General features: G+C 41.8%; 1 protein-coding gene across 1 annotated transcript; it reads left to right on the top strand.

The window, feature by feature from the left end:
- Window positions 1-1118: 1118 nt before the first annotated feature.
- Window positions 1119-57798, top strand: SCD5 (stearoyl-CoA desaturase 5). Its single transcript, XM_060779327.2, has 5 exons — window positions 1119-1700; window positions 39641-39771; window positions 43218-43423; window positions 46567-46799; window positions 56809-57798. Exons 1-5 carry the CDS (start codon window positions 1226-1228, stop codon window positions 56997-56999), a joined length of 1236 nt encoding a protein of 411 aa, XP_060635310.2. The 5' UTR covers window positions 1119-1225; the 3' UTR covers window positions 57000-57798.
- The last annotated feature ends 1719 nt before the right edge of the window (window positions 57799-59517 follow it).

Here is a 59517-nt window from a genome sequence, read left to right as displayed (position 1 = left end):
AGCTGGTTGCTGCCTGGGAACCTTCGTTGGGAGATATCAGCTGGCCTTGTTTCCTGTCATGTTCCAGAAGCTTTCCCTCCTGACATTTCGCCTGCATCCATGGCAGGCATCCTCATAGATTGTGAGGTGGGTTGGAAACTAGGAAAATGTGGTTTATATATCTGTGGAATAGTGTTGCAATTGGCCACCTTGATTAGCATTTAATGCCCTTGCGGCTTCAAAGCCTGGCTGGTTGCTGCCTGGGAACCTTCGTTGAGAGATATCAGCTGGCCTTGTTTCCTGTCATGTTCCAGAAGCCTTCCCTCCTGACATTTCGCCTGCATCCATGGCAGGCATCCTCATAGATTGTGAGGTGGGTTGGAAACTAGGAAAACGTGGTTTATATATCTGTGGAATAGTGTTGCAATTGGCCACCTTGATTAGCATTTAATGCCCTTGCAACTTCAAAGCCTGGCTGGTTGCTGCCTGGGGGAATCCTTTGTTGGGAGATGTCATCTGGCCTTGATTGTTTCCTGTCATGTTCCAGAAGCTTTCTCTCCTGACGTTTCGCCTGCATTCGTGGCAGGCATCCTCAGAGATTGTGAGGTGGGTTGGAAACTAGGAAAATTTGCCACCTTGTTTTGCATTTAATGGTCTAGCAGTTTCAAGATCGGGCTTCTTACTGCCTGGGGGGGGGGGGGGGATCCTTTGTTGGGAGGTGATTTGCTGGGCCTGATTGCTTCTTGTCTGGAATTTCCCAGACTATCTATACATAAAAGGTGCCAAGTCCCAAGTGGAGCAGGCCGTCAATGTCCAAATGGTGAGCCATCAATGTCCAAATAGTGAGTCAACACAAAGAGAAATCTCATTGAGACAATAGTGTATGCTGTAGTCGGGATAAACAATAGAATCCCGGTCAATGAATGCATCCATGTATGCGTGTCTTTGTTGGATGGAGAATATATATTCCGTCCATCCGTCCGGTGCATGGATTCCTGGACAAAGATGCTATAGCTCTTTCTTCCTTTCTTTGCTTGCCTGCCCCCCTCTTTCCTCGGTCTCTCCCCCTTTAAGAGCGCCGCATATTATTCGGATTGGCTGTAGCTATGCAGGTCTTTGCTCTCATCCTCTCTCTCTCCCTCCTCCTCCTTCCCCCCCTTTTTTCATCCTCTGTTGCTGTGCGGAGTTCAGCTCTGACACAGCATCAGCATCAGCAGCACCACCGGGGATAAAATGCCAGCAACAGATGCTGTCCAACCCGGCCGGCGTTCGTAAAACCACATTCAGAAAGCGGTCCCAAGAAGGACAAGATCAGAAAGTGGAAGAAGGAGAAAGAGGAAGAGGAGAGGAAGAAAGCAATATTTTTCCTTTCTCTAGAAAGACAACAACTGCAAGCATTCATTCATCCCTTCTTTCTCCCAGTATTATAGAAAAGAATTCTGCTTTCCGGCTTTCCGATTTTGCAGACTGTGCTGATTTCCCCTCTCCGGCCATGTCAAAGCAAGAGGCCAACAACAGCATGACAGACAAGGGAACCAACCTGCCCTGCAATGGAAGAGAAGAAAGCCCAATGGAATCTGTCGCTGGGAGAAGAGAGCAGAAAGTTGGACAGCGGCAAGAAATCGTCTGGAGGAACGTCATCCTTATGACCCTGCTCCATGTCGGGGCCGTGTATTCCCTATGCCTCATCCCCAAGGCCCATGTGTTGACTCTGATTTGGGGTAAGTTGCCTCCTCTCTGAATGTCCCCCTAAATAACTCACAAAAGGGGAGGAAAAAAAGTCTATTTTCTTCTCCTTCTTTTTTCCCCTATCCTTTCCCCATCCATCTCTTGACATGTATTAATTTCCGTCTGCATTTGTTTTGATTTTCCTTTTCAAAAATCAAGATATTCAGATCATTATATTGTTGAAGGCTTTCATGACCAGAATCACTGGGTTGCTGTGTGTTTTCCAGACTGTAGAAATAGCCCCAGCAACCGAGTTGTTGTGAGTTTTCCAGGCTGTATGGCCATGTTCTGGAAGCATTCTCTCCTGACGTTTCGCCTGCATCTATGGCAGGCACCCTCAGAGGTTGTGACAAAGGATTCCCCCATGCAGGAACCAGCTAGGCTTTGAAACTACAAGACCATTCAATGCTAATCAAGGTAAAATCAATTTAAACATTAAATCATCATAAGATGATCCTTCTTTGGAAGCTGTTAAACAGAGGCTGGATGGTCATCTGTCAGGGGTGATTTGAATGCAATATTCCTGCTTCTTTGCAGGGGGTTGGACTGGATGGCCCATGAGGTCTCTTCCAACTCTTTGATTCTATGATTCTATGTTAGAAGTCAAATAGTTTAATTAAAAAAGAGACACTCTAAAACTTGAAAATCAGAACACAAATAAAGAGGAACACTCAAACAACAGAGGAATTCCTGACACAAAACAATCAGGGCCAGCTAATACCTCCCAATGAAGGATTCCCCCAGGCAGGAATCAGTCTTTGAAGCTGCAAGGCCATTCAATGCTAATCAAGGTGGCCAATTGCAACCTTCACACTTGCCTCAAGCAGACACAGAGGAATTCCTGACACAAAACAATCAGAGCCAGATAATACCTCCCAATGAAGGATCCCCCCATGTAGGAATCAGTCTTTGAAGCTGCAAGGCCATTCAATGCTAATCAAGGTGGCCAATTGCAACCTTCACACTTGCCTCAAGCAGACAAGAGTTCTTTCTCGCACCTTGGACATTATTCCACAGATATATAAACCCCATTTTCCTAGTTTCCAACATTCACAACCTCTGAAGATGTGTGTCATAGATGCAGGCGAAACAGGAGAGAATGCTTCCGGAACATGGCCATACAGCCTGGAATACACACAACTATCCAGATCATTATTACGACTAGATTCAGTGTTTTTGAAGTTCTCGAAGGCTTTCATGGCCGGAATCACTGGGTTGCTGTAGGTTTTTTCGGGCTATATGGCCATGTTCTAGAGGCATTCTCTCCTGACGTTTTGCCTGCATCTATGGCAAGCATCCTCACTACCTCTGAGGATGCTTGCCATAGATGCAGGCAAAACGTCAGGAGAGAATGCCTCTAGAACATGGCCATATAGCCCAAAAAACCCTACAACAACCCAGTTTTCGAAGTTCTTCCAATTCTGTTGAAATGATGTTCTGTCTCCGAAGCTACACACAAGATCCAACGCAGGTTGATTGCTCTGGAATAAATATCCATGCTGTGCTTTTTAAATATTTCTTAATATCCATTTTTAATTTGTGTTATCTATGGAAAGAGGCGTGTAAATTCCTAGATTCTGATTCCAGAATGAAGGGAGGGAAAACTGTATCACCTTGACTGTTTAGACAAAAGGTAAACGCAATCTGCATTAGAGAGAGGACTTGTGAACGCCCACTTTGAGAGGGCTTATGTGTAGGAGGCATATAGTACATATATCCCTTGCGTAGGAGATGCTTCATTTTTTCCCCTTTCTCACACAACTATTGCAAGAGGAGAATTGTTCAGTGGTGGGTGGATTTGTGTGCAAGTGAATGGGAAAAAATGATTATACACACCGTTGTGTTAAGGAAACAGATAGTTAATTCAAAGAAATGTTCCCGGATTCATAATACATAGCAAGGCCAGGAAAGGATCCAATTTATGCAAAGGATAATAAAGATGACAGTGGGTTGTTGTAGGTTTTTCTGGGCTATATGGCCATGTTCTAGAGGCATTTTCTCCTGACGTTTCACCTGCATCTATGGCAAGCATCCTCAGAGGTAGTGAGGACTTCCACTACCTCTGAGGATGCTTGCCATAGATGCAGGTGAAACGTCAGGAGAAAATGCCTCTAGAACATGGCCATATAGCCCGGAAAAACCTACAACAACCCAGTGATTCCGGCCATAAAAGCCTTCGACAATACAGAGATGACAGTGTTTGCCTTGTATGCTATCCTAGATCCCTGCCGTAAAGCGACTTCCCTGTTTACTTTAGACTCACTTCTGGATGGAGAAGTAATCCTCTCACAGCACAGTCTCAGAATTGTATATTCAGACGCAAGTCCCATTGATGAAGGCTTTCATGGCTGAATTGTTTTGAATTGTTTTGAGTTTTCCAAGGCTGTATGGCCATGCTCCAGAAGCATTCTCTCCTGATGTTTTGCCTGCATCTGTGGCAAGCATTCTCAGAGGTTGTGAGGTCTCACAACCTCTGAGGAGGCCTGCCATAGATGCAGGCGAAACGTCAGGAGAGAATGCTTCTGGAACATCAGTATATAGCTCAGAAAATTCACAGCAACCCAAGTCCAATTGAGAGGGCTTTCTTCAAGTTAAGAGATTAAAAGGTTGCAACCTTGGTTAAATAAATTTGGATAGATAACTAATCTGAACCTATAAGGAGCATAGTCGGGGTTATGCATTTTGCAGAACTGGTACATAACTGTCCTAAAAAAGGCCCTCCATTCATTTCCTATTATGCTCTGTTACATTTTCGTCCTCTTTTTTTTCGAAAAGCACTTTACTCCCTGCGTTATCATCTCCTCATTTCGGGTGTCAGTTGCATAAAAATACTGACAGCCAAGAGTTTTTCCATTTCAGCCACGGCGAACCTTGGAAGCCATGCTCCACATTGCGAATCCTATCCCTAGAGGTGACTTTCCCCTTTCTGCCTTGGCAGTGAAGAAAAGAGTGCCTTTCTGCCAAGCTGTGCCTCCTCCTCTTCCTCCTCCTCCTCTTCCTCACTGTCTCCGGCATTATTATGACTATTGCATTTTATTTATATAGTGCTGTGCAGGCTAATACGAGCCCCACTTAAGTTCCTGCCCCCAAGAAGCTTGCCAATTTGCCTTTAATAGTTCGATGGTAAGGGGAACAAAGAGAAAGATGGAGGCAAGGAAAGCAAGAGAATGGACACCTACACAGGCTTTGTTAAGAAAGGTTAAGCGACATGGCTTTGCATGAAAGGTTTTAATAGAGAGAGGATATTGGACATATTGACCGGTAAATGACAGTTTTGTAATTTCTAGATATTGTTGTCATCAAACTATAAAACAACCTTTTTTATTCTGCGTCCGACTGTAAAATCCTAGTGAGATGATATTGTGATTCTCGCCTGCTGCGTCTTTTTTATCTCATTGTTTTTATTGGTGTAATATATGCACTTCTAGGTTGGTTTTAAGAGCTTCGAATTCTGGAGCAACCAGACCAGGAACTGTTTAGTTTGCTTGTTTGTTCTGCATGGGCGATCTCTCCTTTCCTCCTCTTTGCTGAAATGGTGTAAACTGGGGCTCACTTCCTGGAGGTTGAAAAGAAATACGAATCCATGAACGGTTGGAGTGTATTTAAGGGGAGTGGCACGACAGCAGGACATCGGTCCCTTTGCAGCTTTATTACCCAAGTCCTCAATCTGTTGTGAATGGATTTTATTCTGTCATCTTTGGCTGGATCTACACTGACATATAATATAATTTGTGACTGCATCGTATGATCAATGTAGAGCAGTGGGTTGTTGTAGGTTTTTTCGGGCTATATGACCATGGTCTAGAGGCATTCTCTCCTGACGTTTCGCCTGCATCTATGGCAAGCATCCTCAGAGGTAGTGAGGATGCTTGCCATAGATGCAGGCGAAACGTCAGGAGAGAATGCCTCTAGACCATAGCCATATAGCCCGAAAAAACCTACAACAACCCAGTGATTCTGGTCATGAAAGCCTTCAACAATACAATGTAGAGCAGTGTTTATCAACCTGGGGGTTGGGACCCCCGGGGGGGTTGCGAGGGAGGTATCAGAGGGGTCACCAAAGACCATCAGAAAACACATATTTCTGATGGTTTTAGGAACCCTTTTGGCAGAGAAGGCTGAAGATCTCTTTGCCTGTCCTTCTCTTCCTTTTTGGTGTTGGTGAACTACAACTCCCAGAATTCAAAAACAACCCCCCCCCCCAAACCCCACCAGTATTCAGTGTTAGCCATGTAGGTAGTATGCCAAGTTTGGTGCCAAGTTTGGTGCATTGTTTGAGTCCACAGTGCTCTCTGGATGTAGGTGAACTACAACTCCAAAACTCAAGGTCAATGCCCACCAAACCCTTCCAGTACTTTCTGTTGGTCATGGGAGTTCTGTGTGCCAAGTTTGGTTCAATTCCATTGTTGTGGGGGAGGGGGGTGTCAGAATGCTCTTTGATTTTAGGATTTTAGGATTTTTAGGTGAACTATAAATCCCAGCAACTACAACTTCCAAATCTCAAGCACTATTTCCCCCAAACTCCACCAGTGTTCACATTTGGGTATATTGAGTATTCGTGCCAAGTTTGGTCCAGATCCATCATTGTTTGAGTCTACAGTGCTGTCTAGGTGTAGGTGAACTACAACTCCAAAACTCAAGGTCAATGCCCACCAAGCCCTTCCAGTATTTTCTGTTGGTTAAGGGAGTTCTGTGTGCCAAGTTTGGTTCAATTCCATTGTTGTTGTTGGTGGTGGTGGTGGTGGGGGGGTTCAGAATGCTCTGTGATTGTAGGTTAACTACAACTCCCAAATGACAAAATTAATCCCTCCCCCCCCCCCCCCCACAACCCCAGCAGTATTCAAATTTGGGTGTAACAGGTATTTGTGCCAAATTTGGTCAAGTGAATGGAAATACATCCTGCATATCAAATATTTACATTACGATTCGTAACAGTAGCAAAATTACAGTTTTGAAGTAGCAACAAACATAATTTTATGTTTGGGGGTCACCACAACATGAAGAACTGTATTAAGGGGTCGCGGCATTAGGAAGGTTGAGAAACACCGATGTAGACACATATACTGCATTCTATGGGTCTACCACACTGACCATACAATTCATTATATGGCAGTGTTGATCCAGTCAACGCAGCATTCTCTGACCACCAAGATGAGTCCCAATATCTCAGGGTGCATCTACACTGTGGAATTAATGCAGTTTGGCACCACTTTAACTATCATGGCTCAACACTATGGTAATCCTGGGTTTGGCAGTTTCTTGAAGCACTATCACTCTTTGGCAGAGAAGGCTAAAGACGCTGTAAAACTGCAACTTCCATAATTCCATATCACTGAGCCCTGGCAATTCAAGTGGAGTCTATAATGTAGATCAGGCATGGGCAAACTTCGGCCCTCCAGGTGTTTTGGACTCCAACTCCTACAATTCCTAACAGCCTACTGGACTTGAAGTCCAAAACACCTGGAAGGCCAAAGTTTGCCCATGCCTGGTGTAGCTGCACCTTCTGATTTTAGTGGGACTGAGGAAAACTTTCAACCAAGGACCTCAACATCCAAAACGGAGATACGGTCCTTCTGATAGTCTTGACCATATGGTCCTTCATAGGCCAAAACCTTAGGTTTGATCTTTCTTTGATGTTAGAACATGTATTGAGAATGAAACTGCTTATAGGAGTTTATGGAAAGTAATGACTCCAATCATTGTGTGCCTTTGGAAGGAGGTGGAACTGAAAGGAAGCCTTGTTTACGTGGAGGTAACACAATCCTGCTGGGGTTTGGATATCCCCTATTAGTGCGTTCCATAAATTAATTATAGCTTGTGTGAAGAAATACTTTTCTTTTGTCTGCTTTTCAATGCTACAGCTGGCTGGGTTTACAATGGAGAAGACAGAGTGAAAAGTTCTCCAGGGAGGGGAAAGGCCTCTCTGTCTCCAAACATAAGTTGCTATTTCTGTCTTGAACTAAACTACTGACATTTTTTTACGACAAAGAGGTAGTGGATTTTTAAAAACACTGTAGTCCAGGTATGGGTAAACCCAGGCCCGGGGCCCATATGCGGCCCCTTGGGTTCTTTTCTCAGGCCCTCCTCTCTTTCACCATCTTCTCCTTCCTTCCTTCCTTCCTTCCTTCCTTCCTTCCTTCCTTCCTTCCTTCCTTCTCTCTTTCCTTCCTCCTTCCTTTCCTCTTTCTTCTTCCCTTCCAACCCTTCGTCCTTCCTTCCTTCCTCTCTTTCCTTCCTCCATCCCTCCCTTCCTTCTCTTCCACCTTTTCCTCCTTCCCTCTATTTCTCCTTCCTCCCCATTTATTTTTCCTTCCTTTCCTCTTTCCTCCCTCCTTCCCTCCCTTCATCTTTCTCCCTGCCTCTATTCCCTTCCACCCTTCCTTCCTTCTCTTTTTCCTTCCTTCCTTCTCATCCTTCCTTCTATCCTTGTCTTCCGCCCTTTCATCCTTCCTTCCCTTTTGTTTTCCCTTCCTTTCCTCTTTCCTCCCTCCTTCCCTCTCTCCCTTTCTCCCTGCCTCTATTCCCTTCCATCCTTTAATTCTTCCCTCCTTCCTTCGTTCCTTCTCTTTTTCCTTCCTTCCCTTCCTTCTATCCTTGCCTTCCGCCCTTCCATCCTTCCTTCCTTCCCTTTTGTTTTTCCTTCCTTCCCACTTTCCTCCCTCCTTCCCTCTCTCCCTCTTTCTCCCTGCCTCTATTCCCTTCCACCCTTTCATCCTTCCTTCCTTCTTTCGTTCCTTCCTTCTCTTTTTTCTTCCTTCTCTTCCTTCCTTCTATCCTTGCCTTCTGCCCTTTCATCTTTCTTCCTTCCCTTTTGTTTTTCCTTCCTTCTCTCTTACCTCCCTCCTTCCCTCTCTCCCTCTTTCTCCCTCCATTCCCTCCCACCCTTTCCTCATTCCTTCTCCTCTCTATCCTTCCTCCTTCCCTTCCTTCCTTCTCTTTTTTCCTTCCTTCCTTCCCTTCTTTCCTCTCTTCCTCTTTCTCCCTCCATTCCCTTCCACCTTTCCATCCTCCCTCCCTCCCTCCCTCCTTCCTTCCTTCCTTCCTTCTTGCCTTCTACCCTATCATCCTTCCTTCCCTTTTGTTTCCCTTCCCTCTTTCCTCCCTCCTTCCCTCTCTCCATCTTTCTCCTTCCATCCTCCTCTTCCTCCCTTTTGTCCCTTCTTCCCTTCCTTCCTTCCATCACCAGGCAGCCAGTCCTCCTCGCAGGGAGTACTAGTATGCAGCCCCAAAGTCAGAAAGTTTCCCTATGCCTGGTGAAGTGGATCTGTGGAGGGACAGGAAGAGAGAGCAAATGGATTTGATAGGTGAAAACAATCAGGTTTATTTTTCCTGGCTAGACAGGTGAAAAAGTCCCTACTCTTACAGGTAAAAATGAAACTGCCCGTCCTGAAGCATACAATGGGTGGGCTTTTTATACCTTTTCTCAAAGAAAGTTTCATTAGAAATATAATAATTATTGTAATAATAATGTAGTAGTTGTTGACACTAATTGGTATTCAAGTACTGCATGCTCTCTCTCTCTATATATAGTATATATAGTAGTAGTAGTAGTATATAGTAGTAGTATATATAGTAGGTGGCAAGGAGTAAAGTTTTTGATTTAGGTCTCAACAGTTTATTTGAGATGAAATTTTAGCTCCCTGTATTAAGATTCTTAGTAGTCCCCATTCAGTAAACATAAAGTATTTCAATTAAGATCCAGAACAGTTACAGTGTTGGAAATAGCAATCTTCTCAAGCCCCCACTAGTTATTTGTTATGTATAGAATTGCTTACTCTATTGTATATGTGTGTATTGGTATGCAATTTTACCTTAACTCTTTGTTGTGGGAGGGGCTGCAGATCATGTGATCAGGTCTGGGCTTGTTCAGGGCTCAGACTCCATTTTAGAAACAATTCCGTTTAGACCTCAGTAGGAACAGTATGCTTGTAGGAACCTATGGGTCCCCAGGTATTTTGGCCCACAATTCCCAGAAATCCAAGCCAGTTTTCCAGCTTTAAGGATTTCTGGGAGTTGAAGGCCAAAACATCTGGAGACCCACAGGTTGAGAACCACTGGAGAGACTTCATTGGACTTTCAGACTAGACAAAGAGTGTATTAGACCCTCAGAATAGAGAGATGCTTTGGACTATGGACTATTGATTCTGAGCAAGACCATCTGTGTTACCTACACAGAGAAACTACTTCAAATCTAACTTTGATTGATAATCAAAGTATCTGTATGCTGAATACATGAAGTTTGTGAGTAAATCTACTATGTTATTTTTAAGGAAGTCTGCCTATTTTGTCTTTTGAGAGCATGATTTAAAGGCAATCGAAGAAAACACTTCTGTATATGTGTGTGTGTGTTTGTATTGGCATATCTTCCTAACAAAAAAAGAGATATCTGAGTTTATCAGTCTAACAGCCGAGAAACCTGATTGATTTGCATGAATGCCATTTTCCCAAAAGGTTATGACTCTAACTGGTCATGCTTTTACCAAGAGGTTATGGCATCATGTTTCAAAAGGTTGTGACTTTTGACAAGGTCATCCCTTTCCAAAAATCATAAAAACGGACAAAAACAGAGGAACAGGCTCTTATGTGCCATGTATATTTCCACCAGAAAAATGCCCAATATTTCTATGGCAAGGTCCATACAGATGTCTTATGGAATTAATGGGGATGCCATGAGTCGTAAGAGTTAAAGACAGACAGAACTAATACTAATATGCATCTTTACAGTGTAAAACAACTTTCACTACAATTCAAAAACAACTTAACATGGTATTTTTTCAAACAACAAAATTATAGGATTGCTGTGAGTTTTCCGGGCTGTATTGCCATGTTCCAGAAGCATTCTCTCCTAATGTTTTGCCCACATCTATGGCAAACATCCTCAGAGATTGAGCAGTCTCTGTGATGGCGTGAGTGGCGCCACCTATATGTAGAACTATAAGTTGCAAGATTTGAACTGTTGTATCATGCCTGATTTTGGCTTTTTACCCTGTAAATGTATAGTTGGATTGATTGGTTATTTATAGCTGTCAATCAATGCTGTTTGCACCAGTTATATTGCTTCCTCAGCTCAATTGTTTGACTCCACCTCTTCCTGGAGGAGGGCAGTGCCTTTCCTTTTACATTCCACCATCAAACTTTCTATCAGATGGACGTGAGAAAGGGACTTGGCTCTAAAGCCCTTGATTAAGTTACCTCTCAGCACCAATTCTGAGGTTCTTACCCTTGAAACTTATGCTTCATGTTCAGATCAACCTGGATGACATTGAGAAGTCTCAAGCACCTTCAAACCAGTTCTTTGGCACCAGAGGAAGGCTTTGGCCCTTCAAATATAGACCATTGGAATTGGGGTTGTGATTATTCCGATATTCACAGCCATTGAGAAAAGAGGGAACAGGAAAATCTTCTCAGCTGCGAAATCTCCTTGGATCCAAGACAACCAGAGGCTGTAATGTATATTTTCCTTTAGCCCTTTGAAACTTCCAGCTTATTGCCTTAAAGGGATAACTCTTTGTGAACAATAAAACCTACTTTGAGTTATCTACAGTGTTTTGGTCCTTGGGAGTTCCAGTTTCCTAAAGGAGGGCAAGAAGCAATCTCTTGGGGGAAAGATGTCACGTCCATGCCTCTTTCACTAACAGTTATAGCCCCCAGGCGCGACGGCACAGTCTCACAATCTCTGAGGTTGCTTGCCATAGATGTGGATGAAACGTCAGGAGGCAATGCTTCTGAAACATGGCTATACAGCCCGGAAAACTCACAGCAACCCAGTGATTCCAGTCCTGAAAGCCTTCAACAACGTATTGAACAAAATTACAGCTTTTTTTTGTAATCCCTTCACTGCCATAGTTGCATCCTTTGGAATCCACAGATTTGTAGAAGCATCTTGATTCAAGAGCTGCTTTCTCTAGCTTGTCAAGGGCATCACATTCCCATTATACACACTCACTCCCCCATCCCTTGAAATAGAAACTGTTTTCTCTCCAAAGAGGAAAAAAAATATTTGCTATTCTCCCCCAGCCTTCCCTTTTTCTTCTCGTTGCTGCTGGGTAAACACCTACGCATTTTATTTTGGGACTATTCTTTTCTGGAATGGCTAGTGCATTTTTATCTATTCAGGATCCGATAGCTAAGAATGCCAAGAATTTGCTGATACCAGAATAATGTAAATCTATGCTTCTTTTCCTCTTCCAGATGGAAGGAGGTTGTTATATGTCCTTTATGGGTGAAAATATCTTAGCAGAAGCAAAAAAAAAATCCCCTAAGCGTTGCTATATTGTTCCCCCAAACTGTGTCTCATGCCTTTGAAGAGATGTTTGCCCAAGAATGACAGATGAAACTTTCCCTTTTGTAGAGACAATGTCAGTCGATTATGTCTGCTACTAAAGGTACAGAGATGTCATATCCTCCAATATTTCATAGATCAAATCCAGGTATGTGGCTAAGCAACACCACAAAATGGTCAGGATACTAAAACCATTAATGAGAAGGAACAGAGAAGCTAGAATAGAATATATCAGTTTGTGTTTGCCTGGCCCGACAAGGAAAGGGGGATTTTTTTAACCTCTTCCTCCCTTTTCCCCATGGATGAGTTAATGCACTGCACACTATTTTGACTGAAGTAAGCCAAAGACAAACATGTGAGGAGGAGGAAAAGAGTGGGATATTTTAATACAGCGTTTTGCAACCTGGAGGTCGGGACCCCGGGGGGGAGGGGGGGTTACGAAGGGGTACCAGAGGGGTTGCCAAAGGCGATCTGAAAACAGTATTTTCTGTTGGTCATGGGGGTTCTGTATAGGAAGTTTGGCCCAACTCAGTCGTTGGTGGGGTTCAGAATGGTCTTTGATTGTAGGTGAACTGCAAGTCCCAGCAACTACAACTCTCAAATATCAAGGTCTATTTAACCCAAACTCCACTAGGGTTCACATTTGAGCATATTGAGTATTTGTGCCAAATTTGGTCCAGATCCACCATTGTCTGAGTCCACAGTGCTCTCTGGATGTGAACTACAACTCCAAAATCTAAGGTCAACCAAACCCAGTATTTTCTTTTGGTCATGTGAGTTCTGTGTGCCAAGTTTGGTTTAATTCCATTGTTGATGGAGTTCAGAATGCTCCTTGATTGTAGGTGAACTATAAATCCCAGCAACGACAACTCCCAAATGACAAAATCAGCCCCTCTCCAAACCCCACCCATATTCATATTTGGGTGTATCGGGTATTTGTGCCAAATTTGGTCCAGTGAATGAAAATACATCCTGCAAATCGGATATGTACATAACAATTCACAACAGTAGCAACATTACAGTTATGAAGTAGCAACAAAAATAATGTTATGGTTGGGGTCACCACAACAGGAGAAACTGGCTTAAGGGGTGTGGCATTAGCAAGGTTGAGAAGCACTGTTATAATGGCATCTGAAAGAATGGAGTGGACATCAAGTTCATCACAATAACAATGCTTCCTCGGATGTTTTATACAGTGAAACAGTGGATCTACAGGGAATATACACAAGTGGCTAGAACATGTCCCACAAGGGATAAACATTTGCATATTATGATAACATGTAAGGTATACATAACAAAAAGGCCTAGGTACTTACAACAGGTTCTCAAGGGCCGTGCTCTGCAAAAGTATGTTTCTGTAGTAAGCACATGGCCAACAGATAGAAAGAAGTTTATAAGGTAAAGTAATTAAAAGGGACCAACCCAGGTAGAGCAATTCATGAAACTATTAAAGAGCTATACACTATAATTTACTATAATTGGAATGAAATGGTGTCATTCAGGCCACTGGGATGTACAGTTTTAAGGGTGAAAATACAAAAGGCTTCACGCTGTAGTAATTTAGTACCCAAATCCAAATTAGAGGGAGGTGTGACCACCTCTAAAACCAGCACCTGGATTGAGTCTGCAATGTGATTTAAATCAGCCAAATGTTTATAAAGAATAGAATCAGCGTAATTATTTCTAATTTTGCTCTTGTGTTCGATGATCCGTTGTTTAATTTGTCTGCTTGTTTGGCCAATGTACATAAGAGAGTATGGGCAAAAAATAATATAGACCACACCTTTAGTCATACAGGTGGCAAAATGTTGTAACCGGTAAGAGGCTAATCACCTCTCAACAAGTTTGCTCCAGGCACTGACAGGCCATTATATGCTAATCAAGGTGATCAGTTGAAACATTCACACCTAGCTCCAGCAGACAAGAGTCCTTTGTCTCACCCTGGTCATTCCACAGATATATACACCTTTTCCCTAGTTCCAACAGACCTCACTACCTCTGAGGCTGCTTGCCATAGATGCAGGCGAAAGGTCGGGAGAGAAATGCCTCTAGACCATGGCCATATAGTCCGAAAAAACCTACAACAACCCAGTGGTTCCGGCCATGAAAGCCTTCGACAATACATTCTAGTTGTTGTTAGGATTTCCGCTAACGTTCAGCACTGGGTGCTTTCTCCCCCTCCTCTGTGGAGTTAACGCTGATTCGAAATGACATCTATTCTGAAAGGCCACCTCTGCACCCCAGTCTTGGATCAACCAGTGCCTTTGTGAGTCATGAATGGGTACAAAATGAAAGTTCGGCAAACCAGCTTTGGCTCCTCACCCCAGACTTGGCAGGAGATGCTCGACTCAAGATATAGATGCCTTCTTGGAAACGTTCCTCAGACTATTAATTTTTTTAATGCAATACAACGATAGACCTCTTTGTCAATAAGACCTATTTGTCAGTAAGATTTAGTTGCATGGAAATGAGTTGCTCTGAGAAGGGTCATCCGGAGCTGGTGTTGCATAGGACTTAGCCTACACAAATTAGATGTCAGGCTCAAAACACATTGTGGACCTTCTAGTTTGTTTTTTCTATCTTTTCTTTTTGGAATCCGTTGAGAGGGAGGCATCCGTGCTTCAATAATCCTGTATTTTCTACTTATTTTTGTTTTAAATTAATGCTCTATTACACACAAATATAATGATGTTAGTAACAATACATGATAGGCCTTGGGCTACTTACTTTATCATCATTTCAATGCTTGGAGAAAGACATTTTCGTTTTCCCGAACCTTTTAATCCTGTTTGTTATTTTCATCCAGGTTTTAACATAAGCTCCATTGTTTTTTCCCTATTTTTAAAAATACATTTTTAAACATACACTTGTTGTTTATTCGTTCAGTCATTTCTGACTCTTCGTAACCTCCTGGACCAGCCCACGCCAGAGCTCCCTGTCAGCCGTCTCCACCCCCAGGTCCTTCAAGGTCAAGCAAGTCACTTCAAGGATACTATCCATCCATCTTGCCTTTGGTCGGCCCTTCTTCCTTTTTCCTTCCACTTTCCCCAGCATAATTGTCTTCTCCAAAGTCTCCTGTCTTCTCATTAAGTGGCCAAAATACTTAATCTTTGTCTCTAATATCCTTCTGTCCCAGTGAGCAATCAGATATTATTTCCTGGAGTATGGACTAGTTGGATCTTCTTGCGGTCCAAGGTACTCTCAGAATTTTGCTCAGCACCACAGTTCGAAAGCATCTTATCTTCCTTTGCTCAGCCTTCCTTATGATCCAGCTCTCACATCCATAGATTACTATGGGGAATATCACTGCTTTAACTATGTGGATCTCTGTTGCATAGTTAATGTCTCTACTCTTCACTATTTCATTGGTCATTGTTCTCCTCCCAGGAAGTAAACGTCTTCTGATTTCCTGGCTGCAGTCTGTGTCTGCAGTCATCTTCGTGACTAGAAATACAAAGTCTGTTACTGCCTCCACGTTTTCTCCCTCTATTTGCTAGTTATCAATCAGTTGTAGTTGCCATAATCTAGGGCTTTTAAACATTTAACTGCAACCCAGCTTTTGGACTTCCTTCTTTCACCTTGACTAGAAGGCTCCTCAGCTCCTCCTCACTTTCAGCCATCAAAGTGGCATCACCTGCATATCTAAGGTTGTTAATGTTTCTTCCAGCAATTTTAACTCCAGCCTTGGATTCGTCAAGCCCCGCAAGTCACACAATGTGTTCTGCATATTTGTTGAATAGGTAGGGTGAGAGTATATAACCCTGCCATACTCCCTTCCCAATCTTGAACCAGTCTGTTGTTCCATCATCTCTAACGTTTAGAGGTAGATCTTATGTTTGACCAGAGTTCCAAGTATAGGACAAAATTTAATTTTCACCAGTGATAAATCAAGGATGGCATTTACATGTACATTGTGTCTTAATTGTGTTTACTGTGGCATGCTTTCTCTCCAGGACCAAGCAAGATTTGAACAAATGTGCTAATTTACTATCATATTTTCTCACCGAGAACAGTGTCATGGGTTAAGCATGCCTCAAACATATAAAATGAAATGCCTGCTTTTTTACCGTAATCTTGGATGCCCAAAAGTTGTATTTATTTATTTTTTACTGAATTGAAGAGATAAGGATTTCTCCATCACCTCTGGTATTATATAATCCAAGAAGTACAATGCACAGTGGAATCCAATTTTTGTTTTAGAGGTTATGAGTTGGAAGGTTGTGGCATTCATCTGATTCTTCTGCAATAAATAATCCTGAATGAAAAAGTCTACTCGTTATGTATTGATTTTTGCATTTGCAACACATAAGGGCTGAAGCAATGTACAGCCCATGTTAAAAGTGGAGGTGTTCAACCTTTGTGGGTGGATTGCTATTAATTTTGCCACCTTCCAGGTACTAGCAAGGAGAGAACAAATTACTTTTCCAGCTCATTATCACAAAAAAAAATCCCTGAATAGGAAGACCTACAAGAACAACATGTATTTAGAAGTTTCCTCCATGTGTTCAATGTCACTTACTTCAAAGTAAGTCTGCATAAGGATAGATTACGAGGCAACTTTTTATTATTTTGGAGTGGACTCAATGACAATAGCTGTCATAATATATCTTTGGATTTGATAATTTAGTACATTACTGATTGATGATTCTTGAGGGTGTTCAATCACATTGGAGTCTAGGAGGTCCAATTTTGCCAGATCTTTGAAGGGTGTGTGTCTGCCCTCCCAGTCTAGTCAAGGGGTCTTCAGTTCTCATGTCCTCCAAGACTTTGTGGTTATTGATTAAGTAATATGGGAGTTTTAAACATGCGGAAGACATTGTGTTGCCAGTGTCTTGTCTACACCTTTCTGGGACGCTCAATGAGAATGAAGGCGAGGAAGCAGGACAGAATGAGGATGAACAAAACAGGACCATAAAGCAAATGAAATTGAGAACCCAGCTGGATTTGAGAAAAATTTGAGACGACTTTTCTGGCTTTTGGGGGGAAATTTATGGCTATAAAAGCATAATGAAAAATAACTTTTAATATACAAAGATAACCACCTGAAGTCTAACCTTGTCAAGACACAAGTGTGTGCTTTCCATCTATGGAACCATGAAACCAACAGGAAATTGCATGTTACCTGGGAAGGTCAAGAGCTTGAACATTGTTTCCATCCTAAATATCTTGGTGTTACCTTAGATTGAACACTAACATATTGGAAAGACCTCATGAACACCAAGCACAAAATAGCTGCAGTCAATAACATCCTGTGAAAGCTTACTGGCAGAATATGGGGTGCAGACCCAAAATTAATAAGAACATCAGCCCTGGCCTTGTCTTACTCAACTGCTGAGTATGCCTGCCCTGTTTGGTACAAGTCTGCCCATGCGAAGCAAGTGAATGAAACATGCAGAATAAGCACAGGATGTCTTAAACCTACACCTGTTGATAAACTCTACAAGCTAGCTGGCATTGCCCCCTCTGATGTGCGATGGGAAGTTGCTGCTAATGTGAGGGAAATAAGGTTGAATACAGTGAAAGCCACCCACTTGCATGGCTATTAGCCTCCTCCCTGTAGACTCAAATCAAGGAAAAGCTTCATGAGACCACCACCCCCTTAACAGAGTATCCCTCTGGGCAGCTAAACGAGGAAATCCCAACTGGATGGCCCCCCACGAGGGTCTTCCTCCAGGGACAAACCAAGAATGGGCAACTTGGAAGTCCCTGAACAGACTCAGAATTGGGGTGGGCAGATCAAAAGCCAACCTGGCAAAATGGCACTATCTAAAAGAATACTCCACCTTGTCCGACTGTGGAGCAGAACAGACAACTCCACATCTGTATGCTTATCCACAATGCTCTGCCACATGCACAGAGGAAGAATTGTTTGAGGCTATAGACAATGCAGTCGCTGTTGCCTGTTTTTGATCAAAATATATTTAGCCACTTGTGCTCCTTCTGTTTTTATCAGTTTTATACTAATTTATGCAATTCTTTTGATATATAATGAAAGTAAATAATATACATCTAAGAAATCAGAAGGAAAGCAATGATCTCCAAAGTTTGGGGATTGTACAGTTTTGAGCATCACCAACAAAAAGTCCCTGTGATATAGTAAATCTAACATATGAGCAGAATTATACCTGCCCCGTATGTGGACAGGCATTATCGGAGAAGGGGCCTTTCAGGAATTCCTAGCAAAGATTATAAGCCAAAAGCACAGGTTCGAGTGAGCATCCTTTGTGGCTCCCTAGATCCCTAATGGCTTTCCCACACAATTGTTTTGGTGGGAGCAGATTTGCCAAGAAGTGGCATTTCTATAGTAAAACAGGAACTCTGCTTATTAACCTCAGGAGAAGGAGACTCCACCACATGCCAAGGAAGCATATTCCATTATCAAACACTTCTTCCTAATGTTTATATGACCATCTGCCAAGAGTGCTTTGATTTTGACTTTTCTGCATGGCGGAAGGGGGTTGGACTGGATGGCCCCTGTAGTCTCTTCCAACTCTATGATTTATGGCATTTGTCATCTCCTATAAAAGTAGGGCCTGAATACCCTAAAGGCTCCAGACCTTGTTTGACCTTGGAATCAGGTCAACCTTGGTTAGTGCTTGGATGGAAGATTGTCGAGAAATATCAGGTGTTGTAGGATATGTTTCAGGGGAAATTCTTTGTTGCATTTGTGTGCAGAGGAATCTATCTGATGCATTTGCATATTGGAAGGAACCTCTGAGTGTTCCTTGCTAAAGAAAACCACTTGATTTAAGGCATATATAGACATTCACATACACACACACACACGTACACAGTTTGTGCTAGGCAAGTGCTTTGCAATGCTGATGATCAACTGTTGATTTAGAATCAACATGATCCTTAATATTTTCATAGAATCATAGAGTTGGAAAAGACTTTGTGGGCCATCCAGTCCAACCCCCTGCCAAGAAGCAGGAAAATTACACTCAAAGTACCCCCGACAGATGGCCATCCAGCCTGTTTAAAAGCCTCCATCTGAACATTAGGAAGAACTTTCTGACTGTGAGAGCTGTTCAGCAGTGGAACTCTCTGCCCCAGAGTGTGGTGAAGGCTCCTTCTTTGGAGGCTTTTAAACAGAGGCTGGATGGCCATCTGTCGGGGGTGCTTTGAATGCAATTTTCCTGCTTCTTGGCAGAGGTTGGACTGGATGGCCCATGAGGTCTCTTCCAACTCTATGATTCCATGATCCTATGAGATGCAACCACGACAGTTCAAGTGGAATCACGTTGCTATAATTATGTAAAGGTCCCAAAATTGCAATTTTTGGACCTTTACATAAATATTGTTCTGATATTACAGTAGATGTGTATGTGCATTTTGTTGTTATACACACATTTAAAATAATAAAGATGTTCAAAGTCATAGACATAGATTCTATAGAACTATAGAACAAAAAATGCAACCTTATCACCAGCCGATAAGCTTTGTTGTATCATCTTTCCTTTCACGGGGTGGAGTGGCTTGGCTTTTGTCCAGAGAGACAATACTGCTCTTATTCTTTGATCTCCTTTAGTGCAGATTATTATTCGGTTCTATCAGCTCCTTGCAATTTATCTTAGATCACCGTTCGCGCTAGATATAGAGCCAGCCAACTGAAAAACTGCAGCCTCCATTTTCATTTAATGAGATCTACTTTTCAGTGTTTTATCTGGGAGGCGAGAGGCAGAAAGGCTTGGCAATAGCAATCTTGTTTGTTTGGGAAGGTAGCTTTGATGTTAATCCAATATAGAGTATTTTATTAAATGGGGACCTAAAGCATTACAAAGAGCATTAAAAGCAAAGAGGGAAGGTAGAGTTATAACTATCTGATCTTTTGCCTCTGTCCACTTCTGTGGTTCTGCAAACTGAAGAAGGAACCACAAATTCTTATAGAATCATAGAGTTGGAAGGGGCCTCATGGGTCATGTAGTCCCACCCCCTGCTTCATGCAGGATCTCCAGCTTAACCAGTCCCAGCAGGTAGCTCTTCAACCTGTTTTTGAAGGCATTCAGAGAAGAAGACCTCATCACCTCTGTAGGCAATTGATCCCATTGCCAAACTGCTATCATTAATGCTCAATCGAAATCTACCTTTCTGTAACTTTAAAACCACTAGACCTGGTCCTACCATCTATTGGTCCTACTTTCTTAGGTGATCCCTCATTGTCTGTGTATGATGGCTTTCCAAGTGTCTTAGTGGTGTCTTGGTGGTGGACACATAGGTGACTATGGAGCTCTATTCTTGACCTGCATGTTCTTCCGCAGTAAGGACATTGGTTTTCATGTGGAAGATGGTCCCAGTCTGGGTTGGCTTCACGTGCCTTCCTTTTGGCACGTTTCTCCCTTTCGCCCTCCATTGGTGCCTCTTCAAATTCCATAACACTATCGGTATCAGCTGACCTCCAGTTAGAGCTTCCCAGTTCTTGGTGTCTATGCCACAGTTTTTAAGTTTGGCTTTAAGCCCATATTTAAATCTCTTTTCCTGTCCACAAACATTACGTTTTCTGTTCTTGAGTTAGGAGTATAGTAACTGCTTTGGGAGACGGTGATCAGGCATTCAGACAATGTGGCCGGTCCAGTGGAGTTGATGGTGTAGGAGCATCACTTCAACGCTGGTGGTTTTTGCTTCTTCCAGCACGCTGATATTTGTCCGCCTGTCTTCCCAAGATATTTGGAGGCAACACTGATGGAATCGTTCCAGGTGTTGAGTCTGACATCTGTAGACAGTCTATGTTTCGCAGGTGTATAACAGGGTTGGGAGGACAATAACTTTATAAACAAGAACCTTGGTACCTCTATCGATGTCTTAATAATCAAACACTTTCTGCTTCATTTGGAAAAATGCTGTACTTGCAGAGCTCAGGTGGTGTTGTATTTCAGAGTCAATGTTGACTTTTGTGTAGAGGTGGCTGCCAAGGTAGCGGAAATAGTCAACATTTTCTAATGTTACACCATTAAACTGTATTTCTGGCATTGCAGAAGGATTGGCTGGTGCCTGCTGGAAGAGCACTTTGGTTTTCTCGATGTTCAATGAGAGGCTGAGCTTCTCGTATGCTTCTGCAAACGGTGCTTAGAGTGGCTTGTAGGTCTTCTTCTGAATGCGCACAGACTACATTATCATTAGCATATTGGAGTTCGGCATACCATCGGCATATTGGTCCTACCATTCCCCATCATTTCTTTAAAAATGATGGCAAATGGTTTTGTGAGTATATCAGCAGGTTTCTTCAATACCCTGAAATGCAGTTCACATGACCCTGCAAGTGTGAATTCATTCTGGTTACCTATATTATCTTTGTCAATCTTGATTTACAACCTAGATTCCTTTCCAAGGTCTCTAGTGATGTATGGAGGTACACGACCCTCTTTTTTGGAGGGGGGTGCAGGAAGATGTAAGAAGAGCCCCTTGAAAACCTATAGTCCAGCATATTGTTTCTCTGGTGGCCAGCCAGATATTTCTGAAAACCCACATGAATCCAGTAGCCCTCTTGTATTGCCGCCGCCAGCAAAGGGCAGGATGTCTGCGGAAGGAGGCTAGACCCATTTAATTTTGTGCTGAAGCTCCAGCCAAGAAACTGGCAAGCAATATTTAAAATGGAAGGATAGAAAATGAAATGCACATATTCAGTTTTCTCTTCTATCCTCCTCAAAGCCTCAGCGCTAAATGTAAATTATGTATCCTGGCTGTTTTTCATGGGCACAAAATCGCAGGAAGCGGAGCTGTTTTAAAATGGAAAATCACCAGCAGATGTGGCGCTTCAGCTGGGAGTTTGCAGAGCTCGAAGGTAAAAGGCAAGCAGATTTCCTTAAAATGCCAGCTCCTTATTGCAACTGCAGCAAAGCCTTTGTTGTTGTGAGCCTTTGAGTTGTTTCCGACTTATGGAGAAACTGTCACTGGGTTTTCTTGGCAAGATTTGTGCAAAGCCTTTACTTCCTCTGGAAATTGACTGTCCAGAGATTTAATTAGCCATGGCCAACCTCTCTCTCTTCTGCTCATGCAATTCATTTTAGCAAACTTTTCATCAGTAAAATCTGCACATCTCTTGGAAAGGAATGTGCCACTAACTAGATAATTGTGTCCCTCGAATGAGAAATAGTAAATGGGGTACAATAGGATCTCGCTTATCCGACCTTCGCTTATCCAACATTCCATCTTATCCAACACTTATCCAATGTCCCCTTTTCCTCCAGCCTTTCCCAGTCAATTAAAGGCGCACTCCCCAACTCTCTCTCCATTCCAAATAAGTGAAAAAGCCAAGACAAGGAGGAGGAGGAGGAGGGAGGAATGGGGGGAAAGAGGGAGGAACGGAAGCGGAAGCATCCTCGCTCCTTCCCTCTGTGATTTTCATGCTCCTCTTCTGCATGCGGGCACTTCCTGCTGGGCCGCTCTATCCCCGAGGCATTGCCTTGCCATAACCCTTTCAGTTCCTGTTGTTAGTATTCTAGATGTCTAGCACTGGGTCGAACGTGTAACAGTAGGAGACTCCATATTATCCAACATTTTCGTTTATCCAATGCTCTGCTGGCCTGTTTATGTCAGATATGCAAGACTCTCTTATTTTTCATAAATCCAGCAATCCCAAATCGTTGGAAGTCAGAATATATCCAGTCTAGTGCTAGTTCACAGCATTGCCGAGGCTACAGGGATGTCGGTGGGGGAGAGGCTGACTACCCACGAAAAATGCAACAACAAGCCTCCTGATTTCAACAGAAAGGAGGAAACCATGAAAATGAACAAAATCAGGCTACCAGTATTAAAAAACTCTAAAATTAGAACAGCACAACAACAGAGAGGAAACAAACAAGGACATCTAATCACCTCTCAACAAAGGATTGCTCCAGGCACTGCCAGGCAATCAAATGCTAATCAAGGTGATCAGTTGAAACATTCACACCTGGCTCCAGCAGATAAGAGTCCTTTGTCCCACCCTGGTCATTCCACAGATATATAAACCCTTTTTCCTAGTTCCAACAGACCTCACTACCTCTGAAGATGCTTGCCATAGATGCAGGCGAAACGTCAGGAGAAAATGCCTTTAGAACATGGCCATATAGCCCGAAAAAACCTACAACAACCCAAGCCTCCTGATTGCTGCTTCTCCACCTCCTCTTCTTCCCTCCCCCTGAGCAGAGCCATTCTATGTGGGGCTTTGAAGCAGGGTCGCCTTGGTGTCTTCGTTTTTATGTTATTTGGGGTGCTGATTCAGAAAAATGCATTGGATAGACCACATCAGCTCTTGACTATTAAATATGGTTTTATGTGGGTGGGCAGATGACAACCACTGGATGGTATATGTTCTGTATCAGAAACTAGAGCTGATGTGGTCTATCCAATGCAATTTTCTGAATCAGCACCCCAGATAACCAAACCGGATCTAAAGTTGGCCAAAAAGTGATTCATAACCTATTTGGTACTAATGTTGGAGAGTGGTTCCTGGTCAAGTGGTCCCTGGTCAAAGTGGTCTCTGATGTAAAAAAGGTTGGGAATCACTGCTCGAGACGCTTATTTATTTATTTAGTTGCTGACTTTAGCCACACAGATACTCTGCCTCAGAAATTCCATTGTGTTACTTATGAGCTGATGTGATTTTTGTATAAAAATCGCAGTTGTTTGCATTATGAATGTCACTTCTCTGGCTGTGTGGCAACGGAGAGTCAGTCTGCTTGAGCTCCTCCAACCCTGGACTTTTTTTTCACATTTGGGAGTTGCCAAATTCTTCATTATCCCACGTATTGATCTGGACCGATGTCTTTCGTCTGAGACTCGGAGCCAAGAGTGTGACCTTAGTCAAGTATCTTGATTAAAGATCTGTCGGGTTTCTTGTAACAGTAGCTGCCTTAAGCTCTCTGGGATCAGTTCCAGAGCCGGTAATTGCATCTTGCATGATCTATGAGAATGTAAAACTATTCTTCTTCCTCCAGGAGAGGCGACTGCTCCCCCTTTCTTGTTTTCCCCAGGTCTCCAAATTCTGTTTTTGTTCTCATCCTTTATTGGTACAGAAGTTCCCAGAAGCCTCAGCCAATATGGCCAATGGCAAAACATCTTAAGCAGTGGTACTGACAGTGGTGGGTTTGGGGACCAGTTCCATTCCCTAATCCAGGGGTGTCAAACTCATTTTCATTGAGGGCTCCTTCAAAAGGGCCATTGAATCCAGAGAGAGAACACATTCTACATAGCTGTTTCTTTCATTGGTGGAACCCGGTGAACCTATTCTGGTGGGAAATTTCTATAACTGATGCATTACCAAATACAACCCACATTCTTGGTGGTCATCCATCAGGATCTATCTATCTATCTATCTATCTATCTATCTATCTATCTATCTATCTATCTATCTTAGGACCTTATCACATTAGGAAATACTCTATGTCTGGGACTGAGAATGATTTTGAACTGGTCCCATCACATGACATTTACCCCATCCCGTCAATATTCCGTCAGAATCCATCTGCAAAGCGTCACAGAAACAGATTATTTGCAGACAGAATTCTAATTGTGTTTTTCGAAATACTACATAATCTTCTGTCGCTGAAGCACTGTTTTTGTGTGTGATAGGAAAATCTGTATGCATCCCATCAGCAACAATACTTTTTAAAAGTCCATAGAATAATGTAAGGGGTGTTTTGAATGGATTGGAAGGAGCTGGCCTTCCATGGTGTGATGAGTCAAAGCACAGTACAGTGTTCCCTCGCTACTTCGTGGTTCGCTTTTTGTGGACTCTCTGTTTTGTAGGTTTTTGCCTCCCAGTTTATGAATGGTTGCCATTGCCCAGAGCGGCGTTCTAATCCCGCATCCTGGCAATGATTGAGTGTGGAAGGGGGTTTCACCCTCCCCCTCGGGAGAGAGGCAGCCAATCAAGAGAGAGAGGAGATACAAAGCAGTATGTAAATCACAGCCTTATAGCCTCTTTCTTATAGCTAGCAAAAAAAAAAAAAAAAAGGTTCACAGTGCCTTTAAATCTCTCCTTGCTTCTGCCTCACCCTCAGAACTGTCACGATGCCAGGGCTCTGCCAATATTTAGGCAGAGATGAATCAAACTCCCGGTTTGTGTTAAACAATTTAATTAAAACAGCACTTACTTTCTTGCTGTTTTAATAGTCCAAAATATAAAACATAACGATAGTACTCAGCCACAGTATAAACAAAAACTGATAACAAAAGCTTCACCTTAGTCAAAGGGTCCAGTCCAGTAGTCAAATGCCGAGAGTTCAATGAGCAAAGTCCAGGGATCAAGAGTCTATACCATAGTCCAAAACCAGTCCAGAGATTTCAAGTTCCAGGGTTCTAAGAGTTCAGGAGACAGATTAGGATACCAAAAATCCAGAGATCTGGGGGGGAAACCAGCAGCATCTACCACCAAAATAAGACGAATACTTTTCTCCCTAACATCAGTCCCAAGGCTAGCTCCTTATATCCAGAAAAACCCAGCTGCAACCTATCTCTTACATACCTCCACTCCTAATTGCTTTCACCCATGAACTCTTACTTACAGATTACTCAGCCCTTTACAGCTTAGACTTACATTAACCCTTCTATCACCAACTGCTAAGCCTACCACCACCAACCACCATCAACTGCAGAACATGATACATGACAGGAACACGATATCCATATATAGGATCCCTATTTCATTGGTTTTCACTTTTTGTGGGTGGTCCTGGAACGTAACACCCACAATAAGTGAGGGAACACTGTATTTTCAAATCATAAGAAACGTAATAATCAGGTGTGATGAGGAGAGTATGCATCCTGTCTCAATACAGGATGCATTCAGTCCTAAAACAAATGTGATACATACTGATCTAAACAGATTCTATCCCAATGTGATAAGGTCCTATCTATCTGTCTGTCTGTCTATGTATCTATCTCTGAAAATATGTATATATGCATGTTTGTATGCATGTTTGTTTGTTCCATGAAGGCTCTTAGATGGCTTTATGGATCTAAACCAAACTCAGTACATGTACCACACATGAGCTAATTTAATATAGTGATGTGGTGGTGGTGGTGGGGGGGGGGGACTAGTAGAGGATAATGGGAGTTGGAGTCCAACAAGGAGGCTGAGTCATCCACTCAATTAAGAGAAGAGCCATTCCTTTGGTCGTGGGTGGGATTCACAGCATCCTGTTCGCAGCATCATCTCCCACTGGCCAATTGGGGCTCATGGGAGTTGCAACCCAGCCAGATCTGGATGGGAGTTGCAGTCTGGTTAGGTCTTGGTCAGAAGAGAGTTGCAGCCTAATGTTGACAATTAGATTTCTAATAAAGAGAATTAGAAATTGCATACCCAGCAGCCTCCAGTGATGCAATGAGTTGAATCCTTGTGCTGGCAGGACTGCTGACCAAAAGGTTGATGGTTCAAATCCAGGGAGTGGGGTGAGCTCCTGCCTGTCAGCTCCAACTTCCCATATGAAGACATGAGAGAAGCCTCCCACAGGATGGTAAAACATCTGGGCACCCCATGGGCAAAGTCCTTGCAGACGGCCAATTATCTCACACCAGAAGCGACTTGCAGTTTCTCAAGTTGCTCCTGACACACACACACAAAACCAAAACACCAACTACATAAACTAGTGTTTAATAACTATGAAGTCCTTGTTTGCTGATAAAGTAATCTCAGTTTCATTACGGAGTCTGACCACTCACGATGGGGTCAGGATGTTACAGTCATGGTCATGCTGGCTGGAGGATTTGGGGAGGTAAACACTCTCATCCCAGTAAATGTTAATGCCGTTTCTTTTGTGATACCTCCTCCTTTGTGTGAGGATAAGAGTGTATTGATACTGAACCAACAACGACCGACTGGGTGAAAAGCATTTCCCAACAGCTACTCTGCGGTAGTAATGGATTACATGCCTGGCTGGATAGAAAAAAGGAGGCTGCCTTGCTCTAGTGAAACGACTCCTGGCACAGCTCTGCAAACAAGGAATATGCATGTTCCTATTGAAGATTTCATTTTCCTTTCCCAAGAAGTGGAAGGAGGGACGGTACTGCGCATCCAATTGGATCACTAATTCAGAGAAAAGTGTGTATCCATGAAAGAGGAGTGAGCATGTTTGGCGCAGTGTGATTAGATGCAGAATGCAGAAGAAATTTCTCTCTTTATTCTTTTGCAGCAATAAAAATTTTACAAAGATACGGGCAACCAAGGGATGTAAGTTGAGCTGTCCTTGAAGAAACATCTCCGCAGATGTCCTTCTCTCTCATTTCTTTTTATCCCTGCCAGAAAGAAACAGCAGAAGTATGACAAATGAAGTATTGGATGCTGCTGTTCTTGAAAGCTCCATCTGAAATGCTGCTGCTTATTTATCATGGGAAGGGATGGAGGGAGGGAGCCAGCAGCCTTGCCCTTATCAGACGAGCTAGATAAAATCATAAAGATACACCATTGAGTACCGAAGCCAGGATCATCCACGCTGTAGTATTTTCAATTTCGATGCATGGATCTGAAGAGTAAACATTGAATAAAGGTAGAAGATCAACAGAATACCACGAACTGTTGAACATACAAATATAGCCAGGCCTCTACATCAACTAGGATGAGAGACATAAAAAAGGTAAAGGTTTCCCCTGACATGTCCGACTCTGGTGGGTGGTGCTCATCTCCATTTCTAAGTCAAAGAGCTGACGTTGTCCATAGACACCTCCTAGGTCACGTGGCCAGCATGACTGTATGGTACGATATTACTTTCCCGCAGAAGCAGTACCTATTGATCTACTCACATTTGCATGTTTTTGAACTGCTAGGTTGGCAGAAGCTGGGGCTAACAGAGGGAGCTCACCCCACTCCCTGGATTCGAACTGCTGACCTTTCGGTCAGCAAGTTCAGCAGCTCAGCAGTTTAACCCCCTTGTACCACCAGAGGGCCCATAGGACACCCATGAAAGTGAAACATTGTAAATAAAGAAAATATACATTTCTTTTCCCTCTTTAGGAATCTCTAGGTCTTCCTGCATGGCTCTATAGTTGATTTCCACTGGAAGCAGACCATAAAATCACAGTGAAGAACTGTGGCAGGACCTCACAACCTCTGAGGATGCCTGCCATGGATGCAGGTGAAACATCAGAAGAGAATGCTTCTGAAACATGGCCATACAGCCTGGAAAACACACAACAACCCAGTGATTCCAGCCATGAAAGCCTTTGACAATACATCTTTGTTATTGTTGTGTATGTCCTTTCCATCTTATGGCCACAATATGGCAAACGTGTGTGTGTGTCTTAAAGTCGCCTATTGATGTATGGCGACCACATGAATACTCAGAGGTGCTTTTGCTAGTCCCTTCCTCTCAAACATAGGCTACACACATGGTATGTGTTGGATGTCTCCCATCCAAGAAGTAATCTGGGCTGACTCTTCTTGAGAACCATTACCATGGAACGATTTATGTATACACCTAAAACATGATAATAGAAATGGTGTATTTAAATATTAGCATCATGTAACTTGAGCAATGTTTCTAACTTAGCTATCTGGATCCATGATAGAAGAGACCCACATTAATTCTGCTATCTGGATCCATGATATCTGGATCCATGAGTCGAGGATTTCAAGATACCGGATCAGACTGTTTCCCACCACATTATATTAACAGATGACTTTTGTCCTATTTACGGTTGGCCCATTAGCAGAAATATAGGTCAGCTCGGTTGAATCCATCATTTAAAATACTCCATGGCCCTTGAGGATTATTTTCCTTCGAAACGATCGCTTTGTATCTCTAAATAAATAAGTGACCTCAAGGGCGAGAGATAATATTAGAGGAGAATTGCCTGCCTATACAGTGTCTGTCTCAGCACTTTAAAAGATTCAGGAAACTGCCGATGCCACAAGAAACTTCAAAGCTGAAGAGCTGAGGGTCTCGTCCCCACCCCCCTTTCAGTTTCTATGTTGGAGATCATTAGGGAAGGAGAGGAAAATAAATCAGGCCATATCATAATAGTTTTATGAGCATCTATGGGTGCTTCATGCATGGGCAAACTTTGGCTCTCCAGGTGTTTTGGACTTCAACTCTCACAATTGTGGGAGTTGAAGTCCAAAACACCTGAAGGGTTGAAGTTTGTTGGAGAATGTAAGAAATAAGTTAGTGTGTGGAAAATAAGATGCATGAAGCTGATTGGTTGAGCTTCGCCTGGGGAGATGGCTGAGCCTGGGACTTTTGGATACTGGTACATTTATCAGGCTTGAGCTCAGCAGAGAAACAGTGAAGCACACAGAAAGACAGAGTTTGGAGTGTGCTCTAGCTTCACGAACTATTGAAGGAGATTAGCCTGGGGAGATGGCTGAGCCTGGGACTTTTGGATACTGGTACATTTATCAGGCTTGAGCTCTGCAGAGAAGCAGAGTGAAGCACACAGAGAGTCAGAGTTTGGAGTGTGCTCTAGCTTCATGAGCTATTGAAGGAGATTAGCCTGGAAAGATGGCTGAGCCTGGGACTTTTGGATACTGGTACATTTATCAGGCTTGAGATCTGCAGAGAAGCAGAGTGAAGCACACAGAGAGTCAGAGTTTGGAGTGTGCTCTAGCTTCATGAGCTATTGAAGGAGATTAGCCTGGGAAGATGGCTGAGCCTGGGACTTTTGGATACTGGTACATTTATCAGGGTTGAGCTCTGCAGAGAAACAGAGTGAAGCACACAGAGAGACAGAGTTTGGAGTGTGCTCTAGCTTCATGAGCTACTGAAGGAGATTATCCACATGGACAAAGAAAGATCATTTTAAATCTCATAAAAGGACATTATGTTAGCAGATGCAATTGATCATATGATTGTAAATATGTTGTTCTGGATTATGAAGAGTAAACTTCTTGTTTTTTATTGTTCACCTGTGTGGCATATTTTCTTTCTCTGGCAAGGCAGTGTGTGGACGGATCAAACATGAACTACACATGATTTTCATTCGTCACAAGTTTGCCTATGCCGGATCTACACTATAGAATTAATGCAGATTGGCATTGTTTTAATTGCTGTGGTTCAATGCTATAGAACTTTGGGAGCTGTAGTTTTTCAGGGTCTTAAGCTCTGCTAAAGAGTGCAGCTGTCTCACCAAACTACAAATCCCTGGATTCCATAGTTAGCCATGACATTTAAAGTGGTGTCAAACTGCATTAATTCTACAGTGTAGACTTCATCTTAGGTCTTCCAGTGCAATTCCAGAATATGCTTTCAGCCAAAGTACAGTTTCGCTATTATCCATGGTTTCAGTTATCTTGGATAATGGGCGTTGCATGGATTTGGTAAATAATGGAAGCATGGTTAAAGTTATTCTTAGCTTTACGGATATTCTTAGCTTTACAGATTAAAAATATGCATTTCACATTTGCAGGTTGTCTCTGTTGCACCTCCAAGACTGATTCATTTCACAATGCACTATTTTTATCCTCCTCCTTTTCCTCCAGCGAGATCACGGAGATCGTTGGTTCCTTTTATAGCTAGGTTAAGTTTGATCTTTTGCAGCCGCTTGAGGGATGTTAATTGCTATATTTCCTTGTAATTTTCTTCTCTAGGAACCAAGTCTGCATTTTTCTTTTGGATGTTTTAAAGCCTTTTAAAAAAAGTGAACAACGAAAGAAAAGTGCTTTCTGTTATTGATGGGGCTGGAGCAACCTGGGCTGCATCTGCACTTCACCGTTATAATAGGTTCATCCCACTTGAAATACAAATGCTGAATATGTTGCTATTTTGGGGAGAAACCAATGTGATTGTCTAATATCTTAAATCAGTGGTTCTCAACCTTATTGATGCCGTGACCCCTTGATACAGTTATTTTTGTTGCTACTTCATAACTGTAATTTTGCTACAGTTATGATTTGTCATGTAAATATCTGATATGCAGGATTTGTTTTCATTCACTGGACCAAATTTGGCACAAAAACCTGAATTTGAATACTGGTGGGGTTGGGAGGGGATTCATTTTGTCATTTGGGAGTTGTAGTTCCTGGGATTTATAGTTAACCTTCAATCAAGAGCATTCTGAACTTCACCAGCAATGGAATTGAACCAATATTGGCACACAGAATTCCCATGACCAAAAGAAAATACTGAAAGGGTTTGGTGGGCATTGAGTTTGGGAGTTGTAATTCGCCTACATCCAAAGAGCACTGTGGACTCAAACAATGATATATCTGGATGTGTCGTCGCGCCTGGGGGCTATAACTCTTAGTGAAAGAGGCATAGACGTGACATCTTTCCCCAGGGGATTGCTTCTTGCCCTCCTTTAGGAAAACTGGAACTCCCAAGGACCAAAACACTGTAGATAACTCAAAATAGGTTTAATTGTTCACAAAAAATTATCCCTTTAAGGCAATAAGCTGGAAGTTTCAAAGGAGTAAAGGAAAATATACATTACAGTCTCTGGTTGTTTTGGGTCCAAGGAGTTTTGCAGCTGAGAAGCTTTTCCAGGTCCCTTTTTCTCAATAGCTGTGAATGCTGGAGCAATCCACAACCCCAGTCCAAATGGCCTACGTTTGAAGACACAAAGCCTTCCTCTGGTGCCAAAGGACTGGTTTGAAGGCACCTGAGTCTTCCCAACGTCATCCAGGTTGATCTGAACATGAAGCATAAGTCTCAAGGGTAAGAACCTCAGAATTGGTGCTGAGAGGTAACTTAATCAAGGGCTTCAGAGCCAAGTCTCTCTCTCACATCCATCTGATAGAAAGTTTGATGGTGAAATGAAAAAGGAAACACTGGCCTGCTCCAGGAAGAGGTGGAGCCAAACAATTGAGCTTAGGAAGCAATATAATTGGTGCAAACAACATTGATTGACAGCTATAAATAACCAATCAATCCAGCTATACATTTACAGGGTAAAAAGGCAAAATCAGGCATGATACAACAATTCAAATCTTGCAACGTATAGTTCTACATGTAGGTGGCGCCACTTGCGCCGTCACACTGGACCAAACTTGGCACGGATACTCAATATGCCCAAATGTGAAAACTGGTGGAATTTGGTGAGTATAGACTTTGACATTTGGGAGTTGTCATTGCTGGGATTTATAGTTCACCTACAATCAAAGAGCTTTCTGAACCCCGCCAATGATAGAATCAGGCCAAACTTTCCACACAGAACCCCATGACCAAAATAAAATACTGTGTTTGGTCTTTGTCAACCCCTTTGACACCCCCTGGTGACCTCCCAGAGGTCCAGACCCCAAGGTTGAGAAACACTGTCTTAAATGTTTCCCAGCTGTGCACCCATATAATTAAACCATTAAATAGAGCACCCTTTTGAAACCCAAATCCAGATTTGTTCAATTGGCAAGTTTTACCTTATGCATGACTTAAAAGTTTTCTCTGATGTAATAGTACAGGTACTTTTTGAGAAATTCAGTGTGCTCTACCAAAGAAAGAAATTGTGTTTTGCACAGAACAGAGGCAGCTGGAATCTCAAGAGAAGTTACTTTTCTGTGGCTAAAGGGGTTGAAGCTTTTCTTACCTGTCTTTTATCAATCCTCCCTAATCCCACCAGTATTCAAATTTGGGCGTATTGGGTATTTGTGCCAAATTTGGTCCATTGGATGAAAATACAACCTGCATATCAGATATTTACATTACGATTCATAACAGTAGCAAAATTAGAGTGATGAGGTAGCAACAAAAATAATGGTATGGTTGGATGTCACCACAACATGAGGAACTGTATTAAGGGGTCAGGCATTAGGAAGGTTGAGAAACACTGCTTTAAATGAAGCCAACATGCAACAGTAGCACAAAGATCACCTAAATCAGAGGAAGAACAACTTGAGAGAAGGAACAGCTATTAAATCATATCCAAAATGACAAAGGATGCTCTCAATGTGACTTTGTGCAGCTCAGCAGGGTGTCACTGCAACTTAACTCAGTGCCTGATAGCTGCATTATAAACAACAGGGGATGTAATGATACCTTCCTGTTCCACAATCAATAATGTCTGAAATCTTGTGCTGAGCATTTCTGGTGTATTTTTAAAGAACTCCTCTTTCAAAATCTTACTTCTGAATAGCAATGCAGTGAATGGACAAACCCAGAAGTCTTTGGACTCCATATACGAGTCTACAGATATTATCTTGGCTGCAGAAAAGCTCAGAAACCAACACAAGATTTGGTATATTTCCACTAGTGAAAGGTCATGCCTCCAGCTAAATATACATCACATAAAACTACATTTTTTTGTCCCTCACTTATTGTAGACTATTTTCTATGACAGTTCTTTATGTGCTCACAGGCACACTTTCTCTAAAGAACAAGAACCAAGGTACAGTATAATTCACGATGTCAAAACCCAGAGACGACTAGTTCCAAATCACTACCACTGATCAGAACCAATATTCATCCCCACTAAGGGTTGTTATGTTATTTTTACCCAAAGGCTTACACAAATATGCAGTAAATTAGACTTTCTATTTAAAAAGACACACTCATCTCATGCCTCTGCCTTCAAATCAATATCATTCACCTTTGAATCAAAGTACAAAACCTGAGATACAAGGGGCATTCATTAAAGATTTTCCCTGACCCACTTCTATTTATCACAGAACGCTGAAATTGCGCTTGTGAAATGATAGGTTAGGTTCTAATATACAACTCAGATCTGATAACGGTCTTGATTTTACAGGTGCTGAAGTGATGTGAGGTTTGATAATAGACCCAGTGCAATACAGAGCAGTTATCAAGTTCCTTTCCTTGAAAGACTGTACACCAAAGGAGGCGTTTGATGAGAGGAAGGAGTTTTATGGTGATGATTCCCCATCATATGATGTAGTCAAGAACTGGCATTGTCAATTCAAAAACTTTCTAATTGTAGTCCAAATGCATGGCCAAGACAGCTAATCCTAAACATGACAACTGGGGAAATATAAACAAAATGGAGCAATGCATTGAGATGTAATTATTTAAGGATTATGGATCCAGTAAAAGATGAAACTCTATCATTTTTGGCTCCATTTGGCTGGTTTGAGAGAGAGTCCTAAACAATAATATTTTCCAAACTCTGATCTTGGAGACGTACAAGGAGCATTCATTAAAGGCTTCCCCGGACCCACTTCCTGTGGACTTAGAGTAGTGAAACTTGGCACAGTTATGAGTCCTTCTCTCCATCGGTGCCACCTAGGAACACACACTTCTCCCATCTTTTAAAGCAACTGAATGCACCTCGCTTATACGAAGTTGACAGGTTGCTCCAAAAGCCACACTGTGACTTGGGAAATCAGAGTTTCATCATCTGAAAAATGCTTGCCCTTCAAAAATAACTTCATTGTTGGAAAGAGGTGGAAGTCCGATGGTGCGAGGTCAGGTGAATAAGGGGGATGCGGCCAAATTCCAAAGCCACAGGAGCATGCTTCCATTTGGGCAACATGTGAGTTGTGAACTTAAAGTTTTACTTTTACAGTTTTTCCAGCTGTACAAGGTTTTATTGAGAAATTCACTGTTCTCTCCCATTGCACAGAGCAGGACAACCTGGATCTCAAGGGAAGTCTCCAATGTTATAGTGAGTCCAATGCTCAAACCACTATGCCACACTTGTGTCATATGGCCAACACGGTTACCTTCAAATATATCTCCTGGATTCTAAGAGCCCAGGATGTGATTTTGGAGATGGACCGTTGTGGCTACGGCAGGCTTCATTTGAAATCGTGAGCTAGGATCACAAGAGATGGGAAACAGATATTATCCTTGGTCAAAATGGGTCTTTAAGATGTTCTCTTTTGTCCTATCAGGAAACTGGTACTTGGGACATAGCAACAAGGAGATGTATGACTTTGGCTTCATCTACACTGACATATAAAATTCAGATTACCCATGTTGAACTGGATTATATGGCGGTGTAGAATAAGGCCCCTTCCACACAGCTGTATAAAGTCCACATTGAACTGGATTATATGGCTGTGTGGGCTCAGATAATCCAGTTCAAATATTGTGGATTATCTGCCTTGATATTCTGGGTTTTGTGGCTGTGTGGAAGAGCCCTCATATAATCCAGTTCAAAGCAGATATTGTGGATTATCTCCCTTGATATTTTGGGTTATGTGGCTGTGTGGGAGAGCCCTCATATAATCCAATTCAAAGCAGATAATCTGGACTATCTGCTTTGATAATCTGGATTATATGGTGGTGAAGATCCAGCCCAAGAAATTACACTGAAGCATTATAATCAAGGGGAATAATAAACAAAGGTAAAGGAGAGAAAAGAAGGAGAATTATTTTTTTATTCTTGATACACCTTCTTCTCCCTTCCTTTCTTTCCCTTCTTTTCCTCATTCTTTCCTTCCTTCCTTCCTTCCTTCCTTCCTTCCTTCCTTCCTTCTTTCCTTCCTTCTCCCTTCCTTTCTTTCCCTTCTTTTTCTCCTTCCTTCCTTCCATTTCAAGTCCTTCCTGACTTATGGCAAACCTTTCATGGGGTTTTCTGGGGCTGAGAGATTGTGACTTCTTCAAGGTCAGGTTGAACAGGGATTTGAACTCTGGATTGTTGAGTTGCCGCTCAACACTCAAACCGCTACATGTCATCTGGATATTTCTTTTCAAACTCTGTGAATTACAGCATCCAGTATCACGTCCTGCCAATGCGTTTGCCCCATCTGGAGGAGGCTATATATTGTGTAATTGGCAGAGAACAAATCTTTACCAGATGCAGACTTCTTAATGGTTCAGAATCTATGTGTAATGCTGTGACCTTGTTTTCCTTCCCATGTATGATGAGCAAAATTGACATATCTGAAAGCAGAGCACGGATAAAAGTCTTTTCGCTGACGCACGAGAAGCCGGTGCACAGTGGGATTTCTCACTGCACTTGCTGTGCTCAAATTGATATAACAGCAATGGAAAGCAGGGATAGCAGAGCAGAGCCGTTCCTTGGAAAGTTTTGGGAAGGAAATGGGAAATTAGATTTGGGTATCTTCAAAAAGGTCTTCCTAGACGGGGTGGTAGGACAGTGGAAGCTTTTTCTTGCAAGTGCTGAAATATATATATGATCATCTAGGCCAGAGCTTGGAAAATCTTCCAACTGCTGGATCTTTGAAGTATTCTGGGAGTTGTAGACCAAATGACCAAATGATCTCTGCTCCAGATGTTGTTTGAGTGCAGCATCCATCATCTTTAGCCAGGATAGTTGAGGGATTATGGAAGCTACAATCCAACATCATCTGGAGAGACACATAACTCATCTGTATTGCAAATTTTAACCAGATGAGATTGCAAAAGAAGGGTTACATTCCCATCAAAGCAAGATAATACTTTTGAGAAGCAGGTGATTGCTCAACCTGTGATAATCTTTGGAGGCTTTTAAACAGAGGCTAGTTGGCCATCTGTCAGGGGTGCTTTGAATGTGATTTTCCTGCTTCTTGGCAAGCGGTTGGACTGGATGGTCCACAAGGTCTCTTCCAACTCTATGATTCTAATATTCTATCTTATTTTGTTTAGGGGATGGATATATGTGTGCTTGTGTTGCATCTTTCGACTGTAAATATTGATTTAAATGTTTGCATCCCTGTCTGTGTCGCATGAGCAGCATACAACAAAATCAATTTCAAACAATAGAAGGCTAGAAAAGAGCCAAAAAGCAAGAAAAAGACTGAAAGAGCTATTGAAGGATTTCACAGGCTTAAATGACATTTAAAATCAGTAAAAACAGTTTAAAACAATTGAAAACCATTAGTATGCTTTTTGAAAATATGGGCATAATAAGTTTCAGAGAAGTGAAAATTTTGAAGGTTAGGTGAGCTTCATGTTTCACATCATGGTTCAGATGTGCAAAGTTAGGTATATTTGAATTAAAATATAGGCCCAATGTGTTTCTTCTCCTGGGTTGCTCCGAGTTTTGGGGCCTGTATGGCTGTGTTCCAGTAGCATTCTCTCCTAACATTTCACCTGCACCCGTGGCTGGCATCTTCAGAGAATAAACAATGTATTGTCGAAGGCTTTCATGGCTGGAATCACTGGGTTGCTGTGAGTTTTGTGAGCTGCATAGCCATGTTGCAGCAGCATTTTCTCCTGACGTTTCACCTGCATCTGGTTTCACCTGGTTCCCTCTGAAGATGCCAGCCTCTGAAGATAAACCTCCGAAGATGCCTTTAGCTACAGATGCAGGCGAAACGTCAGGAGAGAATGCTGCTGGAACATGCACACAACACTCACAGCAACTCAGTGATTCCAGCCATTTTTTTTCATATCAGAAACTGTAAGTTGCTTCTGGTGTGAGAAAATTGACTGCCTCCAAGGGAAGCCTGGATGTTTTACCATCCTGTGGGAGGCTTCTCTCCTATCCCTGCATGGGAAGCTGGAGCTGACAGACGGGAGCTCACCCTGCTCCCTGGATTCGAACTGCTGGCCTTTCAATCCCATTGTGCCACTGGGAGCTCCATTCCAGCCACGAAAGCCTTTGACAATACATTGTTTCTTCTCCATCTGCAAGTCTGCTTTGCACAGTGACATTACAGCCAATGCACCCTTTTTGCCCAGCGGAAAAGACAGGAGTGACATTTTGTGTCTTTGCAAATATCTAGGTGAGAAAAGAGCAAATGTCGTTCAAGTGTCAGATTTCTTGCTGATTGGTTTAGATACGAAAAGGCAGGCAGGGAGATCTCTGTCTCTCTCTCTCATTCTTCAGTCCAAGGGAAAGGACAACCTCTTGACCGGAGGGACCTTGGAAAGTAAATGTCGGCATTGCTTGGTTGCCAAGTTAAAAACTTTACTCAGCACAAGATTACTTTCTATTTGTTTGTTTGTGTAATGAAATCCTTGGCATTGTATCCCTCTTGTTTGTCCCAGATTTTAAATCTTCCTTCTTAGAGAGGCATGAATGACCCTCATCCTTGCTCTTCTTCTGGCAGCAGGCCAAAGCATCAGACTTTTGCAAACCAACTAGAGCTGGACTTTTGAATGCTATGCAGTGCTGCTTTTAGGTTTTTTAAAGGGTCTGTTGTGGGAACCACTCTACTTTTTGTCTGTTCTTTAACGTTACTATCCAGCCCAGCATTTCTCAACCTAGGGGTCGGGACCCTTGGGAGAGTCACGAGGGAGTGTCAGAGGGGTCACCAAAGACCTTCAGAAAACACCGTATTTTCTGTTGGTCATGGGGGTTCTGTGTGGGAAGTTTGGCCCGATTCTGTCATTGGAGTTCAGAATGCTCTTTGTTTGTAGGTGAACTATGAATCCCAGTAACTACAACTCCCAAATGTAAAATCTCTTTTCCCCAAACTCCACCAGTATTCACATTTGGGCATATTGAGAATTCATGCCAAATTTGGTCCCGATCCATCACTGTTTAGATCCACAGTGCTCTTTGGATTTAGGTGAACTACAACTCCAAAACTCAAGGTCAATACCCACCAAACTCTTCTAGTATTTTCTGTTGGTCATGGGAGTTCTGTGTGCCAAGTTTGGTCAAATTCCATCATTGGTGGAGTTCAGAATGCTCTTTGATTGTGGGTGAACTATAACTCCAAGCAATTACAACTCACAAATGATATAATCAATCCTCCCTAACCCCACCAGGATTCAAAATTGGGCATATTGGGTTTTGTGCCAAATTTAGTCCAGTGAATAAAAATACATCCTGCATAATGTAATACAATATAATACTAGTAATAATAATACAATATTATAATTATATATTTACATTACATGTAATATTACTAATAATATTACAATATAATGGTATAGTGCAATATAGTAATATATAATACTGATATTGAACTATGCTAATAATATAATATATTATATGAAAATATATCTTTTAAGCTGCTCTGAGTCCCCTTTGGGGTGAGAAGGGTGGCATATAAATGCCGTAAATAAATAAATAAATAAATATTGGATATTTACATTACAATTCATAACAGTAGCAAAATTACAGTTATGAAGTAGCAACGAAAATAATGTTATGTTTGGAAGTCACCACAACATGCGGAACTATATTAAGGGGCCGCAGCATTAGGAAGGTTGAGAAACACTGGTCTAAACCCTGGAGCAGATTCCTTACACATCTACCATTAGATCAGCCAGCTGTGTCTACCTTATGTGCTCATGGACACCAATGAGAGAGTGAGCTTTGGATTGTCACTTTTGAAATAAAGCTGTCGTTATCTCTCTTTCATAGCCATCTTCTATGTGCTGAGTCAGGTTCAGCACTTGCGATGTGCAGCTTTTGCCTTTCCTGAAGCCAGCTTGCTGTGGAATCAGACATGGGTCTAGTTTTTCCATAATTCTATGCAAAATAAGTCTCTCCAGAACTTTGTAGAGGTGGCACAACAGGGAGATTGGTCTATAGCTTTTTGGATCATTACGGTCTTTGCCTGGCTTCAAGATGGCAATGACTCTTGCTTTCCTCCAGATTTTGGGGATCTGACAGGATGCAGTGCAGTTGTTCATCAGCTCCAGCAGTCAGTGCCTTGCTTTTGGGCCAAAATTTTTGATTTGTTCCATCCGTAGATCATCCAGGCCAGCTGCTTTGCTATTTTTACATGCTGCACAATGCACACATGCACAATGGAAGACGTCCTCGCGGCAACACCAGAGGCACTCCAAGTGGCCAGATTCTGGTCAAAGGACATTTAATCAACTACCAAGCTTGCAAACCTTGTGTTTTGTCTGTTTGTTTGTTTTGTTAAAAATGTAATACAAATGTCTGGTTGCTCCTGACACGATAAATAAACAAATAAAATCTCTCTTTCATGTCTTTCAGCTTACCTCTGTTTCGTCATGTGTGCCCTGGGCGTGACCGCAGGCGCCCACCGTCTGTGGAGTCACAGGTCCTACAAAGCCAAGCTGCCTTTGCGGATATTCCTGGCGATAGCCAATTCCATGGCATTTCAGGTTGGCATGTCTGCCGCACCATATGTGTGCAAACGGTTCGATTTCTGTGCCTTATAGTCATATAGGACACTGCTTTGCACCAACTCAGAATGGTAGAATAGGAGGATAATCACTATTAGTGCTGTAATTGTGAACAATTGTATGGCAAGGAGTTGGATTAGATGGGCTTCATGTTCCCTTTCAGGTCTTTGTTGAATGAATTAGGCCAGGCATGGGCAAACTTTGGCCCTCCAGGTGTTTTGGACTTCAACTCCCACAATTCCTAACAGCCTACCGGCTGTTAGGAATTGTGGGAGTTGAAGTCCAAAACACCTGGAGGGCCAAAGTTTGCCCATGCCTGATTTAAGCAAATCCCTTGTTGAGTGCAATGGCAATGCAAGATTTGGACCATGCACAAGATACAGACCTGAATGAAAGAAAGATACTGTGCAGTAAAAGCCTTGCCAAGAACGGTAGTGTCCCCAACCATGTCATCATGTTCGAAATGAGAATAATCATGGCTATGAAGTTAGGATTCAAACCTAGTCTAGACTTATTCTTAAACACGATGGAGTAAATGTCTCAGGAAGATGATTTGGGATATTATTAAAAGACAATAAAAACTTATTTAAATTATCATTATTCAAGAAAAAGCATGGGATTACTGAGCTGCTGTGAGTTTTCTCAGGCTGTATGGTCATGTTCCAGAAGCATTGTCTCCTGACGTTTTGCCCACGTCTACGGCAGCTATCCTCAGAGGTTGTGATATCTGTTGGAAACTTGGCAAGTGAGATTTATATATCTCTGGAATGACCAGGGTGGAAGAAAGAACTCTTGTCTGTTTGAGGCCAATGTGAATGTTGCAGTTGGCCACCTTGATTAGCACTGAATGGCCTTGCAGCTTCAAAGATTGGCTGATTCCTGCCTGGGGGAAACCTTTGTTGGGAGGTCTTAGCTGGCCTTGATTGATTCTTGTCTGGAATTCCCCTGTTTTTTGGGGTTTTTTTTAGTGTTCCTCTTTATTTACTGTCCTGATGTTAAGAGTTTTTTAAAAACCGGTAGCCAGATTTTGTTCATTTTCATTGTTTCCTCCTTTCTGTTGAAATTGTCCATATGCTTGTGGTTTTCAATGGCTTCTATCTATGTCAGACTACACAAAGACGTCACTGAAATCCACAAGCATGTGGATAATTTCAACACAAAGAGAAAACAGTGAAAATGAACAAAATCTGGTTACTAGTATTTAAAAAAAACCTCTAAAATCAGGAGAGTAAATAAAGAGGGACATTCATAAAACGTGGGAGTTCCTGACAAGAAACAATCAGGGCCAGCTAACACCTTCCAGCAAAGGAAGGTGCTTCTTGGCAGGGGGTTGGACTGGATGGCCCATGAGGTCTCTTCCAACTCTATGATTCTTTGATTTCCCCAGGCAGGAATCAGCCAGGCTTTGAAACTACAAAGCCATTCAAGGTGACCAATTGCAACATTCACACTTGCCTCAAGCAAACAATAGTTCTTTCTCCCATCCTGAACATTCCACAGATATATAAACTTCACGTGCCTTGTTTCCAACAGACCTCACAACCTCTGAGGATGCCTGCCATAGATGTAGGCAAAACGTCAGGAGAGAATGCTTCTGGAACATGGCCATACAGCCCAGAAAACTCACAGCAACCCAGTGATTCTGGCTATGAAACCACTGACAACACATGGAACTATTCTTACCTCTTTGTTGTTGTCATCTACCTCCAAGTTGTTTTCAATGTATGGCAGCCCTAATGTGACCTTATCAAAAGATGTTTGCCTTTGATTTCTTCTGAAGTTGAAAGAGTGTGACTCACCCAAGGTCACCCAGTGGGTTTCCATGGTTGGCTTCCAGAGTTGGAGTACTCAAACTGTTATATTATGGCAACTCTCATTTCTATTTCCTAGGATGCAAAATAATATGATCAAACTTTAATATGGAGCTGGCCTGACATGGTGAGTTGAGCACTGGACTATGTTTTTGGAGACTAGTGTCCAAATCCCATCTCAGCCATAGAAACCCACTGGGTTTTTTTTTAATTTATTTCGTGTCAGGGCAGCCAATCAATTATATTACATTTCTATATTACATCTACATCTACACAAATGACCAGCCACTGCCAGAAGGGACAGAGAGTTTCATCTATGCTGATGATCGTGCCATTACTGCTCAAGCAGGGAGCTTTGAGATGGTAGAACAGAAGCTTTCCGAAGCTCTAGGTGCTCTTACTGCCTATTACAGGGAAAACCAGCTGATCCCCCAACCCATCTAAAACACAGACATGTGCCTTTCATCTCAAGAACAGAGAAGCATCCCGAGCTCTGAAGATCACCTGGGAAGGAATCCCACTGGAGCATTGCAGCACACCCAAATACCTGGGAGTCACTCTGGACCATGCTCTTACCTACAAGAAGCATTGCCTGAACATCAAGCAAAAAGTGGGTGCCAGAAACAATATCATACGAAAGCTGACTGGCACAACCTGGGGATCACAACCAGATACAGTGAAGACATCTGCCCTTGCACTGTGCTACTCTGCTGCTGAGTATGCATGCCCAGTGTGGAACACATCTCACCACACTAAAACAGTGGATGTGGCTCTTAATGAGACATGCCGCATTATCACGGGGTGTCTGCGCCCTATACCACTGGAGAAATTACACTGCTTACCCGGTATTGCACCACCTGATATCTGCCGGGAAGTAGCAGCCAATAGTGAAAGGACCAAGTCAGAGACATCTCCAGCTCATCCCGTTTGGGTATCAGCCAGCACGTCAACGACTTAAATCTAGAAATAGTTTTCTAAGATCTACAGAGACACTCGCTGGAACACCTCAGCAAGTGAGAGTCCAAAAGTGGCAGCCTCAAACCCAGAACCTCAACCAATGGCTGATACCAAATGAGAGACTGCCCGCTGGGCACACAGAGGACTGGGTGACTTGGAAGGCGTTGAACAGACTGCACTCTGGCACCACGAGATGCAGAGCCGACCTCAAGAAATGGGGCCACAAAGTGGAATCCTCGACATGCGAGTGTGGAGAGGAGCAAACCACTGACCACCTGCTGCAATGCAGCCTGAGCCCTGCCACGTGCGCAATGGAGGACCTTCTTGCAGCAACACCAGAAGCACTCCAAGTGGCCAGATACTGGTCAAAGGACATTTAATCACTACCAAACTCACACATTTTGTATTATGTCTGTTTGTTTGTTTGCTTTGTTCTGTTAGAAATGTAATATAATATAAACCCACTGGGTGACCTTGGGCAAGTCATACTCTCTCAGCTTCAGAGGAAGGCAATGATCATTCCCCCTCTGAATAAGCCTTGCCACAAAAACAGCAATAAGAGGGTGGGTTATTAGCTATTCTCCTTCGGATGATAAAAAGGCTTTAGGTTGACTTTGAGCGAAATCACTAAGCCTTCCCTGCTGTTCTTCCTTGCAGAATGATATTTTCGAATGGGCCCGAGACCATCGAGTGCATCACAAATACTCTGAGACAGATGCGGACCCCCACAATGCCCAGCGGGGCTTCTTTTTCTCCCACATTGGCTGGCTATTTGTCCGGAAACATCGGGATGTAATTGAGAAAGGAAGCAAGCTGGACTTCAGTGACCTGCTGAATGACCCTGTCGTTATATTTCAACGAAAGTAAGTGAAATTTAGAGACGGGGAGATTGAAGAGTACAATCTGTACTCCATATTTATCGAGGTTAGAGGGACAGAACTTCCATGGAAGGGAGAGAACCAAGAATACAAAAAAATGCTTTTTTTTTTTACCTGATTCCTTTTCTATAAATCTCTAAATCAGCTTTTATCAACGTGGGAGTTGAGACCCCTGAGGGAGTCACCAGGGGGTATCAAAGGGATCGATAAAGACCATCAGAAAACACAGTATTTTCTGGTGGTTATAGGGGTTATGTGTGGGAAGTTTGGCCCAATTCTATCATTGGCGGAGTTCAGAATGCTCTTTGATTGTAGGTGAACTATAAATCCCAGCAACTACAACTCCCAAATGTCAAGTCTATTTTCTCCAAATTCCACCAGTGTGAACATTTAGACATATTGAGTGTTCATGCAAAGTTTGGTCCTGATCCATCATTGATTTGAGTCCACAGTGTTCTCTGGATGTAGATGAACTACAACTCCAAAACTCAAGGTCAATGCCCACCAAACCGTTCCAGTATTTTCTATTGGTCACGGAAGTTCTGTGTGCCAAGTTTGGTTCAATTCCATCATTGGTGGAGTTCAGAATGTTCTTTGATTGTAGGTGAACTATAAATCCCAGCAATGATAACTTCTGAATGTCAAAGTCTATTTTCCCCAAACTCCACCAATGTTCACATTTGGACATATTGAGTATTTGTGCCAAGTTTGGTCCAGACATTTCATTGTTTGAGTCCACAGTGCTCTCTGGATGTAGGTGAACTACAACTCCAAAACTCAAGGTCAATGCCCACCAAACCCTTCCAGTATTTTCTGTTGTTCATGGGAGTTCTCTGTGCCAAGTTTGGTTCAATTCCATCATTGGTGGAGTTCAGAATGCATGTCGACTGTAGGTGAACTACAAATCCCAACACCTATAACTCTGAAATGACAAAATCAATCCCCACCCCCACCCCACTAGTATTCAAATTTGGCTGTATCGGATATTTGTGCCAAATTTGGTCCAGTGAATGAAAATACATCCTGCATATCAGATATTTCCATTACGATTCATAACAGTAGCAGAATTAGAGTTATGAAGTAGCAACAAAAATAATGTTATGGTTGGGGATCACCACAATGTGAGGAACTGTATTAAGGGGTTGCAGCATTAGGAAGGTTGAGGACCACTGCTCTAGATTCGTCAGCATGGCTTCATTTTTCCTGCCCCAGAATTAGGGGTCAGAGGGAAAGGGGTTGTCCTGAAGGCTGCCCCTGGTTGGCCAGCTAAAAGAACCAAACACAAAGAAAATAAGTTCTTTCATTCTACTGATTTTCACAGCTACCATGTCTCGTATTATTTAAGATGCCTGAGTTTAATAAATGTATTGATTAGGTATTTTAATGGCTCACACAGCATATTTTTGATAGAAAACCCATTGCCTTGGATCTCGTGAAAAGTTTGTTTCATAGAATCATAGATTCATAAAGTTGGAATAGGTTCCACGAGCCATCAAGTTCAACTTCTGGCTCAGGGCAGGAGGAAACCATTTCAACGTATTTATAACAACCCAAAGGATAAATGCACCTTCAAACATCCTTCCAACATGTATATTTTTTAAAATAGTTTTAATTGGATATGTAATAGAATACCAAGCCTGCAAACCTTGTGTTTTGTTTGTTTGTTTTTAATGCAATACAACTGTTTTGGTTCGCTCCTAACACAATAAATAAATAAATAAATAGGATATTTTAGGTGCAAAACTGAGTTTTACACAAAATCAATCATACTACATCCAATAACAGTTATAGAAAAACTTTTCAACTGGTATATTAAAGGAAAAAGTAACCAGCATACATCCAATACTACTTTTTAACTGATGTTAAAAAGAATAGATTAAGGTTTGGCATATTTGAGATTTTTTTTTTTAAAAGGCTGATAAATAGATGACATCTACATAGACAGAAATATATATCTTATCTATACACATACATACATATGCACATAATAAAAGTGAAAAATGTGTATGTGCGTATGTGGCGGAGGTGTCCACTTACACAGACAGCCTCCCACCTCCACAAACAGGCTGTAGTTCCAAGTGCTGAGAAGCCTCCAAAGGCATTCCCTCAACTGTCATTGCAGGTTATAATGAGCACCATCATAAACATATAGCCGAAACACTGCCAATGTCCTCCCCAAACACTATGGCCACCACCCAAGGAATGCTTTCATTCAGGGATAATTTCATCCTAGATTTGACATGTTTCCAACAACACAGGCAGGCATCTCAGGGTTTCTTGTGTGGAATTTGCATGACCCCGCCCACTGCCTCTCCCTTAACCCTTTCCTACGGCACACAGCAAACACAGAGGAATTGTTCAGTAACTGAATATTCTGGAGGGGTTTGGGGGACTGACTCAACAGGATGGACGTTGCAGTTCACCGTGCATCAAGGCAGAGCACTGTGACTCCCTTTGGTAATGAACCTGGACCACATTTGGCATGCAGTACCCCCATGACCAGGTTTGGGGGGAATTGACCTTGATTTATAGGAGTTGCAGTTCACCCTTATTCAGAGAGCACTATGAACCCAACCAATGATGGATCTGGACTAAACTTGCCACAGATGATGGGACTTGCAGTACCTTCACTCACTTCCAGAGACCACTGCAACCATTACGCATTACCAAATTGATATTACCAAACTTCTCAAAACAAACAATGCCTTTCTCAAATAACCCGCGCACCGCTGAGTCCCCGAGCTAGTATTATATAAAATACACAGCATAACATAATCAGAATTCTAGCCAAAAATACCTCTTCTTTGGCTTACATCTACAAAAAAGGGATGGTCCTTAGGACATCCTCACAACCTCTGAGGATGCCATAGATGTGGGCAAAACGTCAGGAGAGAATCCTTCTAGAATATGGCCACACAGCCAGGAAAACTCACATGACATTTTTTCCGAACTCAGCTAACTTGGATTTCAAGAAACACAAAGAAAATAAATTCTTCTTTCAGAAATATACAAACACGCTCTGGTTGAGGGGATTTAGGAAGCTTTAGTTCAGGAAAGTAACTTTTCCAAGTAATGAAGAAATGTTGTCTTGTATGATGCAACCTCACCATGCTTTACTTTCTTCCCAGGCACTATGTGGCTTCCGTCATACTGCTGTGTTTTGTCATTCCTACGATTGTGCCTTGGTACTTCTGGAAAGAGAGCTTGTGGAATTCGTACTTTCTGGCTTCTATCCTCCGGTACACGGTTTCGCTCAACGTCGCTTGGCTGGTCAATAGCGCTGCTCACATGTATGGAAACCGGCCCTATGACAAGAACATCAACCCACGGGAGAATGCCTTGGTCACTATAGGAGCCATTGGTAAGCAATAATAATAATAATAATAATAATAATATGCTTTATTTATATTCCACTCTACCTGAGGGGACTCAGAGCGGATTACAGAATACATACATTCTGTAACAAACATTCAATGCTGTTATACAATTAACAACAAAGACAGACAGTACATAGACAATCCCCTCTTTTCCATCTCTGGCATATGGAAGCTGTGCTCAACTCAGCCATGGGGAGGTGCTGTTGTTCCATTTTCCATGCTGAGGAGTTCCATGGATGCCTTCCTGATCGACTTGCTGGCATGTCTTCAGGGGTAGTACCTATTTATCTAATCACATTGCTGTTTTCGATCTGGTAGGTAAGCAGAAACTAGGGCTGACGGCGGGAGCTCACCCCGACCTGTGGCTTGAACTGTCAACCTTCTGGTTGGCAAGATTTTCTGTGGCTGATGGTTTAACCTGCTGTGCTAACCATGGCCCTCACTAAGAAACCATTTCTTTTCAAGCACTTCTAAGGATGGCTCTGGATATGCTTCTTCACAGACTTCTAACCATTCTCTAAATCTGCTGTAAGACAATAAGGTAACCACTGATGGAAGGTGACGAAATTCACTTTCTTTTGAACTTTCCAACTCTTTATTTTCCCAAGGAATTTCAGAACCACTTTATCACTTAAGTAGCTAAATACAAATACAGTATGCTGCAAACTAAGGGTGCATCTACACCACTTTAACTGACATGCAATCCTGAGATTTGTAGATTGACAGAGAAGGCCTTGTAAAACTACAGCTCCCATTATCCATGGGAGTTAGAGTGGTGTCAAACTGCATTACTTCTACAGTAGAGATGTTCCCTGAGACAGGTCCAATTGAGACCCTTTCTACATTGCCATATAATCCAGATTATCCATATTATCTGCTTTGAACTGGATTATATGAGTCTACATTGCCATATAATCCAGTTCAAAGCAGATAACCAGGATTTTATATGGAGGTGTAGAAGAGGCCTTAGTTCATGAAGTGTTTCCATTTCAGTACAACCCCATGAGACCACTATCTCTCGTTTAATTAATCCACATCAATCATAATTTTTACGAGCCCTCGGTGGCGCAGTGGGTTAAAGAGCTGAACTGCTGAGCTTTTTGACTGAAAGGTCGCAGGTTTGATTCCGAGGAGTAGCATGAGCTTCCACTGTCAGCCCTAGCTTCTGCCAACCTAGCAGTTCGAAAACATGCAAATGTGAGTAGATGAATAGGTACTGCTCCGGCGGGAAGGTAATGGCACTCCATGCAGTCATGCCGGCCACATGACCTTGGAGGTGTCTATGGACAACGCCGGCTCTTTGGCTTAGAAATGGAGATGAGCACCACAACCCAGAATCAGGCATGACTGGGCTTAATGTCAGGGGACAATCTTTACCTAATAATTTTTTATGTCCTCCCATTCTTCTCCAGCTCAAATTTTAAGTCATTGTTTACTACAGACACGCTGCTGCAACCCCACACCAGAAAAGAGAAAAAGAGAGCTGACCAAGTATAAAAAGCCCTGGTATAAAGATGCTGCGTTGTCAGAGGTTTTGTTAGCTTTGCTATGAATGCATAATGCAGGTCATCCCTATCACTAGGAAGAATGAAGCAGCTGCTTCAGATGTCAAATTTTGAGTGTGTCATCAAAAGATTCCAGAGTTTTTCCTGCCAGGGATGGAGAGATGTCCTTGTGGATTTTCTGCCTTGTATGCCAAAATAATTTGACTGAAATTAGGTTCTGGGAAGGAGAGGGTGAAACCATTTGTTGACCTGCCTCAAACAGTAATATGTCTTGGGCCAGCCTCGAATATATTGAACTTCTTGCTGTTCTATTCTTAGAATGTTTCTCCTCCCCAAGACATTGCTGCTCGCTTCTTATGCCTTTGCCTGAGCTCCTCGAGAGACCCAGATTCCAGGCTAGACAATTTTATCTTAACGTCCCAGGCTTTATTGGGAATTGCACGGACCACAAGGGACTCCCTACATGACAATTGCAGGAAACGTATGGATTTGACTCCAGATGTTGCTCAGTTGGTTTGTTCCAGGAAAGAGGACTCCAGAGGGCGACAGTCTGTTCAAGTGGCTGCCTTGAAAAGCTGTACAAAAACAAGGCTCATAATGGAAAATTTTAGTAGGAAAAAACTAAAATGGGTTGAGCTACCTCTCTACTTCCAACAATGCTTCTCTTTAAAATAGACTTTACATTGCTAAAACATGAAACTATGGCTGACAACACACCATTTATTTATATGTATTGTCGAAGGCTTTCATGGCCGGGATCACTGGGTTGTTGTAGGTTTATCCGGGCTATATGGCCATGTTCTGGAGGCAATTTTTCTCCTGACGTTTCGCCTGCATCTATGGCAAGCTTCCTCAGAGGTAGTGAGGTCTCTTGGAAGTAGGAAAAATGGGTTTATATATCTGTGGAATGACCAGGATGAGACAAAGGACCCCTGTCCCCTGTTTATAGTTGGCCACTGCATATTAATTTATCCTTGCAATTTGAGGAGACTCGATACTTAAACTCTCATGGCATATCCTTGTGTATTTTGGCAAAATGATGCCATAACCTTTTGGTAAGCACTAATAATAATAATAATAATAATAATAATAATAATAATAATTTAATTTGCAAAGAATCTGGCACAAGCCAGTAAAGGTGGTCCCAGTGGTGATTGGCACACTGGGTGCAGTGCCTAAAGACCTTGGCCTGCACTTAAACACAATTGGTGCTGACAAAATTACCATCTGCCAGCTGCAGAAGGCCACCTTACTGGGATCTGCATGCATTGTTCACCAATACATCACACAGTCCTAGACACTTGGGAAGTGTCCGACGTGTGATCCAATTCAACAGTCAGCAGAGTGTCTGCTGTGGACTCATCTTGTTGTGTTTCAAATAATAATAATACTAATTTATCAGTATTATTATCAATAATAATGATTTATAAGTTGTGAATCTCCATAACCATTTGGGAAATTGGATTCATAACCTTTTTGGCAAACCACTGGTCAAGGAAAGTATGACCTTGTTAGAAGTCACAACCTTTTGAAAAATGATGTTAACCAGCATTCATGCAAGGCAACGGTGTCTCACTTGTTAAACTGATGTACAAAGGCATGTCTTTGAACTGCCAGGGACAAAGACATGCCAATGCACAAACACACACACACACACAGATATATATATATATACACACACACACACACACACACACTAGCTGTCTCCTGCCACGCGTTGCTGTACACCAGTCTGTGTATATGTGTTTTGTGTGTATATATATTTGTGTATATGTGAGTGTATATATTTTTGTATATGTGTATATATGTGGTTTTGTGACTGCATTGTAATGTAATTTTTTTATTTTTTGGCTTTTTAAGTCCCTTCTGCTGTGTTTTTCACTGTTTTTATAAGTGATGGTCACTTGTTGGCCTGAGAGCTGTATTGTGTCCAAATTTGGTGTCATTTCATCCAGTGGTTTTTGAGTTATGTTAATCCCACAAACTAACATTACATTTATATATATATATATATATATATACACACACACACACACACACACACACAACATTTATATTCCATTTATATACATGCCAATGCACAAAACATTTATTTATTTGTTTATAGCATTTATATTCCACTATAAATATTAAATATATATATTCAGCAGAGTCTCAGAAGTATTCTTTGAAGTGGCCCCAAAACATCTCCTCTCCCTTAAAATATATTTGCCTTTAAATCACACTCTCAAGAGACAAAATAAACAATCTTCTTTTAAAGTAACAGCGTTGGTTTACTCACAAAATTTCATGTATGCAGCATACAGGCACGTTGCTTATGAATCCAGTTACAATAGGATTTAAAGTAGTGCATCTTCCTTAGAAACAATAGTCTATAGCCCTATGGAGTCTTTATGCATATATCTTACTGAAGTCTAAACTGTATAACTGTACTCACTGCTCCTGATGCAAACAGATGGCTTCTACTAACTCTAAGAGTGTAATAGCTTCTATCTCCACTGAAGTCTAAAGCAATCACCTGTACTCACTGCTTCTGATGCAAATACACACTTCTCTATATGGCTTCTCAAAGTAAACACTTATCTAAAATGGACCCTTAGTCCTGAACATGTCCAGACTTGATCACATTTATTTATTGTTTATTTAAAACATTTATATTCCACCCTTCTCACCACGAAGGGGACTCAGGGCGGAGCACAGCATATATATGGCAAACATTCAATACCGAGACAACAATTCATTATATGCATACATAAACATTAAAACATTTATCTCAATATTAAAATACATCATTTAAAACCCTCTTGGTCTGTAGCCCCTCTCACAACAAAGAGGTTAGATAAAATTGCAAACCAATACAATCCTATAATACAGTAAACAATTACCGTATATACTCGAGTATAATCCGACCCGAATATAAGCCGAGGCACCAAATTTTACCAAAAAAAAAAAAACTGGGAAAACGTATTGACTTGAGTATAAGCTGAGGGTGGTAAATGCAGGAGCTACTGGTAAATTTCAAAATAAAAAATAGATACAATACAATTACATTAATTGAGGCATCAGTAGGTTAAATGTTTTGAATATTTACATAAAACTATAATTTAAGATAAGACTGTGGAACTCTGATTAAAACATTATTCTAACCTTCTTCAATGTAAATATGCTTGCAAATAAAACAGAGTAAAATAATAAATGTAATAATAATAATAATAATAATAATACTAATAATAGAGTAAAATAATGGAAATGTAATAACAGCAATAATAGAGTAAAATAATAAATGTAATAATAAAAACAATAATAAAGTAGAATGATCAATGTAACAACAACAACAACAACAATAATAACAATACATTTATTATGTATTTCTAACAGGGTAAAATAATAAATAACCTTGACTCTAATATGGCTTGAGAGCAGTACGTGTGAAAAAGATCTTGGCGTCCTCGTGGACAACAAGTTAAACATGAGCCAACAATGTGATGTGGCGGCAAAAAAAGCCAAAGGGATTTTGGTCTGCATCAATAGGAGCATAGTGTCTAGATCTAGGGAAGTCATGCTACCTCTCTATTCTGCCTTGGTTAGACCACACCTAGAATATTGTGTCCAATTCTGGGCACCACAATTCAAGAGAGATATTGACAAGCTGGAATGTGTCCAGAGGAGGGCGACTAAAATGATCAAGGGTCTGGAGAACAAGCCCTATGAGGAGCGGCTTGAGCTGGGCATGTTTAGCCTGAAGAAGAGAAGACTGAGAGGAGACATGATAGCCATGTATAAATATGTGAGAGGAAACCACAGGGAGGAGGGAGCAAGCTTGTTTTCTGCTTCCTTGGAGACTAGGATGCGGAACAATGGCTTCAAACTACAAGAGAGGAGATTCCATCTGAACATAAGGAAGAACTTCCTGACTGTGAGAGCCGTTCAGCAGTGGAACTCTCTGCCCCGGAGTGTGGTGGAGGCTCCTTCTTTGGAAGCTTTTAAACAGAGGCTGGATGGCCATCTGTCAGGGGTGATTTGAATGCAATATTCCTGCTTCTTGGCAGGGAGTTGGACTGGATGGCCCATGAGGTCTCTTCCAACTCTTTGATTCTATGATTCTATAAGCTGAGGGGGACTTTTTCAGCCTAAAAAAAGGGCTGAAAATCTAGACTTATACTCAAGTATATACAGTATATACATAACAAAGAACTAGTGGAGGCTTGAGAAGGTTGCTATTTCCAGCAATGTACAGCCCTAGAGCTTGGAAAAGTTACTTTTTTATGAACCAGAACTCTAAGAAGTCATCTGGGGGATTCTGAGAACTGTACTTCAAAAAACTAACTTTCTCGAGTTCTTTGGAAAATAATTGGACATTGTTGTGAGCCTTACCTGTTACTTCTTTGCTTTAAGCCATCAGCTCACCCTGCAGCTTTCTAGCTGTTCAATAAAATATTTAGTTCAAATTCAGGATTTCCGGTCCACTGCCCACTATTTGATTTTGTCAACACTTTCTTTCATGGTTTTTCTTAGCAAACAGACCTACATAACTCAATGCATTCTAAGTTTCCACTAGAGACCAACACTTGGAATAAATCCACTTTTGCATCCCCATTTTTTTTTTGTTTGAGTGGCATCCTCTTGGCCTTTTGCATTTAATAAAGGTCATAGACTGCTTGATCGTCTTCCTTTCCCTGTTTCTCCTCAAAAGAACAACAGATGCCAAACCAGTTTTGGGGTCATGGAAACCTATAGCTTTGTTCACAATGCTTCCCTTTTGCTGTCCCTCAGAAACCATACAATTTCAAATTGAAGGTGTGCCTGCAGAAGGAGATGAACTCTTTACTTAGTGGAGTCTAAGAGTAGATTGAACTTGGCACTTTATTTATTGATGTAGTGCCAAGTGGATTCTGATTTGGTAGTCCCCTTTCTACCCCAAAACAAGCAATTAAACCAATGTTATATGGAAGTAATGTATTGTCGAAGGCTTTCATGGCCGGAATCACGGGTTGTTGTAGGTTTTTTCGGGCTATATGGCCATGGTCTAGAGGCATTCTCTCCTAAGGAGAGAATGCCTCTAGACCATGGCCATATAGCCCGAAAAAACCTACAACAACCCAGTTATATGGAAGTCTTTGGCCCCTTCTGAGCTGCCATATAAAATCCAGATTATTTGCTTTGAACTTGATTATATGGTAGTGTAGACTCATATAATCCATATGTGGATTATCTGCTTTGATGATCTGGATAATATGGCAGCGTAGAAGGGGCCTTAGAAAAGCAGGCCATGGCAACAACTGAGCAACAAAACACCAACAAGGAGCAACTGCTGCTTCCAAACTTATTATTGTATCGTATTTCAGTGTCCTAGTTAGCTTCGTGTCAGCAGAATATGTCAAGATGTTTTGGAACATAGGCCAGGATGCTTTACATGTGCTTAACTTAAATTGAAATCATTAGGAACTTACAATATTTTCTATTTTCAACCACACAAGTTTCTATAGCATTCAGGCCACAAGGAGTGCATCTACACTATGGAACGAATGCAGTTTAACACCACTTAAACTGCCCTGGTTCAATGCTATAGAATCCTGTGATTTGTAGTTTGGTGAGGCACCAGAGCTCTTTGGCAGAGAAGGCAAAATGACTTATCATAGAATCATAGAATCAAAGAGTTGGAAGAGACCTCATGGGCCATCCAGTCCAACCCCCTGCCAAGAAGCAGGAATATTGCATTCAAATCACCCCTGACAGATGGCCATCCAGCCTCTGTTTAAAGGCTTCCAAAGAAGGAGCCTCCACCACACTCTGGGGCAGAGAGTTCCACTGCTGAACGGCTCTCATAGTTGGAAGTTCTTCCTCATGTTCAGATGGAATCTCCTCTCTTGTAGTTCGAAGCCATTGTTCCATTGCGTCCTAGTCTCCAAGGAAGCAGAAAACAAGCTTGCTCCCTCCTCCCTGTGGCTTCTTCTCACATATTTATACATGGCTATCATATCTCCTCTCAGCCTTCTCTTCTTCAGGCTAAACATGCCCAGCTCCTTGAGCCGCTCCTCATAGGGCTTGTTCTCCATACCCTTGATCATTTTAGTCGCCCTCCTCTGGACACATTCCAGAGGGGAAAAATTACAACCCCCGTCACCCCATAGCACTGAGCAACGGCAGTTAAAGTGGTGTCAAAGTGCATTGATCATACTGTGTAGACGTGCTAATGCTTACTTTCTGACTTTTCTCCTTCACTAGAATAAATATCAGCTCCATGCAATTTTGATTGTTATATGTGGCTTCATCTCAAGGAATCCTGTGAATAGGCTTCAGCTTTCCAGCAGAGAGCTTTAAATATCTCCGCTATACCCTCAATTAAATGTTGAAAAATTGAAATACATGTCCCTCCTTAATAGGTAATACAATTGTACATGGATGGATAGATAGATGTTATTATAAAAGCTACAGGAATAGGCGTCACCTTTACGTAGTATTACTTTTCCTTTCCTATTACAAGTTTCTCCATGAGTGAGTGCAATGACCCAAACGCACGTCGGCTAAAAATACTCTTTAAAAGATTAAGATTTTCCGTGCCTCTTTTTTCACAGTTTTGATTTATCAGTTTAATTGGCTGAACTGGAGCAATTATAATTTCTTTAATTTGCTGATAGCCCAGAGAAAAACTTCGCAATGAAATCCTGTGCACAGTATCTCAGAAACAGCCCTGGGACCATTGGGATTGTCTCCATATTAATTGGGTTTGTGATTGCAGCATCAGTGAGAAGGATGGCGAGATAAACATGGATCACATTTACACGCTCAGTGATAAGTGTGTGACTCATTTCATCCAAAGCAGTGTTTCTCAACCTGGGGATCGGGACCCCTGGGGAGGTCATGAGGGGGTTTCAGAGAGGTCACCAAAGACCATCAGAAAACACATATATCTGGTTTTCTTAGGAACACTTTTGGCAGAGAAGGCTGAAGATCTCTCCACCTGTCCTTCTCTTCCTTTTTGGAGTTGGTGACCTACAAATCCCAGAATTCAAAAACGCCCCCCACCCCACCCCCCAAACCCACCAGCATTCAATGTTGGCCATGTAGATAGTGTGCTAAGTTTAGTGCAAATCCATTGTGGGCTGGGTTCAGAGTGCTCTTTGATTGTAGGTGAACTATAAATCCCAACAACTACAACACCGAAATGTCAAAATCCATTTCCCCCAAACTCCACCAGTGTTCATATTTGGGCATATTGAGTATTCGTGCCAAGTTTGGTCCAGATCCATCATTGTTTGAGTCCACAAATAATGGACTCTCTGGATGTAGGTGAACTACATCTCCAAAATTCAATGTCAATGCCCATCAAACCCTTCCAGTACTTTCTGTTGGCCATGGGAGTTCTGTGTGCCAAGTTTAGTTCAATTCCATCAGTGGTGGAGTTCAGAATGCTCTTTGATTGTAGGTGAATGATAAATCCCAGCAAACAGAACTCCCAAATGACAAAATCAATTCCCTCCAACCTCACCAGTATTCAAATTTGGGCATATCAGGTATTTGTGCAAAATTTGGTTAAGTGAATGAAAATACATCCTCCATATCAGATATTTACATTACGATTCATAACAGTAGCAAAATTACAGTTATGAAGTAGCAACAAAAATAATTTTATGGTTGGGAGTCACCACAGCATGAGGAACTGTATTAAGGGGTCGCGCATTAGGAAGGTTGAGAACCACTGACTTAAAGACTGCCATCCTAAATACATAGATGCTTACTGCACTCAATGGGAGTTACTGTATATACTCAAGTATAAGCCTAGTTTTTCCGTCCTTTTTTTAGGCTGAAAAAGTCTCCCCCGGCTTATACTTGAGTCAATATTATTTATTATTTTACGTTGTTGTTGTTATTATTATTACATTTATTATTTTATTCTTGTTATTATTACATTCATTATTTTACTCCATTTATTATTGTTATTATTACATTTATTATTTTACTCTATTTATTATTATTGGAGGACATGTAAGCATATTTACATTGAAGAAGGTTAGAATAATGGTTTAATCAGAGTTGGACAGTCTTATCTTGAATCACAGTTTTATGTAAATATTCAAAAACATTTAACCTACTGATGCCTAAATTAATATAATTTTTATTTTGAAAGTTACCAGTAGCTGCTGCATTTCCCACCCTCAGCTTATACTCGAGTCAATACATTTTCCCAGTTTTTTGTGGTAAAACTAGATGCCTCGGCTTATATTCGGGTCGGCTTATACTTGAGTATATACAGTATTCAATAGACAATAGATCATAATTTAAATCATGCACTTTTTTTCTTTCTGAACATGATGTGTATATGGAGATTAATGACTTTATAATTTCTTTGCTTATTTTCAAAATAATTCCATGAAAGCTTGGACAATAATCTGTCCTCTAGATCCTGTTGATGTTATCTATCAGCATTACTTTTCTATTGCTTTTGACCATATTCTTCATTACTTCTCAATTATTATTATTTTTCTAGGTGAAGGTTTCCACAATTACCACCACACCTTTCCGTTTGATTATTCGGCCAGTGAGCTGGGCTTGAAATTCAACCCAACCACGTGGTTCATTGACTTCATGTTTTGGTTGGGTTTGGTCACTGAGCGGAAGCATGCTCCGAAAGAGATGATCCAGGCTCGCAAAGAGAGGACTGGAGATGGCAGTTCTTGAAAACCAGAACCAAGTCTTTCAACGTTGATGCTGCTGTATGTGTCGTTCGTATGTTTCTTTAGGGGCTTGGGGTGCGGATCTCCTTACCCCGACCTTCTCCTTAGGATGGAAGTAGTATTCTTTCATTGAACATAGGCCAAATAAGTTCCTGGGTTAATTCTGTTTTACTCAAGGGCAATGGTTTTCAAACTCTTCTGTTGGAGGGCAACATTCACTCATTATGTGTTCAACCCTGAGTCGTTGCAGGGAATTTGGAGCATGAGCTACAATGCAAGGGAGAGCAGTCTTTAGGAAAGAACTTGGAGAGTTATTATTTTGGGCCTGAGATTCATGAACCCATCCTACCAACCATTCCAGTATGGTTACTGGCCATACTGGACAGGGGGTTATGAGAGTATTAGTTTAAAAAAACTCATTCAAGCATTTATTGAGTTTGTTTGATCTATTAGATCCACCCCCAATTTCATAATAATTTTTGGATCAAAATGGTCATTCACCGGTGCATTCAATCACCCAAGTCAAGCATAAGTAATGCGTAGCTATGGGTTCCGCGCATACAAGAACACATCTGCATCAGAATTACTAGCAGAGCTGCAAACAGCCCCGGTCAACAAATTCATACTCATAATTGATATTCGAAAGACAAAAAAATCAATTAGTAGACGGCCACTACAACAAATGGTTTTTAATGTATTTTCAAAAGCTTTCATGGCTGGAATCACTGGGTTGTTGTAAGTTTTTCGGGCTATGTGGCCCTGTTGTAGAAGCATTCTCTCCTGATGTTTCACCTACATCTATGGCAGGCATCCTCAGAGGTTGTGAGACCTCACAACCTCTGAGGATGCCTGCCATAGATGTAGGTGAAATGTCAGGAGAGAATGCTTCTAGAACATGGCAATATAGCCCAAAAAATCTACAACTCAAATGGTTTTTAGTCTTGGAAGGACAAGTTATGTCAGCACTTCTAAGCAGGCGGTCCCATTTTATAACTAGAGTACATTGACATTCAAAGATATGCAACTTGCATTGATTGAGTAGGCAGATAAGCATGGAAGGAGCTGCAATCTTTTAGCTACACTGTGAGTTGGGAATGGTTGCTGATTCACCACAAATCTTGCACAGAGTTTCATCTATTTTCTATTTATGCCTATACTGTAGGCCAGTAGTTCTCAACTTTTGGATCCCCAGATGTTTTGGCCTCCAGCTCCCAGAAATCCTAAAAGTTGGTAAACTGGCTGGGAGTTGTGGGCCAAAACACCTGGGGACCCACAGGTTGAGAACCACTGCAGTAGGCCCTTTTGTGGGGTTAGATGTGCATGGCTACCACAAAAGGCTATTTTGTTTATCTGAGAGAGCATCTCTCAAGGTCCTGCAGCATGGCTCCATGGCCAATGTCCTCTTGACTATATAGTCACTTCAGGACCTAGAGACTCTTACACCATATTAATCAAATCAGCAAAAGTTAAAGCTTCAGATGGAGAGGACCAGATGAAATTTCATCTCATGCAGACCACTGATTATGTTTCCTCAGCTCATCTTTCATCCTGCACAGTGACAGAGTTTTGACATTACTTTAACCGCCATAAATCCACCCTGTGGAATCTTTCTATTTATAGTTTGGCAAGACATTTAGAATTTTTTACTAGAGAGCTTCAGAGTACAAATCCTGGCTCCAAAAGTGACATGGTAGTGTTTGGGATTTTTTTTTCATGTCAGGAGCAACTTGAGAAACTGCAAGTCACTTCTGCTGCGAGAGAATTGGCCGTTTGCAAGGACATTGCCTAGGGGATGCCCAAATGTTTTACTATCCTGTAGGGAAGGCTTCTCTTATGTCCACACATGAGAAGCTGGAGCTGACAGATGGGAGCTCACCCTGCTCCTTGGATTCGAACCACTGACCTTTTAATCAGCAGTAATGTAGTATCAAAATGCTTTTACTGTGTAATGTGAAAGAGAATAATAATAATAATAATAATAACCTTTATTTATACCCCGCCACCATCTCCCCAATGGGGACTCAGGGTAGCTTACAAGCCCAGACAACATATTACAGCAAGATAAAACCAAAACATAAACAACAAGCAACACCATTAAAATTACATTAAAAAGAAAGAAAAAAACATATGAATACAGTAACAAAATAACATTACAATAAAGAGTATGGCTGAGATGACAGTCTAGAATAGCAATTCTCAAACTAAAGATCCTTAGATGTAATTGGATTAACAGTTGTCAGTGTGCTTCATGATTAGTCATGGTGGCGATTGCTTCCAGGAATCTGGAATCCAAAAAATATTTTCAAGCTTGAGAAACACTCCTCTAAAATACACAGACCACTTCCCTACATTTGTGGAGATCATCAGATTTCAGTCGTGGTGTGTAACCATTCTGTTGAGGGCGCTTTGTCCACCACCATTGATATTGTCATTAAAAATTCCCAGATACCTCCCCAAAGAATGTGAAGGTTCCTCAGTATCCAGTTTGAAAACCATTGCTTTAGTTGGAATTAAATCATGGA

This window comes from Anolis sagrei, chromosome 5 (assembly GCF_037176765.1).
Source record: "Anolis sagrei isolate rAnoSag1 chromosome 5, rAnoSag1.mat, whole genome shotgun sequence".
NCBI lineage: Eukaryota > Metazoa > Chordata > Lepidosauria > Squamata > Dactyloidae > Anolis > Anolis sagrei.
Note: the sequence above shows the minus strand (reverse complement) of the source record. Positions and strands in the feature narration are given on the sequence as shown.

Coding starts and splice junctions, on each gene's coding strand:
- SCD5 (XM_060779327.2), top strand. CDS start 1,226: ATGCTGTCCAACCCGGCCGGCGTTCGTAAAACCACATTCAGAAAGCGG. Junction 1,701..39,640: donor TGTGTTGACTCTGATTTGGG/GTAAGTTGCCTC, acceptor CATGTCTTTCAG/CTTACCTCTGTTTCGTCATG. Junction 39,772..43,217: donor CCAATTCCATGGCATTTCAG/GTTGGCATGTCT, acceptor TCTTCCTTGCAG/AATGATATTTTCGAATGGGC.